The following is a 72,089-nucleotide window of genomic DNA, read 5'->3' as shown; positions in this document are numbered from 1 at the left end:
GCCATTTGTATATCTTCTTATGAGAATTATCTGTTCATTTCCTTAGACCACGCTTTGATAGGATTGTTTGGTTTTTTCTTGCTAATTTGTTTTGGTTTGTTGTAAATTCTGGATATTAGTCCTTTGTTGAACATATAGACTGTGAAAATTTTCTCCTACTCTGTTGGTTGTCTGTTTATTCTGCTGAGTGTTCCATTTGCCATGCAAAACGCTTTGCTTTAATTAAGCCTCATCTATATGTTTTTGTTTTTGTTGGATTTGTTTTTGGGTTCTTGGTAATGAAATCTTTGTGTGCAGACTCAACAGGCAGGGAGGTATGAAAACCTTGCTTGCTTTCTTAGCCGGAAGGCTGTTAGCCTGGGGCAAGTTCTCAGCCCTTGTCATCCACTGCCTGGAAACAAACTCAGTGCTGTTGGGAACAGCACAATGGAAGTGAGACCAGCCTTTTGGGTTGCAGGGGAGATGGAGGAGGCCTGTAACTGCCGGCTTTCCCCCACTTAGATGGCAACCTGTATGATACAGCAGAGGCAGCCATAATTCTTCTGGGAAGATAACACCACTCTTCTCAGAACCACACCCTGAACCCCCACCACAGCCACAGCAAGCCCCATCCAAGGAGCCCAAAAAGGATCTGTGCTCAGACATGCCTAACACTGTCCCCATCTGATGGTCCTTTCTGACCCACCTTCGTAGCTGAAGATAGATGTCCTATTTTTGATTTGCATTTCCTTCATGACTAATGGCATTAAATACCTTCTTGTGTGCTTGATGGCCATTTGTATATGTTTTTGCAGACATGTCACTTGCTCATTTTTAAATTGGGTTGCTTTTCTTTTTGCTGTTTAGTTGTGAAAGTTCTTCATATATTCTGAATACTAGACACTTACCAAGTGTATGATTTGCCAATACATATTTTCCATTCTGCAGGTTATCTTTTCCCTCACTTTATAGTGTTTTCAATGCATAAAAATTTTTATTTGAATGTGGCCAAATTTTTTTTTTTTTTATTGCTCGTGCCTCTGGTATCATGTTGAAGAAACCATTGCCAAATCCAAGGTCAGGAAGATTCATTCTTATATTTACTGTAAGTATTTGGCAGTTTTATCTCTTACGTTTGGGTTGTTGACACATTTTGAGTTAATTTTTTTCAATTATAATTTAAGTTCTGGGGTACTTGTGCAGAACATTCAGTTCTCTTACATAGGTATACACGTGCCATGGTGGTTTGCTGCACCCTTCAACCTGTCACCTGCATTAGCTATTTTTCCTAATGCTATCCTTCCCCTAGCCCACCACTCCCTGACAGGTCCCAGTGTGTGATGTTCCCCTCCCTGAGTCCAAGTGTTCTCATTGTTCAGCTCTCACTTATAAGTGAGATCATGTGGTGTTTGGTTTTCTGTTCCTGTGTTAGTTTGATGAGAATGATGGTTTCCAGCTTAATCCATGAACTTGCAAAGGATGTGAACTCATCCTTTTTGTATGGCTGCATAGTATTCCATGGCATATATGTGCCACATTTTTTTATCCAGTCTATCATTGATGGGCATTTGGGTTGGTTCCAAGTCTTTGCTATTGTGAATAGTGCCATAATAAACATACATGTGCATGTGTCTTTATAGTAGCATGATTTATAATCCTTTGGGTATATACCCAGTAATGGGATCGCTGGGTCAAATGGTATTTCTAGTTCTAGATCCTTGAGGAATCACCACACCGTCTTCCAGAATGGTTGAACTAATTTACACTCCCACCAACAGTGTAAAAGCGTTCCTATTTCTCCACATCCTCTCTAGCATCTGTTGTTTCCTGACTTATGGATGATCGCCACTCTAACTAGCGTGAGATGGTATCTCATTGTGGTTTTGATTTGCATTTCTCTAATGACCAGTGATGATGAGGTTTTTTTCATATGTTTGTTGGCTGCATGAATATCTTCTTTTCAGAAGTGTCTGTTCATGTCTTTTGCCCAATTTATGATGAGATTGTTTGTTTTTTTCTTGTAAATTTGTTTGAGTTCTTTGTAGATTCTGGATATTAGCCCTTTGTCAGATGGATAGATTGCAAAAATTTTCTCCCATTCTGTAGGTTGCCTGTTAACTCTATGATAGTTTCTTTTGCTGTGCAGAAGCTCTTTAGTTTAGTTAGATCCTATTTGTCAATTTTGGCTTTTGTTGCTATTGCTTTTGGTGTTTTAGTCATAAAGTCTTTGCCCATGCCTATGTCCTAAATTGTATTGCCTAGGTTTTCTCCCAGAATTTTTAAGGTTTTAGGTCTTATGTTTAAGTCTTTAATCCATCTTGAGTTAATTTTTGTATAAAGTGTAAGGAAGGGGCCAATTTCAGTTTTCTGCATATGGCTAGCCAGCTTTCCCAACACCACTTGTTAAATAAGGAAACCTTTGGTACCAGTACCATGCTGTTTTTTGTTTGTTTGTTTGTTCACTGTAGCCTTGTAATATAGTTTGAAGTCAGGTAGCTTGATGCCCTCAGCTTTGCTCATTTTGCTTAGGATTGTCTTGGCTATTAAGGCTCTTTTTTGGTTCCATATAATGTTTAAAGTAGTTTTTTCCAATTCTGTGAAGAAAGTCAATGGTAGCTTGATGGGGATAGCATTGAATCTATTAAATTACTTTGGGCAGTATGGCCTTTTCCACAATATTGATTCTTCCTATTCATGAACATGGAATGTTTTTCGATTTGTTTGTGTCCTCTCTTATTTCCTTGAGCCGTGGTTTGTAGTTCTCCTTGAAGAGGTCCTTCACATTCCTTGTAAGTTGTATTCCTCAGTATTTTATTCTCTTGATAGCAATTGTGAATGGGACTTCACTCATGATTTGGCTCTCTGTTTGTCTGTTATTGGTGTATAGGAATGCTTGTGATTTTTGCACATTGATTTTGTATCCTGAGACCTTGCTGAAGTTGCTTATCACCTTAAGGAGATTTTGGGCTGAGACAGTGGGGTTTTTAAATATACAATCATGTCATCTGCAAACAGAGACAATTTCACTTCCTCTTTTTCTATTTGAATATCATTTATTTCTTTCTCTTGCCTGATTACCCTGGCCAGAACTTCCAATACTATGCTGAATAGGAGTGGTGAGAGAGGGCATCCTTGTCTTGTGCTGGTTTTCAAAAGGAATGCTTCCAGTTTTTGCCCATTCAGTATGATATTGGCTGTGGGTTTGTCATAAATAACTCTTATTATTTTGAGAGACGTTCCATCAATACCTAGTTTATTGAGAGTTTTTAGCATAAAGGGATGTTGAATTTTGTTGAAGGTCTTTTCTGCGTCTGTTGAGATAATCGTGTGGTTTTTGTCATTGATTCTGTTTATGTGACGGATTACGTTTATTCATGTGCATATGTTGAACCAGCCTTGCATCCCATGTATGAAGCTGACTTGATGATGGTGTATAAGCTTTTTGATGTGCTGCTGGATTTGGTTTGCCAGTATTTTATTGAGGATTTTCACATCGATATTCATCAGGGATATTGGCCTGAAATTTTCTTTTTTTGTTGTGTCTCTGCCAGGCTTTGGTATCAGGAAGATGTTGGCCTCATTAAACGAGTTAGGGAGGATTCTCTCTTTTTCTATTGTTTGCAATAGTTTCAGAGGGAATGGTGCCAGCTCTGCTTTGTACCTCTGGTAGAATTTAGCTGTGAATTCATCTGCTTCTGGTCTTTTTTTGGTTGGTAGTCTATTAATTACTGCCTCAATTTCAGAACTTGTTATCGGTGTATTCAGGGATTTCACTTCTTCAAGGTTTAGACTTGGGAGGGTGTATGTGTCCAGAAATTTATCCATTTCTTGTATATTTGCTAGTTTATTTGCATAGAGGTGTTTATAGTATTCTCTGATGGTAGGTTGTATTTCTGTGGGATCAGTGGTGCTGTCCTCTTTATCATTTTTATTGCATTTATTTGATTCTTCTCTCTTTTCATTTTTATTAGTCTGGCTAGCGGTCTATTTTGTTGATCTTTTCAAAAAATCAGCTCCTGGGTTCATTGATGGTTAGAAAGGTTTTTCGTGTCTCTATTTCCTTCAGTTCTGCTCTGATCTTAGTTATTTCTTGACTTCTGCTAGCTTTTGAATTTGTTTGCTCTTGCTTCTCTAGTTCTTTTAATTTTGATGTTAGATTGTCGATTTTAGATCTTTCCTGCTTTCCCTTGTGGGCATTTAGTGCTATAAATTTCCCTCTCCACACTGCTTTAAATGTGTCCCAGAGATTCTGCTATGTTGTGTCTTTGTTCTCATTTGGTTCAAAGAATATCTTTATTTCTGCCTTAATTTTATTATTTACCCAGTAGTCATTCAGGAGCAGGTTGTTCAGTTTCCATGTAGTTGTGTGATTCTGAGTGAGTTTCTTAATCCTGAGTTCTAATATGATAGCACTGTGGACTGAGAGATGTTTGTTATGATTTCCATTCTTTTGCATATGCTGAGGAGTGTTTTACTTCCAATTATGTGGTCAGTTTTAGAATAAGGGTGATGAGGTGCTGAGAAGAATGTATATTCTGTTGATTTGGGGTGGAGAGTTCTGTAGATGTCTATTAGGGCCGCTTGGTCCAGAGCTGAGTTCAATTCCTGAATATCTTTGTTAATTTTCTGTCTCTTTGATCTGCCTAATATTGACAGTGGGGTGTTAAAATCTGCCACTATTATTGTGTGGGAGTCAAAGTCTCTTTTTAGGTCTCTAAGAACTTGCTTTATGAATCTGGGTGCTCCTGTATTGGGTGCATATATATTTAGGATAGTTAGCTCTTCTTGTTGGATTTTTCCCTTTATCATTATGTAATGCCCTTCTTTGTCTCTTTTGATCTTTGTTGGCTTAAAGTCCATTTTATCAGAGACCAGGATTGCAACTTCTGCTTTTTTTTTTTTTTTTTTTTTTGGCTTTCCATTTGCTTGGTAAATATTCCTCCATCCCTTTATTTTGAGCCTACGTGTGTCTTTGCATGTGAGATGGGTCTCCTGAATACCGATGGGTCTTGGCTCTTAATCCAATTTGCCTGTCTGTGTATTTTAATTGGGGCATTTACCTCATTTACATTTAAGGTTAATATTATTATGTGTTAATTTGATCCTGTCATTATGATGCTAGCTGGTTATTTTGCCCATTAGTTGATGTAGTTTATTCATAGTGTTGATGGTCTTTACAATTTGGTATGTTTTTGCAGTGGCTGGTACCGGTTATTCTTACCAAGCTTAATGCTTCTTTCATGAGCTCTTGTAAGGCAGGCCTGGTGGTGACAAAATCTCTCAACATTTGCTTGTCTGTAAAAGATTTTATTTCTCCTTCACTTATGAAGTGTAGTTTGGCTGGATATGAAATTCTGGGTTGAAAATTCTTCTATTTAAGAATGTTGAATATTGGCACCCACTCGTTTCTGGTTTGTAGGGTTTCTGCTGAGAAATCCACTGTTAGTCTGATGGGCTTCCATTTGTGGGTAACCCAGCCTTTCTCTCTGGCCGCCCTTAACATTTTTTCCTTCATTTCAACCTTGGTGAGTCTGACAATTATGTGTCTTGGGGTTGCTCTTCTTGAGGAGTTTCTTTGTGGTGTTCTCTGTATTTCATGAATTTGAACGTTGGCCTGTCTTGCTAAGTTGGGGAAACTCTCCTGGATAATATCCTAAAGAGTGTTTTCCAGCTTGGTTCCATTCTCCTCATCACTTTTCAGGTACACCAATCAAATGTAGATTTGGTCTTTTCACATAATCCCAAATTTTTGGAGGCTTTCTTCATTCCTTTTCATTCTTTTTCTCTAATCTTGTCTTCTCACTTCATTTCATAAAGTTAATCTTCAGTTGCTGATATCCTTTCTTCCACTCAATCGATTTGGCTATTAATACTTGTTTATGCTTCATGAAGTTTTGATGCTGTGTTTTTCAGCTCCATCGTGTCATCTATGTTCTTCTCTAAACTGGTTATTCTAGTTAGCAATTATCTAGCCTTTTCTCAAGGTTCTTAGCTTCCTTACATTGCGTTAGAACATGCTCCTTTAGCTCAGAGGAGTTATTACCCACCTTCTGAAGCCTACTTCTGTCAACTCGTCAAACTCGTTCTCTGACCAGTTTTGTTCTCTTGCTGGTGAGGAGTTGTGATCCTTTGGAGGAGAAGAGGTGTTCTTGTATTCTGAATTTTAAGCCTTTTTGTGCTGGTTTCTCCCCATCTTCATGGAATTATCTACCTTGGTCTTTGATGTTGGTGACCTTCAGGTGGGGTCTCTAACAGTCAGTCCCCTCTGCTGCAGGTATGATGGAGTTTGCTCAAGGTCCACTCCAGAGCCTGTTTGCCTGGGTATCACCAGTGGAGGCTGCAGAACAGCAAAGATTGTTGCCTGTTCTTTCCTCTGGATGCTTTGTCCCAGAACGGCCCCTGCCAGATGTCAGCCAGAGGTCTCCTGTATGAGGTGTCACTGAGAGGTGTCTTGCAGTCAGGAGGCACAGGGGTCAGGGACCCACTTGAGTAGGCAGTCTGACCCTTGGCAGAGCTTAAACCCTGTGCTGGGAGGTCTGCTGCCCTCTTCAGAGCCATCAGGCAGGGTTGTTTAAGTCTGCTGAAGCTGCACCCATAGCTGCCCATTCCCCCAGGTGCTCTGTCCAAGGGAGATGGGGGTTTTATCTATAAATCCTTGCCTGGGGCTGCTGCGTTTTTTTTTAGAGATACCCTTCTGCAGTGGCCTTGCTGAGCTGTGGTGGGCTCTGCCCATTTCAAACTTCCCGGTGGCTTTGTTTACCCTGTCAAGGGAAAACCACCTACTCAAGCCTCAGCAACGGCAGACGCCCCTCCCCCCACCAAGCTCGAGTGTCCCAGGTTGAGCTCAGACTGTTTTGCGGGCTGGGAGAATTTCAAGCCAGTGGATCTTAGTTTGCTGGGCTCCCCATGGGGGTGGGACCCGCCAAACCAGACCACTTGGCTCCCTGGCTTCAGTCCCCTTTACAGGGGAGTGAATGGTTCTGTCTCACTGGCATTCCAGGCACCACTGGGTTATGGCAAAAAAAAAAAAAAAAAAAAAAAAAAAAAAACTTCTGTTTTTGTGCTTGAAACCCAGGGCCCTGGTGGTGTAGGTACCGGAGGGAATCTCCTGGTCTGCGGGTTGCGAAGACAGGGAAAAGCACAGTATCTGTGCGGAGCTCTTCATTCCTCAGGCACAGTCCCTCACAGCTTCCCTTGGATAGGGGGGACAATTCCCCAACCCCTTGCACTTCCTGCGTGAGGCGATGCCCCACCCTGCTTCAGCTCGCCCTCCATGGGCTGCACCCACTGTCCAGTCGCGATGAGATGAACCGGGTACACATTTTGAGTTAATGTTTGTATATGGTATAAGGTGAGGGTTCAGCTTCATTGTTTTACATGTACTGAATATACATTCGGTACAACAAACCTCCTTGACAGGTTTACCTGTATAACAAGTCTGCACATCCTGCACATGTACCCCTGAACTTAAAGCTTAAAAACTAAAAACAAACAAACAAAACCAACAGGGCTGGGAGCGGCGGCTCACGCCTGTAATCCCAGCACTTTGGGAGGCCGAGGCGGGTGGATCACGAGGTCAGGAGATCGAGACCATCCTGGCTAACATGGTGAAACCCCCCTCTGCTAAAAATACAAAAAAAAATTAGCCGGGCATGGTGGCGGGCGCCTGTAGTCCCAGCTACTCAGGAGGCTGAGGCAGGACAATGGCGTGATTCCGGGAGGCAGAGTTTGCAGTGAGCAGAGATCACGCCACTGCACTCCAGCCTGGGCACAGAGTAAGACTCCCTCTCAAAAAAAAAAGAAAAGAAAAGAAAAGAAAACCAACAAAACAAAAATCATTTATTCAAGAGACAATTCCTTCCCACATTGAATGATCTTGGCACCCTTGTTGAAATCAATTTACAATGGATGTTTAGGTTTATTTCTGGACTCTCAATTCTGTTCCATTGATCTATAAGTTTACCTTTAAGCCAATATCAATGTATTTTGATTACTGTAGTTTCATTATCACAGCATTAACTTTGACATCTGGGATTTGTTGAGACCATGCAGTCAGCTTCCTTTGCAGATATGCCATGTTTTTTGAAATTACATCCTCCATATGAGTTTCAGCACTCAGCACTCTCTTCCCTGTGCTTGCAGGTTGTGAGGGTTTCTTTAAATGCTATCACCAGGAACATCTAGTGTCCAAAATGTGCCTTGAATTGGTAGTTGGTGGGCACTAATGTGTCCCTCTTTTTCTTTACTTCTTTCTTTCATTCTTTTTTTAAAAAGAATTCCATCTCTCCCTCTCCCTCTCCCTCTCCCTCTCCCTCTCCCTCTCCCTCTCCCTCTCCCTCTCCCTCTCCCTCTCCCTCTCCCTCTCCCCTTTCCATGGGCTCGCTCTCCCTCTCCCCTTTCCAGGGTCTCCCTCTCATGCCGAGCCAAAGCTGGACTGTGCTGCTGCCATCTCGGCTCACTGCAACCTCCCTGCCTGATTCTCCTGACTCAGCCTGCGGAGTGCCTGCAATTACAGGCGCGTGCTGCCACGCCTGACTGGTTTTCGAATTTTTTTGGTGGAGACGGGGTTTCGCTGTGTTGGCCGGGCTGGTCTCCAGCTCCTAACCGCGAGTGATCCGCCAGCCTCGGCCTCCCGAGGTGCCAGGATTGCAGACGGAGTCTCGTTCACTCGGTGCTCAATGGTGCCCAGGCTGGAGTGCAGTGGCGTGATCTCGGCTCGCTACAACCTCCACCTCCCAGCCGCCTGCCTTGGCCCCCCAAAGTGCGGAGATTGCAGCGTCTGCCTGGCCGCCACCCCGTCTGGGAAGTGAGGAGCACCTCTGCCTGGCCGCCCATCGTCTGGGATGTGAGGAGCCCCTCTGCCTGGCTGCCCAGTCTGGAAAGTGAGGAGCGTCTCTGCCGGGCCGCCATCCCACCTGGGAAGTGAGGGGCGCCTCTTCCCGGCCGCCATCCCATCTAGGAAGTGAGGAGCGTCTCTGCCCGGCCTCCCGGCCTCCCATCGTCTGGGATGTGAGGAGCGCCTCTGCCTGGCCGCGACCCCGTCTGGGAGGTGAAGAGCATCTCTGCCCGGCCACCCTGTCTGAGAAGTGAGGAGACCCTCCGCCTGGCAACCGCCCCATCTGAGAAGTGAGGAGCCCCTCCGCCCGGCTGCCACCCCGTCTGGGAGGGAGGTGGGGGTCAGCCCCTGCCCAGCCAGCCGCCCCGTCCGGGAGGGAGGTGGGGGGGTCAGCCCCCCGCCCGGCCAGCCGCCCCGTCGGGGAGGGAGGTGGGGGGCTCAGCACCCCCGCCCGGCCAGCCGCCCCGTCCGGGAGGGAGGTGGGGGGGTCAGCCCCCCGCCCGGCCAGCCGCCCCGTCCGGGAGGTGAGGGGCGCCTCTGCCCGGCCGAACCCACTGGGAAGTGAGGAGCCCCTCTGCCCGGCCACCACCCCGTCTGGGAGGTGTACCCAACAGCTCATTGAGAATGGGCCATGATGACAATGGCGGTTTTGTGGAATAGAAAAGGGGGCAAGGTGGGGAAAAGATTGAGAAATCGGAAGGTTGCTGTGTCTGTGTAGAAAGAAGTAGATATGGGAGACTTTTCATTTTGTTCTGTACCAAGAAAAATTCTTCTGCCTTGGGATCCTGTTGATCTATGACCTTACCCCCAACCCTGTGCTCTCTGAAACATGTGCTGTGTCCACTCAGGGTTAAATAAATAAATAAATAAATAAATAAATAAATAAATAGAATTCCAATGCAGTTAAAACCAAAGCAAGTACTTCCACAATCCTATGATTACCATTGTACCCCTACCATTCTAGTGCCACAGCTACTGAAGTCATCCGCCTTCTCTCAGCAGTTTCTGTCAATAAAGCACAGGTGACTATTCTTAGTAGTTGTGATACTAGTAATTGTAATACTAAGCAATACTTAGTAATTGTGATACTTAGTATGCCATGGGTAATCACTACGTCACTTACCAGCAATGGATCTTTACTGTGATCTGCCCAATAAGAGATTTAGGCTCCCATAATAAGGATCCAGCTTCTTTCTATGACTTTTTCTGGCCTAAAGTTGGTTTCCACCCATCTCCATCAAATATGAAATGTTTCTGAGTACTCTCTGCCCAGAAGATGAAAGGAAGTATTTATCCATCTGCCCCCATCCCCAGTTGTTAAAAAGTCATCCTGTTGGCATTAAGTCTCCCACAACTTTGGTTTGCAGATGCATGGGTGCTGAGAGGATTTCTGCAACAGTCCTATTCTACCATCTCAAAGGAGCCCAGTGCTGGAAAGAGGAAGGTACTGGAAAGATAGATACTAAGGAGAGGCACTGTCAGTGTGCACCTGCATGAAGCTAGTGAAAAACTGTCTAGACCTCATCAACTTAGTAATGGCTGGATGAAGAGGTGGGGCTGAAAGGATATCATGTGGTACAGGAAAAGCCTGATATACTGACCTCCTTTCAATTTCTCATACACACCAACCTCATTTTCATTTTTGGAGCATCGTATATGACAAATTCAAAAAGCGTCAAAAATATCATAACAAGGCAGGGAGAATGTTCTAGTTTAAAAGAGACTAAAAAAGCGTAGCAACAGAGTTCATGAAACCTGATTGAGTGATGGATTTTAAAACGGCTATAAAGGACATGCTTTTGTACAATTGGGGAAATTAAAATAGTACTTTAAGTTAGATGTTGATTCTTAGGTGGTGGCAGAATAGAACTTCTATCAGTCTTGTGGATATGAAGATACAGAAATTGTACGTTGGTGCCTGCCAAGTGGAAGAGAGAGTTAGGCTTTCAGTTGGAACCCTGAAAGGGATATACCCCAGAGCGGGGGTCCCCAACTCCCAAGCCACAGACCAGTAACAATCTGTGACCTGATAGGAATGGAGCCACACAGCAGGAGGTGAGCATCAGGTAAGCATTACCCCATGAGTGGCCTTCTGACAGATCAGCCAGGCATTAGATTCTCATAGGAGCACGAATTAGAATTTTACAACCAGAACTCCACATTACGGGTCTCACAGTGTGTAGTTTTATTGCAAATAGTAGCGTGACTATAACAGTTGCCACAAGAGTGGTGTAGTAAAAAAAATTATTTAAAACTTACTTGCCCAACGTAAAACATTTCCCTTTGGGGATTTACAGAGTTACAATAGCAGTTTCATGTATAATTAAAATTTCCTGCTAATACGAATTAAAAATAAGTTTTATTATTTGGTGGCAAATTTTGAGAGTAAAGTGTGGAAATGACAAATATTATCTGTTGAAGTAAATGTGGGACTGAGTAAGATGAGTAGCCCTTAGTTACTTAATTTTTGTGATTTTCAGCTTATGATTTTTTATTTTTCCACAACCGATGTTCTGGACAATTCTCTGGGCTGTTAGGGGTTGCTCCCTCAGCTTTTTAGGCTTTGACTTGAGTGTGATGTATTTAGGAGTTGATTCCTGTAACTTTTGCTTCTAAGAGGGTTGAAATAAGAACAATGTAGGGCCCTTCCCAGCTTGGCTTAAGGAAGAAGAGAGAAAGACTAAATTTCCTGGGTTAAATAGAGGAGGTTTTATTTCTTTGGACTTTTTCTAGTTGTGTTAATGGCTTGAGGCTTCCTTGCCTCTGGCTTAGCTGGCTGATCAGCTAATTTATTTCCTTTGGCTACCTTATTTATTCTCTTTTGATGTTCCCTACAATGCATCCCTGCTATTTCGTGTGTAAGAAAAAGTAAGGATAATAACCTGTTAATTTCCTGGTGATATTTTATGGGAGATTCATTAGTGATAAGAAAATGCCTTTCCTTTTAAATGGCAGCATGAGCATGGACAATTAGGAAAGCATACTTTGAGTTAGTAGAAATGTTAGCTACCATTTCCTTGCTTAATTTAAGTGCTCTTGTAAGAGCTATTAGCTCAGCTAATTGAGTGCTTGTATTTGGGGAGAGTGACTACTGCTTATCCTGCCTTATGTACTTCTTGCTTTACAGGCTGTTTACTAGCTAAGAGCTCCCCTTAGAGGACAGTGATCCTGCCACATTATGTGGGCTGTAAACTGTTGAATTATTTCCTAGGGTTAACTTGGAGGCTTTTGTGACTAGTAGAGCTAATATGACAATGACTTGGAAGCACGTGTAAATAGGTCTTTCTAACTACAGGTAAGGTGGAGAAAACTGTTGGATTCGAGTTTTTCCTGAGATGCCCTTTACTGTTGTGCTATCTTTTTTTTTAATTATACTTTAAGTTTTAGGGTACATGTGCACAATGTGCAGATTAGTTACATATGTATACACGTGCCATGCTGGTGTGCTGCACCCATTAACTCGTCATTTAGCATTAGGTATATCTCCTAATGCTATCCCTCCCGCCTCCCCCCACCCCACGACAGTCCCCAGAGTGTGATGTTCCCCTTCCTGTGTCCATGTGTTCTCATTGTTCAATTCCAATCTACGAGTGAGAACATGCGGTGTTTGGTTTTTTGTCCTTCTGATAGTTTACTGAGAATGATGATTTCCAATTTCATCCATGTCCCTACAAAGGACATGAACTCATCATTTTTTATGGCTGCATAGTATTCCATGGTGTATATGTGCCACATTTTCTTAATCCAGTCTATCATTGTTGGACATTTGGGTTGGTTCCAAGCCTTTGCTATTGTGAATAATGCCGCAATAAACATATGTGTGCATGTGTCTTTATAGCAGCATGATTTATAGTCCTTTGGGTATATAGCCAGTAATGGGATGACTGGGTCAAATGGTATTTCTAGTTCTAGATCCCTGAGGAATCGCCACACTGACTTCCACAATGGTTGAACTAGTTTACAGTCCCACCAACAGTGTAAAAGTGTTCCTATTTCTCCACATCCTCTCCAGCACCTGTTGTTTCCTGACTTTTTAATGATTGCCATTCTAACTGGTGTGAGATGGTATCTCATAGTGGTTTTGATTTGCATTTCTCTGATGGCCAGTGATGATGAGCATTTTTTCATGTGTCTTTTGGCTGCATAAATGTCTTCTTTTGAGAAGTGTCTGTTCATATCCTTTGCCCACTTTTTGATGGGGTTGTTTGTTTTTTTCTTGTAAATTTGTTTGAGTTCATTGTAGATTCTGGATATTAGCCCTTTGTCAGATGAGTAGGTTGTGAAAATTTTCTCCCATTCTGTAGGTTGCCTGTTCACTCTGGTGGTAGTTTCTTTTGCTGTGCAGAAGCTCTTTAGTTTAATTAGATCCATTTGTCAATTTTGGCTTTTGTTGCCATTGCTTTTGGTGTTTTAGACATGAAATCCTTGCCCATGCCTATGTCCTGAATGGTAATGCCTAGGTTTTCTTCTAGGGTTTTTATGGTTTTAGGTCTAAAGTTTAAGTCTTTAATCCATCTTGAATTAATTTTTGTATAAGGTGTAAGGAAGGGATCCAGTTTCAGCTTCCTACATATGGCTAGCCAGTTTTCCCAGCACCATTTATTAAATAGGGAATCCTTTCCCCATTGCTTGTTTTTCTCAGGTTTGTCAAAGATCAGATAGTTGTAGATATGCGGCATTATTTCTGAGGGCTCTGTTCTGTTCCGTTGATCTATATCTCTGTTTTGGTACCAGTACCTTGCTGTTTTGGTTACTGTAGCCTTGTAGTATAGTTTGAAGTCGGGTAGTGTGATGCCTCCAGCTTTATTCTTTTGGCTTAGGATTGACTTGGCGATGCGGGCTCTTTTTTGGTTCCATATGAACTTGAAAGTAGTTTTTTCCAATTCTGTGAAGAAAGTCATTGGTAGCTTGATGGGGATGGCATTGAATCTATAAATTACCTTGGGCAGTATGGCCATTTTCACGATATTGATTCTTCCTACCCATGAGAATGGTTGTGCTATCTTAAAGGGGAGGTCTGGATTAGAGAGAAGAAAAGAGAGAGATGGGCTCTAGTGTTTAGGAGGAGGCTTACTTTCCTACCTATAATTTCCAGAATTATCCAGGACTCCTGTGCTATAAGGGCAATTTGAGCCCCTGGAGCTAAGGTTTAAGCCCTGGGACCCATCAGTCCTGCTGAACCATCTGTGAGACTGGTTTTGAACACAGTGACCTCTGCCTCTGGGGGCAGTTCTGTTTCCAGTGGTTTTTGCCACAGCCCAGACAGGGTTGAGGTTGCTTCATCTTGCTGCCTGGGCATTTCTTTTAAAAATGCCCTGGACTGCCATGCCAATAGCAACTAGCAGACGCACTTTGGGGATTCTGGACTTTACAAGCTTGTAAAGCTGCTGCTGAAGCCTCTGTTGTTCTCCTGAAATTTTCCCCTTTTGGGGGGACTCTTCCTGGTACCTACTATAAAAGAAAAAAGTCACCTCCTTCAGGAGGTTCTCTTAGGTGCTACTTGGTCCTATAGCTTGTTTTTGTAGTTTTCTTTTAATATTGGGAACTACCTGTGTAATAAACTTCTTTTTCAGAATGAGCTGTTCCTCCACTGAATTAGGGGATAAGGAGGTGTACTCTATTAGTGCCTCTCTTGGCCTTTCCATAAAGGCTACAGAATTCTTATCTGGCTTTTGGTTCATTATAGAGAGTTTAGAGTAACTGAGAGGTTTGGCCCTGGTTTTTCATAGGTCTCTTAAAATGCGTTTAAAAATTGGTTTCTTTTTCATTCATTTCCTGAGCTATTGGGGTTTTAGTTAGGGTTGTTTTCCAGAACTGCTTTCCTCCCTATTGGGAATGATTTTTTTTTTTTTTTGGTTTGGTTTGGTTTTTTTTTTAAGTGATAAAAATATTTTATTTAAATGGTACAGAAGAAATTATATGTACTTAAAAATGATTAAAAATTCATGTTAGGAAATGCTAAAAACCCAATAATTTACACAATGATAAAATCTAAAATGATGAGAAAACATAAAATACTTTCATTTGGTCCTCTGACCTAACAAAACTATTAAGAACATGAGATATAGTAATTACTGAAGTTGGGTTAAAAGCACAAGACAACATAATTCCTTTATACACATCCAGCCATTTTATACAAGAAACTGTTATACCTTAAATGGAAGAGTGAAAAATTTGTTTAAAATATTGAGAGTGCATTATGCACCTATAATGAAACCACTTTCTCCAAAGATTCAAACAGATTAACATTGCAAAATGGTATTTCTATATAACACCAACTTCTGAAAAATTTAATAATTCATTTAAGAATATGCAAGTGAAATGTAGTTTATTCTGATTTCAACAACGGATATTCAAAGTCACAATTTTTCCCAAGAAATCATTCACTTTCTACTTTCAAAAACACATTGTAGCTTTTCTGTTACCAGTCAGCCATGTTTTCAACTAGCTGCATGTTTAATCATTCACTTCAAATTTACATGTCCAGCCCAGCACGGTGGCGTGGGCCTGTAGTCCCAACTACTTCAGAGGCTGAGGCAGGAGGATCGCTTGATCCCAGGAGTTCAAAGCCAGCCCAGTCAACATAGAAAGACCCTGTGTCTTCAGAAATCATCCAAGGAGTGAGATAAACATTGCAACCCACATATACTGGGTAAACAACAAGGGAATGAAAAATGACCTCACATGCCCTGAAGCAGTGTTGAAGCAAACTCCTGATGCAATAAAGGCAGCAGTTGTAATGGGTACCTGGAATGGTATCGTGGAATTGGAGAACTTATTTTTGTAATGAAAGGAAAGCTAGCTTGAAAGAAATGTTTTTGAGGTTTTCTCTTGTTTTTCTCCTTTTTGTTTGGTTCAGGTTTGAAGTTTAGATTGGCTTGGGTTAAATTTGGGTAGGCAAAAAAAATTATCTTTAAGGAAATTAATATTTATCAAATATTCTCTTTTTTCATGTAAACCCCAATGAATGATACGAAATTTGAAGAAATAGGAGAGAGCAAGAACCATAGAATGAAATCGGAAAAACCCTGCTCTTCTTTAAAATAGAGAGGCTAATTTTAAAATGTTGAGTTTAGGACCTGGAATGCGAAACATCTCAAATTAGCACTTTGAACGCTTTCTCCTCCCAAGCCCGTCGCATTCCTTTCTCTATCTTCATGTTAAGGCTGGGTGGAAGGTTCATCAATTCCCGGATATGATCCAAAATAGACTTAGATTTGTACCTATGAGAACCAATGATCTTAGCAGTACATGACTTATATCCAATTCTCAGAACTTAATGCTTGCCATTGTAACATTATGATAATAAAACACTGGCAGATATAAAGTCATGTCATTTATTTTAGTCATATTGAATCTCTTAGGATAAATTATTTATTTTTTAGAAAATATCTTTTAGAGTAAAATTTACATAAATCAAATGTATTCCTGTTATAATTTTAAATGAACATCCATCTACCCCCAATGCTTTAAGTATTAGAGAGTAGACTTGATGTCCATTTAAGACTCCTTTCAGCTTTACATAGGGTCTCATTACTATGATGCATTGGATCCTCTTGTTCTCTGTTTTCTTCAGGAAATCATGCTCACAGAGGTTAGGTAAATTGGTCAGGGTAACACAGTAATGGCTGCACTACATTTAAACTGCAGCTTTTTAAATCCATGTTTAATACTTTTTCTCAACACCTCCCAATTGCCTCACATTATTTCAGATTCTTCTTTGGGACCCCTTGAATTCACCCTATGTAGCACCTCCCTTGGCAAAAAAAAAAAAAGTTAACAAAATATGCTTTCTTAATAGGCAAAAAGGGGGATGTATATTTCTTCAAACAACTAAAAAAGGGGAGTCCATATAAGTGAAAAGAACAAGTGCAATCACATTAGCTTGAAAGGGAAATAAGTGATTACATGATATACTTGGACTGTTGGATAGGAACAGATAGGGGACTTTTCCGTGAGTTATTTATTTTGGTCTTTTATTTAAAGCAGCCCTAATTTTTAGATTGTTTGAATAACAGACAAATTAGAAGCTCAGCAAATTTCTTAGTGGACAATTTTAACTTTCCAAAAAATATCCTTGCATTTCTGCTACCTTCTTTAAAAATGAAACCTATCGACTTGAGGCTCTCCCTCTCCCTCTCCCTCTCCCTCTCCCCTCTCCCCTCTCCCCTCTCCCCTCTCCCCTCTCCCCTCTCCCCTCTCCCCTCTCCCCTCTCCCCTCTCCCCTCTCCCCTCTCCCCTCTCCCCTCTTTCCACGGTCTCCCTCTGATGCCGAGCCGAAGCTGGACGGTACTGCTGCCATCTCAGCTCACTGCAACCTCCCTGCCTGATTCTCCTGCCTCAGCCTGCCGAGTGCCTGCGATTGCAGGCGCGCACCGCCCCGCCTGACTGGTTTTCGTATTTTTTTGGTGGAGACAGGGTTTCGCTGTGTTGGCTGGGCTGGTCTCCAGCTCCTAACCGCGAGTGATCAGCCAGCCTCGGCCTCCCGAGGTGCCGGGATTGCAGACAGAGTCTGGTTAACTCAGTGCTCAATGGTGCCCAGGCTGGAGTGCAGTGGCGTGATCTTGGCCCACTACAACCACCTCCCAGCCGCCTGCCTTGGCCTCCCAAAGTGCCGAGATTGCAGCCTCTGCCCGGCTGCCGCCCCGTCTGGGAAGTGAGGAGCGTCTCCGCCTGGCCGCCCATCGTCCGGGATGTGAGGAGCCCCTCTGCCTGGCTGCCCAGTCTGGAAAGTGAGGAGCGTCTCTGCCCGGCCGCCATCCCATCTAGGAAACAAGGAGCGCCTCTTCCCAGCCGCCATCACATCTGGGAAGTGAGGAGCCTCTCTGCCCGGCCGCCCATCGTCTGAGATGTGGGGAGCACCTCTGCCCTGCCGCCCAGTCCGGGATGTGAGGAGCGTCTCTGCCCGGCCGCCCCGTCTGAGAAGTGAGGAGACCCGCTGCCTGGCAACCGCCCCGTCTGAGAAGTGAGGAGCCCCTCCGCCCGGCAGCCACCCCGCCCGAGAAGTGAGGAGCCCCTCCGCCCAGCAGCCACCCCGTCTGGGAAGTGAGGAGCGTCTCCGCCCGGCAGCCACCTCGTCCGGGAGGGAGGTGGAGGGATCAGCCCCCCGCCCGGCCAGCCACCCTGTCCGGGAGGTGAGGGGCGCCTCTGCCCGGCCACCCCTACTGGGAAGTGAGGAGCCCCTCTGCCCGGCCAGCCGCTCCGTCCGGGAGGGAGGTGGGGGGGTCAGCCCCCCGCCCGGCCAGCCAACCCGTCCAGGAGGGAGGTGGGGGGGGTCAGTCCCCCCCCCGGCCAGCCGCCCCGTCCGGGAGGGAGGTGGGGGGGCCAGCCCCCCGCCCGGCGAGCCGCCCCGTCCGGAAGGGAGGTGGGGGGGTTAGCCCACCGCCCGGCCTGCCGCCCTGTCCAGGAGGGAGGTGGGGGTTCGGCCCCCCGCCTGGCCGGCCACCCGGTCCGAGAGGTGAGGGGCGCCTCTGCCCGGCCGCCCCTAGTGGGAAGTGAGGAGCCCCTCTGCCCGGCCAGCCACCCCGTCCGGAAGGGAGGGGGGGGGGTCAACCCCCCGCCTGGCCAGCCGCCCCGTCCGGGAGGTGAGGGGCACCTCTGCCCGGCCGCCCCTACTGGGAAGTGAGGAGCCCCCCCCGCCCGGCCAGCCGCCCCGTCCGGGAGGGAGGTGGGGGGGTCAGCCCCCCGCCAAGCAAGCCGCCCCGTCCGGGAGGTGAGGGGCGCCTCTGCCCGGCCGCCCCTACTGGGAAGTGAGGAGCCCCTCAGCCCGGCCAGCCGCCCCGTCCGGGAGGGAGGTGGGGGGGTCAGCCCACCGCCCAGCCTGCCACCCTGTCCGGGAGGGAGGTGGGGGGGTCAGCCCCCCGCCGGGCCAGCCAACCCATCCAGGAGGGAGGTGGGGGGGGGGTCAGTCCCCCGCCCGGCCAGCCGCCCCGTCCGGGAGGGAGGTGGAGGGGCCAGCCCCCCGCCCGGCGAGCCGCCCCGTCCGGAAGGGAGGTGGGGGGGTTAGCCCACCGCCCAGCCTGCCGCCCTGTCCAGGAGGGAGGTGGGGGTTCGGCCCCCCGCCTGGCTGGCCACCCGGTCCGAGAGGTGAGGGGCGCCTCTGCCCGGCCGCCCCTACTGGGAAGTGAGGAGCCCCTCAGCCCGGCCAGCCGCCCCGTCCGGGAGGGAGGTGGGGGGGTCAGCCCACCGCCCAGCCTGCCACCCTGTCCAGGAGGGAGGTGGGGGGTCAGCCCCCCGCCTGGCCAGCCGCCCCGTCCGGGAGGGAGGTGGGGGTTCGGCCCCCCGCCTGGCCAGCCGCCCCATCCGGGAGGTGAGGGGCGCCTCTGCCCGGCCGCCCCTACTGGGAAGTGAGGAGCCCCTCTGCCCGGCCAGCCGCCCCGACCAGGAGGGAGGTGGGGGGGGTCAGCCCCCTGCCCGGCCAGCCACCCCATCCGGGAGGTGAGGGGCACCTCTGCCCGGCCGCCCCTACTGGGAAGTGAGGAGCCCCTCTGCCCGGCCACCACCCCGGCTTGGAGGTGTACCCAACAGCTCATTGAGAACGGGTCATGATGACAATGGCGGTTTTGTGGAATGGAAAGGGGGGAAAGGTGGGGAAAAGATTGAGAAATCGGATGGTTGCCGTGTCTGTGTAGAAAGAGGTAGACATGGGAGACTTTTCATTTTGTTCTGTACTAAGAAAAAATTCTTCTGCCTTGGGATCCTGTTGATCTGTGACCCTACCCCCAACCCTGTGCTCTCTGAAACATGTGCTGTATCCACTCAGGGTTGAATGGATTAAGGGCGGTGCAAGATGTGCTTTGTTAAACAGTTGCTTGAAGGCAGCATGCTCGTTAAGAGCCATCACCACTCCCTAATCTCAAGTACCCAGGGACACAAACACTGCGGAAGGCCGCAGGGTCCTCTGCCTAGGGAAACCAGAGAACTTTGTTCACTTGCTTATCTGCTGACCTTCCCTCCGCTATTGTCCTGTAACCCTACCAAATCCCCCTCTGCGAGAAACACCCAAGAATGATCAATAAAAAAAAAAAAAAAAAAAAAAAAAAAAAAAAAAAAAAAAAAAAAATGAAACCTATCCCTCTTCAGGACACTGGTCCCAAGACAGATCATCTAGAAGTACCCAAATACCTCCAAACAGATCAGGAACAATTCAACTATTTCTAGAAAAAAAAAAAACAAAGTCTGTGCTTCATATTGGATGCCCACAATATGTTCTCCCTGCTCTTCTAGATTACTTATTTTCCTTTTTATTATTATTATTATACTTTAAGTTCTAGGATACATGTGCGCAACGAGCAGGTTTGTTACACAGGCATACATGTGCCATGTAGGTTGCCTGCCCCCATTAACTCGTCATTTTCATTAGGTGTTTCTCTTAATGCTATCCCTCCCCCATCCCTCCACCCCATGACAGGCCCCGGTATGTGATGTTCCCCGGCCTGTGTCCAAGTGTTCTCATTGTTCAATTTGCACCTATGGGCGAGAATATGCGGTGTCTAGTTTTCTTTCCTTGTGATAGTTTGCTCAGAATCATGGTTTCCAGCTTCATCCATCTCCCTGCAAAGGACATGAACTCATCATTTTTTAGGGCTGCATAGCATTCCATGATGTATATGTTCCACATTTTCTTAATCCAGTCTATCATTGATGGACATTTGGGTTGGTTCCAAGTCTTTGCTATTGTGAATAGTGCCACAATAAACATATGTGTGCATGTGTCTTTATAGTAGCATGATTAATAATCCTTTCCATATATACCCACTAATAGGATCGCTGGGTCAAATGGCATTTCTAGTTCTAGATCCTTGAGGAATTGCCACACTGTCTTCCACAATGGTTGAACTAGTTTCCACTCCCACCAACAGTGTAAAAGTGTTCCTATTTCTCCACATCGTCTCCAGCATCTGTTGTTTCCTGACTTTTTAATGATTGCCATTCTAACCGGTGTGAGATGGTATCTCATTGTGGTTTTGATTTGCATTCCTCTGATTACCAGTGATGATGAGCATTTTTTCATGTGTCTGTTGGCTGCATAAATGTCTTTTCTGAGAAGTGTCTGTTCATATCCGTTGCCCACTTTTTGATGGGGTTGTTTGATTTTTTTCTTGTAAATTTGTTTCAGTTATTTGTAGATTCTGGATATTAGCCCTGTGTCACAAGGGTAGATTGCAAAAATTTTCTCCCATTCTGTAGGTTGCCTGTTCACTCTGATGGTAGTTTCTTCTGTTTTTCAGAAGCTCTTTAGTTTAATTAGATCCCATTTGTCAATTATGGCTTTTGTTGCCATTGCTTTTGGTGTTTTAGTCATGAAGTCCTTGCCCATGCCTATATCCTAAAAGGTATTGCCTAGGTTTTCCTCTATGATTTTAGATCTAACATTTAAGTCTTTAATCCATCTTGAATTAAGTTTTGTGTAAGGTGTAAGGAAGGGATCCAGTTTCAGCTTTCTATATATGACTAGTCAGTTTTCCCATCACCATTTATTAAATAGGGAATCCTTTCCCCATTTCTTGTTTTTGTCAGGTTTGTCAAAGATCAGATGGTTGTAGATGTTTGGTGTTATTTCTGAGGCCTCTGCTCTGTTCCATTGGTCTATCTCTCTGTTTTGGTACCAGTACCATGCTGTTTTGGTTACTGTAGCCTTGTAGTGTACTTTGAAGTCAGGTAGCATGATGCCTCCAGCTTTGTTCCTTTGGCTTAGGAATGACTTGGTGATGCGGGCTCTTTTTTGGTTCCATAAGAACTTGAAAGTAGTTTTTTCCAATTCTGTGAAGAAAGTCATTGGTAGCTTGATGGGGATGGCATTGAATCTATAAATTACCTTGGGCAGTATGGCCATTTTCATATTTATTCTTCCTATCCATGAGCATTGAATGTTCTTCCATTTGTTTGTGTCCTCTTTTATTTCATTGAGCAGTGGTTTGCAGTGCTCAGTAAGTTGGATTCCTAGGTATTTTATTCTCTTTGTAGCAATTGTGAATGGGAGTTCACACATGGCTTGGATCTCTGTTTTTCTGTTATTGGTGTATGGGAATGCTTGTGATTTTTGCACATTGATTTTGTATCCTGAGACTTTGCTGAAGTTGCTTATCAGCTTAAGAAGATTTTGGGCTGAGTCAATGGGGATTTCTAAATAAACAATCATGTCATCTGCAAACAGGGACAATTTGACTTCCTCTTTTCCTAACTTAATACCCTTTATTTCTTTCTCTTGCCTGATTGCCCTGGCCAGAACTTCCAATACTATGTTGAATAGGAGTGGCGAGAGAGGGCCTCTCTGTCTTGTGCCAGTTTTCAAAGGGAATGCTTCCAGTTTTTGCCCATTCAGTATGATATTGGCTGTGGGTTTGTCATAAATAGCTTTTATTATTTTGAGATACGTTCCATCAATACCTAGTTTATTGAGAGTTTTTAGCAGGAAGCACTGTGGAATTCTGCCAAAGGCCTTTTCTGCATCTATTGAGATAATCTTGTGGTTTTTGTCACTGGTTCTCTTTATGTGATGGATTACGTTTATTGATGTGTGTATGTTGAACCAGCCGGGCATCCTAGAGATGAAGCCAACTTGATCTTGGTGGATAAGCTTCTTGATGTGCTGCTGGATTTGGTTTGCCGGTATTTTATTGAGGATTTTTGCATCAATGCTCATCAACGATATTGGTCTAAAATTCTCTTTTTTTGTTGTGTCTCTGCCAGGCTTTGGTATCAGGATGATGCTGGCCTCATAAAATGAGTTAGGGAGGATTCCCTCTTTTTCTATTTATTGGAATAGTTTCAGAAGGAATGGTACCAGCTCCTCTTTGTACCTCTGGTAGAATTCGGCTGTGAATCCATCTGGTCCTGGACTTTTTTTGGTTGGTAGGCTATTAATTATTGCCTCAATTTCAGAGCCTATTATTGGTCTATACAGAGATTCAAATTCTTTCTGGTTTAGTCTTGGAGGGGTGTAAGTATCCAGGAATTTATCCATTTCTTCTAGATTTTCTAGTTTCTTTGCATAGAGGTATTTACAGTATTCTCTGATGGTAGTTTGTATTTCTGTGGGATCGGTGGTAATATCCCCTTTATCATTTTTTATTGCATCTATTTTGTTCTTCTCCCTTTTATTCTTTATTAGTCCTGCTAGCAGTCTATCAATTATGTTGATCTTTTCAAAAAACCGGCTCCTGGATTCATTGATTTTTTGAAGGGCTTTTTGTGTCTCTACCTCCTTCAGTTCTGCTCTGATCTTAGTTATTTCTTGTCTTCTGCTAGCTTTTGAATTTGTTTGCTCTTGCTTCTCCAGTTCTTTTAATTTTGATGATAGGGGGTCGATTTTAGGTCTTTCCAGCTTTCTCCTGTGGGCGTCTAATGCTATAAATTTCCCTCTAAACACTACTTTAGCTGTGTCCCAATGATTCTGGTATGTGGTGTCTTTGTTCTCATTGGTTTCAAAGAACTTATTTATTTCTGCCTAATTTTGTTATTTACTCACTAGTCATTTAGTTTTACATTTTGAAACACCCAAACAACTGTCACTGGATTGCTTGCAACAGAAAGAATAAATGCTTTATGGGATGGATGCCGCATTCTCCATGATGTGATTATTTGCATGCTTGTATCATATCTTATGTTCCCCATAAATGTATACACCTACTATGTACCCACAAAAAATAAAAATAAATGACAGGCAAACGACCAATATGCACATGAAAAGATACCCAACATCATGAGTCATTAGGGAAATGAAAGTCAAAAGTATCATGAGATACCACTTCACATTCATTAGGACGGCTATTACTTAAAAAATGAAAACTGACAAGTGTGAGGATGTGGATAAACTGCAACCCTTGAACATTGCTGTTTGGAGTGTAAGATGGTGTGATTGCTGTGGAAAATATTATGGCAGTTCCTCAGAAAGGTTACTCATCATAATATACATCTCTTTAGCAACTGGGATACATTTTTTCTATCAATGGTTTAAATTCACTGGCAATAAAACTGAAGAGAAAAATGAAGTAAGAGGGAGAAAGAAACAAGGGAGAAAGGAAATTTGAATTCACTTGACCTTTAAATTCTAATATATGTTTTAAGGCTGCTTCCTTTCATCATGAACAGAGAACTTGAGTCCTCCACACCAGTTGAAGAAAACTGCATTGTGACTGAAGTCCAATCACCTGTACCTCACACAGTCTGGAAATAAGGAACACGCAAATCAAGAACTAGACAAGAATCTCAACTTTCTCCACAAATCTTCTTGGGAAAGAGTGTCTCTGAAAATTTTGATACCCATGGACACTCAGAAAAGAAAAGGGTAGAGTTAGAGCCCAGCTCTGTGAGAGGCAGATGGGAACTGGCCTCACCTGGCAGAGCCAAAGGAACCAGTGTGAGACCAGGGGGGACACAAGGGCTTTCTCTACCTCCTTCCATAGGTCCTGCTTAGGATCAAGATCATTGTTTTCCCAGAACCTCTATAGGCAAAAAAAAAGGATTACCTTCCATTGCCAATAATTTCCATCAGAATCCTCACTATTTTTACCATTGTACAAATGAGGAAAATGTACACATTCTTGGTAGATTCTGCACAGTGGAGAGAAAGCTTAAAGAGAGGCATGGAGGCTGGACTTTACAAACCCTCAACCTCACTCCATCATCCTTATCTGCGCATTTCCCTGGTGACCTCTTTTTCCTCCTGGTGCCTCCCCCACTGTCATTTCTGCTGCATCACAGACACAGGCTTGCAAACAAGTGTGGTTGTGACTGAGTCTATTTCTGACACCTTACCCCTTCTCACCCTGTGGGGAATTCTTGCTGAGAGGGCTTTGGAGTCGGGAATGAAGCCAGAGGGCAGGGCTGACAGGGACCATTTAAATGCTGCAACTCCTAGAGATTCACATGGAAGCCTGGACACAATTCAGAAGAGCCAACCCAAGGAAGCAAAAATGTCACCACTACCTGTGAGTTAAAAAGGCACAGCCTTCAATAATCTCAAGTCACATTAAAGAAGGTGGAAAAAGGGAGATTTTATGAGAGGAAAATATGAGAGTTTCTATTGTGAATGTTTTACTGAGATTGGAGGTGTGTGGAAGACAGAGACCCTGGGACTATGGTGTCTGAGATGTTTGTGGGGTGTCAGGTGTGGACCCTGGACCAGTGTAACCCTCTGTGAGGGTGTGATAGTGTCTGATGAGAGTCAACTCTGCTGAGATGATGTTACGTTAGGTAAAAGGTGTAGAGCCCATCAGGATGGGTGGAACGTGCCTGAGTGTAAGAGGGTGGCTGTGTTTTGTCTTCCTGTCTGTGATGTGAGTGTGTGTGTGAGCACACCCAGACCAATGCATGAGCATCTTTATATGGACAGTGAGCAGGCATGTGTGACTCAGTGAGTGGTGTGGCTCTGTGTGACTGTGGTAGTGTGTGTGATGGGATGTGACTAGGTGTTGAACTGGGAACATGCACGCGGCCTTCTGTCCATGTGAAGTTTCCTCCTTACACAGCAGGGCCTCTGATGAAGCAGCTGTGCATCTTCTAATATGTGTCAGTGTGGATCCCGGGTGGTAGAACTGGTGGGGATCTTGGGGACTGGGAGTTACCAATGACTCATTTGTGAGCATTAATGAGAGCAGAATGTATGATCTGTAGATGTCTCTTCCCAGGCAGAGTGGAAAAGAGGAATCCAGACTATGGGAACAATGGTCCCTCAGGTGGGGTCTGCACACAGTGACCATGATCTCCTGCCTCTCATCCTCAGGTCTTTTCCTGTCTCCCACCCAAGGCTGCCATTCCCATTGTAGGTCAGGAGGGTGTGCAAGTCCTGGCTCTCTGAGGAAGAACATTGGAGACTGTGGTTTCGGAGACTGAATCACCTCAAACTGGAAAGGAACAAGGGTAGCCTCAGTTCAGATAGAGTTTACAGTGGATGTTAATCATCAAAGTAGCTGGGTTTGCTGGCTCATGTCTATAATCTTACCATTTCGATAGGCAAAAATGGGAAAATAACTTGAGGCCAGGAGTATAAGAACAGCCTGGGCAAAATAGTGAGACACCGTCTTTACAAAAACTTTAAGTGTCAGACAGACAACTTGGTGGGCACTTTTTTTTTTTTGAGACGGAGTCACTCTGTCACCTAGGCTGGATTGCAATGGTGCAATCTTTTCTTACTGCAACCTCCACCTCTCGAGTTCAAGTGATTCTCCTGCCTCAGCCTCCTGAGTAGCTGGGATTACAGGTACACACCACCACACTTGGCTAATTTTTGTATTTTTAGTAGAGACGGGATTTCACCATGTTGGTCAGGCTGGTCTCGAACTCCTGACCTCGTGATCCACCTTCCTCGGCCTCCCAAAGTGCTGGGATTACAGGCATGAGCCACCGCACCCAGCCTTGGCGGGCATCTTTCACCAAAGCTACTCAGGAGGCCAAGGTGTGAGGACCCCTGCAGCACAGGAGTTCGAGGCTTCAGTGAGCTATGGGTGCACCACTACACATCAGCCTGGGTGAGAGAGTGAGACCATGTCTCAAAAAGGAAGAAAAATTATCCACTTGTAGGTTATCTCTAATTACTTCCCTGACCCACACTCTTCATTTGTCCAAGTGCTGCAGCTGTGCTCTCAACAATTTTTACAACTTCTGGGAAAGATGCCCACGGCCCTTGACGATAGTGATGCATGTGCATCCCACACACAGGGGTTTCCTGTTCTTTTGTTATTTCCCTCTCTCTTTCAACAAGTGTTGCTTCTTACGGATTGAATTTCTCCACTGATAGATCCTCAAGTCTTGTTTTCACAGATATTAATTTCTCTATCACTAAGATCACCCATTAGTAAGAATTACTAATAAAGATAAAAAATAAAAAGTAAAGAAAGTACAGAAAAAAAGAATTTTAAATAATCTTCCTTGTACCTGGGAAACTAAGTTAGGCAGAGTTCAAGTATGGATCTAAGATGGCACTGTCAGTAAGAGGCAGAATCAGGACTGGAGTCCAGGCAGCCTGGCTCCTGAATCCTAGCTCGTAACTATGAGACCCTCATGTCTGTAGGAATATGGAGTTCTGACTGCGATAGGGTGAAAGAGGGAAGTCCTCACAGTTTGCCTGTTGATCTCTAATTTTCTACATCATGGGAATCTGTCACAAAAGGGGAGGCCACACCTGGCCCAGCCCCTTTCACCCACTCTCAATCCCCTAGCAGGTGCCACACAGAAGGCATGTCCTTGTCCTTTGGTTCTTGCGTGACAATCAGAGGGACACCGATCCTCCCTTTCATGTGAGTACTGCATGGCACAGGGGTGGAAAAGAAGGGAGAATATTTACTCAGGAGGTGGTCTCATGTGAGTGATGTGGAAATTTCTAGTTGGCAGGATGGAGGAACCATGCAGGCGCAGGTCCTGGAGACCCTCCAGCACCAAGCATGAAACCTGCAGTGGCTGAACTTTGGGCCAGTCATGAGGTCTAAGGGAGGAGAACACTCAGGGGTTAGGGCTGTGGCTCTTTATCAAGGGGCACAGAATTTTCAGGGAATGGACAAGGCATAGACCCAGATAAGTGACTGTGGCTCACTTTCCATCTTGTGAGGGGAAGAGAATCTCCCCACCTGGGGGATATACGAGGAGCTAAAGCAGCCCCACAGGGACCAGGCCTGCAGTATCACCAGAGAGACCAGGGAGGCTTCTTTATGCCTTGGGGAAAGGAAGGAAGGGATTTGTGTGTGTGTTGAGTGTGTGTCCTACAAGGGAGGGGCCTGCCCAACACTCCGTGTGCTTTGCCCTCAGCAATGACCCAGAGCTGCGGGTGGAATTCTACACTGGGATGAATGAGAACTCAGACATCGCCTTCCATTTCTGAGTGCACTTTGGCCATTGTTTGGTCATTGACAGCCATGTGTGTGGGGCCTGGAAGTGTGAGGGGAGATGCCACAATGTGTTCTTCAAGGACAGCAAACAATTTGATCTGAGCATCTTGGTGCTGGACAATGAATACCAGGTGAGTGCCCTAGGAGCTCCCGGTATCCAGCCTCCATGGGTTCTCAGAGCAGGAGGCAGCTCTCCCTGGCCTGACCCAAATAGATTTTCAGGACCCATTTCTCATAACTACTCTTACCCCAGGCTTTTTATCACAGAGCACCCTCTGCTTGCACTGCTATCCTCAGCTCGTTTCCAAAATCTGACCATGATCAGTATCAGCTCATCTGGCATTTCCCCCAAGGTGAAGAATCTCCTGTCTTTTCTCACTGTATTCATTTCTACTTATGTTGCTGTTTAAATTTTCACTTTGCTGAATGAATACAATATTCATAAGAATAAAATTGTTTTAGTCAATGAAAAATTAAGGCTTTGTCTCACTCCTGGACCCAATCTTATTCCTGAGAGCATTACCACTGCTCTGCTCTCCTTCCACAGGAAATCTTTGCTTATAGAAGCATATAGATCTATAATTTCATTTGTTTTTAAGAAAATCCTAGTATACATTGCTCCACACATTACATCTTAAAAACTGAGTTGATTTGTTGTGAAAGAATATATCTTGAAGATACCGTCTATTAATGGTGCTTTCTCAGTTTTTAAAGAATGCATTATAAGGATTACCCAAAATTATTAATCTTGACTCTTTTTAAGGGCCTTGAGGTTATTTCCAATATTTCGCTCTCACTAATGGTGCTGTATTAAGACTTCTAGTCAATTCTTTTGTTTTATCCACCTCCCTTACTTACATTGAAAGATAATCATAAAGAAATGAAATAACTGGTTCAAAAATGTGTGCATTTTAAATTTAACAAATTGACACCTAGAAGGTTACTTTATAGACTCAGTAATGAAGAATATATCCAAATGTTCTGGCCCTTTCTTATGAGTAGAGCAAAAGATTCACATTTTATTCAGATTCAAGTGAGGGATCTCTTTCTATGCTTAGAAACCGTTCAAAATGATAGCCTATGTTTTGCAACACTTGTCCAATTCTACCTCTCCAACAACACTTGAATTTTATTCTTGGCCACCATCAGCCCAGATCTAGGCAACTCCAAAGAGAAACTGGGCCATCAGCAGGGAATGGCAGTCAGAGTTCATGGAACAGATATATATGCATTCAATGAACATAAACCAGTGTTAATCCTGTTTGAACCCCTGTACAAGATGCAGGGATTCAAGTTCATGAAACACAGTCACTAGCCATGGGGATTTTCCAAGCTAGACGGGAGGCTGAGCAAACATAGACGATGTGACACAGAGTGGTACAGCCTTGCTGGAGGAAACAGAGGAAACACTAGAAATAATGTGAGCACTCTCTCAAATAGTTAATCTTTAACAGGATTGTGAGTCTTGGGTTCAGTTATATAACTAGCAGTTTTCTCAGGGGACGTTGTAGGTACTAGGAGAGAGTAGAGAGAAGGCTGAAAGTTTGTTTGGTGGCATACTGTCTTTCTGAGGCACTTTTCCTCTTGTAGGTAATAATAAATGGCCAACACCATACATCTTTGCCCATCCACTTCCACCATGTTCTATGAAGACTGTGCAAGTGTGGGAAGATGTCTCCCTGACCTCAATGTCTGTCTGCAATTTATGGAGATGACCACACCCCTCATTGTTGAGGAATCCCTCTTTCCATGTGACCATAGGATCCCCAGAGCCTGCTAACAGCATGATCTCTCCTCACCCTTTTCCCTACGCTTGGTCATTAAAACATGACCAAACTTCCCAGAATTTGGTTCTTGCTTTAAGGGGGAAAGAGAAAGTGGTAATCCCCAAGAGGCCCCGAGGAACTTTATGGGAGGCATCCAGAAATCAAATAGGATAAACCTTCTTGTGACTCCAGGAGTGAATGACAAGGTCCCTGCAATGTCTTAGAAGACATTAGGTACAGCATCCTTTGACAGCATATTGTTGACATCAGAGACTCTGAGACAAAATCTTTACCCTATCTTAGATGACTCACTGCACTGAAATGTTAGGTAGATGTTTACAGCCACACAGATGTACCTCATGGCTTTGGGGAGAAATTTTGTAACTTAACAATCTAGTGGAATTTCCTAATACTTTCCATTATTTTCAGGATATTTATTGTGTGTTAACACGGTGCCTGGCTCTGTACAGGCTGCCATACAGGAGCTTTACAAAAAGACACATTTCTCACTTGAAAATTTCAATCCAAGCAATAGTTAGAGAATCACAGGAGTCCAAAGATTTCTCTTAAAGAACCCCAATTGTGAGAGATAGTGTGGCAATTCCCCATGGATCTAGAACTAGAAATATCATTTGACCCAGCAATCCCATTACTGGGCATATACCCAAAGGATTATAAATCATTCTGCGATAAAGACACATGCACACATGTGTTTATTGCGGCACTATTCACAATAGCAAAGACTTGGAACCAACCCAAAAGTCCATCAATGATAGACTGGATTATGAAAATGTGGCACATACACACCATGGAATACTATGCAGCCATAAAAAGGATGAGTTTATGTCCTTTGCAGGGACATGGATGAAGCTGGAAACCATCATTCTCAGCAAACTATCAGAAGATCAGAAAACAAAACACCACATGTTCTCACTCATAAGTGGGAGCTGAACAATGAGAACACATGGACACAGGGAGGGGAACGTCGCACACTGGGGCCTGTTTGGGGGTAGGGGGCTAGGGGAGGGATAACATTAGGAGAAATCCCTAATGTAGGTGACAGGTTGATGGGTGCAGCACACCACCATGGCACATGTATATCTATGTAACAAAACTGCACGTTCTGCACATGTAACCTAGAACTAAAGTATAATTTTTCTTAAAACTAAAAAATAATAATAATAATTGTGAGATTTTTCCAAAGTATGTGGCAGAATCCTGGGATTTCTATTTAAAAACAAGTGGTCATGGTTTTAGATCAGAAAATATGTAGTTTATTTTCGGGATGGACACAATTCATACACATGGACACAGTGAGCTGACCTTGCTTTGCTGCTCTTTCATTAGGCATTGCAGCACAGCAAAGCTCCCAACACACGTTGGCTTACAGAAATCATTTACTCTGATATTTCTTGGTTAACTGGACTCATGTGGGTAGTAGATCATGTGGTGAGAGTCATGTTTTCTGAAGCGTCTTTTAGTTTGGGATTCCAGAGGATGCTTCACTCATGTCTGACTCAACAAGAGGGCTGGGTGAGCACCTACGGGCTGGCTGATTATCTCCTTCCCTACGTCACTTCCCTATTCATGCCTTGAATTCCCTCAAATCATAAGAGTCTCATGGTTCTTGGACTTAAGGAAGGATGATTGGCTGCCACCAAAGAAAGCCTTCCAAAAGGCTCAAGGAGAAGGTGAAAGGCATCATAGGACCTGGCTTTGAAAGGCAGACAGTGTCACTTCTATGACATTATATTGATCAAAGTGAGCCATACACAAGCCCAAATCAAAGGGAGGGGGGTTTCATAAGATGTGATTATTTTGACATGCAGTCATGAGGGAGCATCCTTGGCAACTATTTCCACTCAGTCCTCACTGACTTACATTTTTCCCATATATCAAAAGCACTAATCCTGTAAGGAACCACTGAAGGCAATACACTTATAGGAACAGGCTCAGATTGAAGTCCAGAATGTTATCATCCAATCAGGATCTGGTGTCCATGAAGTGACTAGAAATTATCATGTGCACTTTCTTTCAACATCTGCGCTAAATAAATACATTATCTGCCCTATACATATTAAACCTACAAGACTAAAACAGATATAGGAAAATGCAGTGAACACACTTATTTTAGAGGGGCAAAAGATAACAAACAGCACCCTGAAAGCAAGATGGATCACCAACAGCTCTACTGGAGCCACCCACAAAAAAAATCAACCAGGGTTCTCACCCTTGTTGCATCTGCTCAAACCAGCATCTCCTTATCTGAAAATATTGTCTTGATATGTGCCGCTTCTGTTCCCACAAGTACTTAAAGGATATAGGTCTCATTAAGTTGGACTAAGTGATGCTCCTTGAATTAATAAGCAAGACATCCACTCAGTGAAAGAAACGTGCTAACTCTTTGTACATGAATAAAAATTAAAATAAAGAAACCAATACAAACAAACAAGAACAACAACAAAAAAAAATAAGCATCCATCACTGGTCCACATCTTGCTGAAGCCAACTATACCCCTATTTTCATCTTCTCTGAAAACGTTTCTCTGCAACAATTGGCTCCACCTTCTACTGTCAGCTTCTTAGAGCTCCTACCAAGTAGGCACAATGACAGCCCTTTTCCCTCTATAAGAGCTGTTGTCATCTGGTTCATAGCACAAATAGAGAACCATTTAGGAGAAGATAAACAACATATTACCTAAAAGCCAAACAATGCAGACTGAAGAGGGTCTCATCAAATAGCCTCTTTGTCTGCAGGGCCTATCACAGGTGTCAATTTGATCATGTTCATCCTCTCTTTCCATGTTCATTGCCACAACTTGTTCAGCTCCAACCTTACTCATGGGTATGCCTCTCTCCTTGCCCTCCTTTAACCTAATATCCATATACCTTGAGGTGTCAATGCACAGTAAATGACACCTTCATGCCTCTCTTTCTTGTTGCTTTCCTGTATGAACTGAAATTCCCTCCGCTCTCACTGGAAAGTCTCAGGCTCTTGTTAGGTACACTTTCCCCCTTATATCATCCCTCTCACAGTTTTGGTCACTGCCCTATTTTGATGATGGATCATAGGCCCCCTCATCAGCATGGAAATCATTTCTTGGGGAATTAGGCAATACTTGCTCTGAGTGGATAAAAACTATCTTGGACCCCATGAGTTTCTGAGCAGAACATGAGATTGATTTCATATCTACATGTCACTGGACGATGCCCATTGTATTTGCATGACCTACAGTGTCCTACATGCTGCCCCTGCTATACAAACACACAGTGACTGCCTTTTCTTGACTGATATTCACCAGTTCAGTTCAGCTCATATAGGCCATTTGTTACACTCATCTTTATACCAACTACTACCCTATGTTCATGGTGGCCAGGAGTGATGTCTCAGATAAAAAGAGAAGACATACAGCCAAGGAACCAATGTTGAACAAACGATTTTTGTTTGCCTCTGGAGACTTACTCAACATCTCTTTCATGCTTGTCAACCCAAATTCATGGCCTTCTCCCAGCAAATACATCATTGCTCAAAACACAGTAGGTTATTTCCGCAGTCTAAAGCCTTACCTTCTGAAAGGTCTGTAGGGCTTTCCAGTTTTTGCTGAAAGCCCCCAAAGAATAAATCTACTCTTTGCTAACGTTGTCCTTGATGTCCAAGTCTCCCATTCTTCTGTGGTGCTGTCCGTGGTGCTGAGCTCTGGCGCGTCTGGGCCTGTATTTGCAAGTGAGGGGCCAATAAGACAGAATTAACAGAGAAATTTTTTATTTTGTTTTGTATTTGATAAATCACAGCTCAAAATATGTATGATGAATGGAGCAGGAATTGAATTTGGATTTTCAGACCACAATTTCTGCAGTGCCCTCTCTCACCCTCCTATTCAACATAGTGTTGGAAGTCCTGGCCAGAGCAATCAGGCAAGAGAAAGAAAGAAAGGGCATCCAAACAGAAAGAGAGGTCAAACCATCCCTGTTTGCAGATGTCATGATTCTATATCTAGAAAACATCATAGTCTCTGCCCAAATAATTCTTAAGCTGGTAAACAACTTGAGCAAAATTTCAGGATACAAAATCAAAGTGCAAAAATTACTAGAACTCCTATATACCAACAACAGCAAAGCATAGGGCCAAATCAGGACTGCAATTCCATTCACAATTGCCATAAAAAGAATAAAATACCTAGGAATACAGCTAACCAGGAGGTGTAAGATTTTTACCATGAGAATTACAAAACACTGCTTAAAAAATCAGAGATGACCCAAACAAATGGAAAAACATCCCAGGCTCATAGATAGCAAGAGTCATTATCATTAAAACAGCCATATTTCCCAAAGAAATGTACAGATTCAATGCTATTTCTGTTGAACTACCTATGACATCCTTCATAGAATTAGAAAAAAAACTATTTTAAAATACACATGGAACGAAGAATGAGTTGAATAACCAAGGCAGTTCTTAGCAAAAAGAATCAAGCTGGAAACATCATATTACCCAATGTCAAACTGTGCTACAGGGCCACAGTAACAAAACAGTATGGTACTGGTACAAAAACAGACACAGAGACCAGTGGGACAGAAGAGAGAGCCCAGAAATAAGGTCGCACACCTACAACCATCATCAGACCCTTCAACTAAGCTGACCAAACAAGCAATGTAAAAAGGATTTCTTATTCAAGAAATGGTCCTGGGTAACTGGCTAACCATATGCAGATGATTGAAACTGAACCCCTTCATCACATTATATAGAAAAATCAACTCAAGATGGGTTAAAGACTTAAATGTAAATGCAAAACTATAAAAACCTTGGAAGACTACATAGGCAATACCATTCTGAATGTAGAAATGGACAAAAGTTTTATGACGAAGATGCCAAAAGCAACCACAAGAAAAGCAAAAATTGACAGTGGATTTATTTAAGCTAAAGAGCTTCTGCACAGCAACAGAAACTATCAACAGAGTCAACAGACAATCTACAGAATGGGAGAAAATATTTGAAAATTATGTATCTGAAAAAGGTCTTATATCTAGCATCCATAAGGAACTTCAGTAACTTTTCAAGAAAAGAACAAACAACTCCATTAAAAAGTGGGCAAAGGGGCAGGGCGTTGTGGCTCACGCCATAATCCCAGCACTTTGGGAGGCTCAGGAGGGCCGATCACGCGGTCAGAAAATAACTTGAGACCAGTCTGCCCAACATGGTGGTCTCAGACACCTAGACCAATGGAACAGAATGGAGAACCCAGAAATAAGGCCACACACCTACAACCATCTGATCTTCAACAAAGCTGACCAAACGAGCAATGGAAAAAAGACTCCCTACTCAAGAAATTGTGCTGGGAGAACTGGCTAGCCATATGCAAAAGATTGAAACTGAAGCCCTTCCTTAAACCACATACAAAAATCAATTCAAGATGGATTAAAGACTTAAATGTAAAATCCAAAACTACAAACACCCTGGAAGACAACCTAGGCAATACCATGCAGGACATAGGCATGAGCAAAGGTTTCATGATGAAGATTTCAAAGGCAATCGCAACAAAAGCAAAAATTGTCAAACTGAATCTAATTAAACTAAAGTGCTCCTGCACAGCAAAAGAAACTATCAAGAGAGTAAACAGACAGCCTATAGAATGGGAGAATATATTTTCAAACTATTTATCTGAAGAAGATCTAATATCCGAGTATCTACAAGAAACTTCAACAACTTTACAAGAAAGAAAAAACAAACCCATAAAAAAGTGGGTAAAGGGCTTGGCACAGTGGCTTATGCCTGTAATTCCAGCACGTTGGGCAGCCAAGGCTGGTGGATGGCTTGAGCCCAGGAATTTGAGAACAGGCTGGGTAACATGGCAAAAACCCATCTCTACTAAAATTAGAAAAAATTAGCCTGGCATGGTGACATGAGCCTGTAGTCCCAACTACTCAGGAGGCTGAGCTGGGAGGATCACCTGAGCCCAGAAGCCAGAGGCTGCAGTGAGCTGAGACAGTGCCACACCACTCCAGCCTGGTTGTCAGAGTGAGACCTGTTTTAAAACAACAAAAAAAGGTGAGCATAGGACAGGAACAGACACTTTTCAAAAGTAGATATACAGGTGGCCAACAAGCATATAATAAAAGCTTAACATCACTGAACATTAGAGAAAAGCAAACCAAAACCAAAATGAGATACCATCTCACACCAGTCAGAATGGCTCTTATTAAAAAGTCAAAAAAGGACAGATGCTGACAAGGTTATGAAGATAAGGGAGCACTTACACATTGTTGGTGGAAGTGTAAATTAGTTCACCCATTGTGGAAAGCAGCGTGGTGATTCATCAAACAGCTAACAACAGAACTACCCTTCAACCCAGCAATTCCATCACTGGGTGTATACCCAGAAGAATAGAAATCATTCTGCCATAAAGACATATGCACATGAATGTTCATTGCAAAACCATGCACAATAGCAAAGACATGGAATGAACCCAAATGCCCATCAAGGACAGATTAAATACAGAAAATGTGGTACATGTACACAATGGAATACTATGCAGTCCTATAAAAGAGTGAGATTATGTCTTTTGCCGTAACATGGATGGAGCTAGAAGCCATTATTCTCAGCAGACTAATGCAGGAACAGAAAACCAAATACTGCATGTTCTCACTTATAAGTGTGAACTAAATGATGAGACTCATGGACACCAAGAGGGGAACACACACTAGGGCCTACTTGAGGGTGGAGGGTGAAAGGTGCAATAGGAGCAAAAAAATAACTATTGGGTATTATGCTTAGTACCCAGATGAAGAAATCATATTTACCACAAAACCCATGACACAACTTTATCTGCATATGTACCACTAAACCTAAAATAAAAGGAAAAATAAATCAAAGAAAGAAACAAATCTCAATTCTGTTCCAAGATGGCTGAATAGGAACAGCTCTGGTCTGCAGCTCCCAGTGTGATCAACACAGAAGACAGTGATTTCTACATTTCCAACTGAGGTACCTGGTTCATCTCATTGGGACTGGTTGGACAGTGGGTGCAGGCCAAGGAGGGCGAGCTGAAGACCTGGGAAGTGCAAGGGGTTGGGGGATTACCCTTTCCTAGCAAAGGCAAACCATGACATACTGTACCTGGAAAATCGGGACACAACCAACCAAATAGTGTGCTTTTCCAGTGGTCTTAGCAAATGGCACCCCAGGAGATTACATCTTGCACCTGGCTTGGCAGGTCCCATGCCCACGAAGCCTTGCTCACTGCTAGCGCAGCAGTCTGAGATTGACCTGGGAGGCAGCAGCCTGGCAGGGGAGGGGTGTCCGCCGTTGCTGAGGCTTGAGTAGGTAAACAAAGCGGCCAGGGAAGCTCAAACTGGGGGGAGCCCACCACAGCTCTGCAAGGCCTGCTGCCTCTGTAGGCTCCACCTCTGGGGGCAGGGCATAGCTGAACACAAGGCAGCAGAAACTTCTGCAGACTTAAACGTCCCTGTCTGACAGCTGTGAAGAGAGCAGTGGCTCTCCCAACGTGGTGTTTAAGGTCTGAGAATGGACAGACAGCCTCCTCAAGTGGGTCCCTGACCCCCGTTTAGCCTAACTAGGAGACACCTCCCAGTAGGGGCCGACTGACACCTCATACAGGTGGGTGCCCCTCTGGGACAAAGCTTCCAAAGGAAGGATCAGGCAGCAATATTTGCTGTTCTGCAGCCTCCACTGGTGATACCCAGGCAAATAAGAGTGGACTTCCAGCAAACTCCAACAGATCTGCAGTTGAGAGACCTGAGTGTTAGAAGGAAAACTAACAAACAGAAAGGTATAGCATCAACATCAACAAAAAGGACATCCTCACCGAATCCCCATCTGTAGGTCACCAGCATCAAAGACCAAAGGTAGATAAAACCACAAAGATGGGGAGAAGCCAGAGCAGAAAAGCTGAAAATTCTAAAAACCAGAGTGCATCTTCTCCTCCAAAGGATCACAGCTCCTTGCCAGCACCGGAACAAAGCTAGATGGAGAATGACTTTCATGAGCTGACAGAGCTAGGCTTCAGAAGGTCAGTAATAACAAACTTCTCCGAGCTAAAAGAGGATATTTGAACCCATTGCAAGGAAGCTAAAAATCTTGAAAAAAGATTAGACGAATGGCTAGCTAGAATAAACAGTGTACAGAAGACCTTAAATGACCGGATGGAGCTGAAAACCATGACACGAGAAATACATGATGCATGCACAAGCTTCAATAGCTGATTCGACCAAGTGGAAGAAAGGGTATCAGTGATCGAAGATCATATTAATGAAATAAAGTGGGAAGTGAAGTTTAGAGAAAAAAGAGTAAAAAGAAATGAACAAAGCCTCCAAGAAATATGGGACTATGTGAAAAGACCAAATCTACGTTTGATTGGTGTACCTGAAAGTGGCGGGGAGAATGGAACCAAGTTGGAAAACACTCTGCAGGATATTATCCAGGAGAACTTCCCCAACCTAGCAAGGCAAGCCAACATTCAAATTCAGGAAATACAGAGAACACCACAAAGATACTCCTCAAGAAGAGCAACCCCAAGACACATAATTGTCAGATTCACCAAGGTTGAAATGAAGGAAAAAATGTTCAGGGCAGCCAGAGAGAAAGGTCAGGTTACCCACAAAGGGAAGCCCATCAGACTAACAGTGGATCTCTTGGCAGAAACCCTACAAGCTAGAAGAGAGTGGGGGCCAATATTCAACATTCTTAAAGAAAAGAATTTTCAACCCAGAATTTCATATCCAGCCAAACTAAGCTTCATAAGTGAAGGAGAAATAAAATCCTTTACAGACAAGCAAATGCTGAGAGATTTTGTCACCACCAGGCCTGCCTTACAAGAGCTCTTGAAGGAAGCACTAAACATGGAAAGAAACAACTGGTAACAGTCACTGCAAAAACATGCCAAATTGCAAAGACAATCAATGCTAGGAAGAAACTGCATCAACTAACAGGCAAAATAATCAGCTAACATCATAATGACAGGATCAAATTCACACATAACAATATTAACCTTAAATGTAAATGAGCTAAATGCTCCAATTAAAAGACACAGACTGGCAAATTGGATAAAAAGTCAAGACCCATGAGTGTGCTGTATTCAGGCAACCCATCTCATGTTCAGAGACACACATAGGCTCAAAATAAAGGGATGGAGGAAGATCTACCAAGCAAATGGAACACAGAAAAAAAAGCAGGGGTGGCAATCCTAGTATCTGATAAAACAGACTTTAAACGAACAAATATCAAAAGAGACAAAGAAGGCCATTACACATTGGTAAAGGGATCAATTCAACAAGAAGAGCTAACTATCCTAAATATATATGCACGCAATACAGGAGCACCCAGATTCATAAAGCAAGTCCTTAGAGACCTACAAAGAGACTTAGACTCCCACACCATAATAATAGGAGACTTTAACACCCCACTGTCAATATTAGACAGGTCACTGAGACAGAAGGTTAACAAGGATATCCAGGACTTGAACTCAGCTCTGGACCAAGCAGACTTAATAGACATCTACAGAACTCTCCACCCCAAATCAACAGAATATACATTTCTCAGCATCACATCGCTCTTATTCCAAAATTGACCACATAGTTGGAAGTAAAGCACTCCTCAGCAAATGTAAAAGAACAGAAATCACAACAAACTGTCTCTCAGACCACAGTGCAATCAAATTAGAACTCAGGATTAAGAAACTCACTCAAAACCGCACAACTACATGGAAACTGAACAACCTGCTCCTGAATGACTACTGGGTACATAACGAAATGAAGGCAGAAATAAAGATGTTCTTTGAAACCAATGAGAACAAAGACACAACATACCAGAATCTCTGGGACACATTTAAAGCAGTGTGTAGAGGGAAATTTATACCACTAAATGCCCAAGAAAGAAAGCAGGAAAGATCTAAAATTGACATCCTAACATCACAATTAAAAGAACTAGAGAAGGAAGAGCAAACAAATTCAAAAGCTAGCAGAAGACAAGAAATAACTAAGATCAGGGCAGAACTGAAGGAGATAGAGACACATAAAGAACCATCAAAAAATCAATGAATCCAGGAGCTTGTTTTTTGAAAAAGATCAACAAAATTGATAGACCGCTAGCCAGACTAATAAAGAAGAGAGAAGAATCAAATAGATGCAATAAAAAATGATAAAGAGGATATCACCACCGATCCCACAGAAATACAAAGTACCATCAGAGAATACTATAAACACCTCTACGCAAATAACCTAGAAAATCTAGAAGAAACGGATAAATTCCTGGATACATACACCCTCCCAAGTCTAAACCAGGAAGAAGTTGAATCTCTGAATAGACAAGTAACAGGCTCTGAAATTGAGGCAATGATTAATAGCCTAGCAACCAAAACAAGTCCAGGTCCAGATGGAGTCACAGCTGAATTCTACCAGAGGTACAAAGAGGAGCTGGTACCATTCCTTCTGAAACTATTCCAATCAATAGAAAAAGAGGGAATCCTCCCTAACTCGTTTTATGAGGCCAGCATCATCCTAATACCAAAGCCTGGCAGAGATACAACAAAAAAAGAGAATTTTAGAGCAATATCCCTGATGAACATTGATGCAAAAATCCTCAATAAAATATTGGCAAACCGAATCAGGCAGCACATCAAAAATCTTATCCACCACGATGAGGTCAGCTTCATACATGGGATGCAAAGCTTGTTCAACATACTCAAATCAATAAACAAAATCCATCACATAAACAGAACCAGTGACAAAAACTACATGATTATCTCAATAGATGCAGAAAAGGCCTTTGACAAAATTCAACAGCCCTTCATGCTAAAAACTCTCAATAAACTAGGTATTGATGGAATGTATCTCAAAATAATGAGAGCTATTTATGACAGACCCACAGCCAATATCATACTGAATGGGCAAAAGCTGAAAGTATTCCCTTTGAAAACTGACACAAGACAGGGATGCCCTCTCTCACCACTCCTATTCAACATAGTGTTGGAAGTTCTGGCCAGGGCAATCAGGCAAGAGAAAGCAATAAAGGGTATTCAATTAGGAAAAGAGGAAGTCAAATTGTCCCTGTTTGCAGATGACATGATTGTATATTTAGAAAACCCCGTCATCTCAGCCCAAAATCTCCGTAAGCTGATAAGTGACTTCAGCAAAGTCTCAGGATTCAAAATCAATGTGCAAAAGTCACAAGCATTCCCATACACCAATAACAGACAAACAGAGAGCCAAATCATGAGTGAACTCCCATTCACAATTGCTTCAAAGAGAATAAAATACCTAGGAATCAAACTTACAAGGGATGTGAAGGACCCTTTCAAGGAGAACTACAAACCACTGCTCAATGAAATAAAACAGGATACAAACAAATGGAAGAACATTCCATGATCACGGATAGGAAGAATCAATATTGTGAAAATGGCCATACTTCCCAAGGTAATTTATAGATTCAACGCCATTCCCAACAAGCTACGAATGACTTTCTTCACAGGATTGGAAAAAACTACTTTAAAGTTCTTATGGAACCAAAAAAGAGCCCACATTGCCGAGACAATCCTAAGCAAAAAGAACAAAGCTCGAGGCATCATGCTACCTGACTTCAAAGTACACTACAAGGCTACAGTAACCAAAACAGCATGGTACTGGTACCAAAACAGAGAGATAGACCAATGGAACAGAAAGGAGGCCTCAGAAATAACACCACACATCTATAACCATCTGATCTTTGATAAACCTGAGAAAAACAAGCAATGGGGAAAAGATTCCCTATTTAATAAATGGTGCTGGGAAAACTGGCTAGCCATATGTAGAAAGCTGAAATCGGACCCCTTCCTTACACCTTATATAAAACTTAATTCAAGATGGATTAAAGACTTAAATGTTAGACCTAAAACCATGAAAACCCTAGAAGAAAACCTAGGCAATATCATTTAGGATATAGGCATAGGCAAGGACTTCATGACTAAAACACCAAAAGCAATGGCAACAAAAGCCAAAATTGACAAATGGGATCTAATTAAACTAAAGAGCTTCTGCACAGCAAAGAAACTACCGTCAGAGTGAATAGGCAACCTACAGAATGGGAGAAAATTTTTGCAATCTACCCATTTGACAAAGGGCTAATATCCAGAATCTACAAAGAACTTAAACAAATTTACAAGAAAAAAACAAACAACCCCATCAAAAAGTGGGCAAAGGATATGAACAGACACTTCTCAAAAGAAGACATTTATGCAGCCAACAAACACAGGAAAAAATGCTTATCACACTGGCCATCAGAGAAATGTAAATCAAAACTACAATGAGATACCATCTCACACCAGTTAGAATGGCGATCATTAAAAAGTCAGGAAACAACAGATGCTGGAGAGGATATGGAGAAATAGGAACACTTTTACACTGTTGGTGGGAATGTAAACGAGCTCAACCATTATGGAAGACAGTGTGACCATTCCTCCAGGATCTAGAACTAGAAATATCATTTGACCCAGCATCCCATTACTGGGTATATACCCAAAGGATTATAAATCATGCTACTATAAAGACACATGCATACGTATGTTTATTGCAGCACTGTTCACAATAGCAAAGACTTGGAACCAAACCAAATGTCCATCAATGATAGACTGAATTAAGAAAATGTGGCACATATACACCATGGAATTCTATGCAGCCATAAAAAAGGATGAGTTCATGTCCTTTGCAGGGAGATGGATGAAGCTGGAAACCATCATTCTGAACAAACTATCACTAGCACAGAAAACCAAATACCGCATGTTCTCACTCATAGGTGGGAATTGTACAATGAGAGCACTTGGACACAGGGCAGGGAACATCACACATGGGGGACTATCATGGGGTGGGGGGCAGGGGGATGGATAGCATCAGGATAAATACCTAATGTAAATGACGAGTTAATGCGTGCAGCAAACAAACATGGCACATGTATACCTGTGTAACAAAACTGCATGTTGTGCACATGTACCCTGGAACTTAAAGTTTAATAATAATTTTTTTTTAAATCTCACCTTTCTCCCAGAATCTGCAGAAGAAACAGTGTCCCTCAAGCTTTGATTTACATGGACACCAACAGAGGGTGTAGCTAGAGCCCAAGTGTGTGATGTGACAGTCAGATGAAAGTGGCCCCTACCTAGCAAAGCCAAGTGGCTTAGTGTGGGGCAGGTTCATGCAAGAAATTTCTCTACTTCTCTCCGTAGATCCTCCTCAGGATCAAGGCCAGTGCTCTCCCAGAATGTTTAAAGGCAGAGAGAAGAATTACCTTTTAGGGCTAACTTGTTTCCCCCAAAATCTCCAACTTTTTTTTCTTGTTTAGCCATTGTACAAAATTGGGAAAATGTACACCTTCTGGGTAGATTCTGCATAGTGGAGAAAAGGCTTGAGAGGCACAAAGGCTGGGCTTTACAATCCCTACCCCTCACTCCATCATCCTTACCTATGCATTTCCCTGGTAACCCAATCCACAGTCTGGTACCTTCCCCACTGTCATTTCTGCTGCATTACAGACACAGACTTGCAAATAGTTATGGTTGTGACTGACTTTCTTCGTGACACCTGACCCTTTCTCATGCTGCAAGGAAAGCTTGCTGGGAGGAGCATGGAATCTGGAATGAAGCCAGAGGGCAAAGCTGAAAGGGGTCATTTAAGTGCTGCAACTCAGAGATTCACTCAGAAGACCGGACACAATTCCGAAGGTCGCCCAGAAGGAGAGGACAATGTCATTTCTAACTGTGAGTTGAAAAGGCACAGCCTTCAATAATCTCAAGTCACACAAAACCAAGAAAGATGTGGGGTATTTTATGATGAAAATATGAACATTCCTACTGTGAATGCTTTACTGAGAGTTGTGGGTGTGTGGAAGAGAAACACTGAGGCTAGGTATCTGAGATGCTTGTAACATGTGGGTTGTGGATCCTGGACAAATGTAACCCTCTGTGAGCATGAGGTGGTATCTGATGAGAGTGAACTCTGATGAGATGATGTGACTTTAGGTGGGAGGTGAATGGCCCACCAGGTCAAGCAGGTGTTTGTGTGAGTGTAAGGGGGTGATTGTACTTTGTCTTCCTCTTTGTGATGTGAGTGTGTGTGAGCACAGCCAGAAAAGTGCATGGTCATCTTTATGTGCGCAGTGAGCAGGTGTGTGTAACTCAGTGAGTGGCATGGCTCTGTGTGACTGTGGGTGTGTGTGCTGGCATGTGACTGAGTATTGAAGGGAAAACACGCATGTGGCCTTCTGTGCATGTGAAGGTTCCTCCCCACACAACAGCACCTCTGATGAAGGAACTGTGTGTCTTTTCATGTGTGGCAATGTGGATCCCAGGTGGCTTAACTGGTAGGGATCTTGGAGATTGTGAGTTACCAAGGACTCGTTTCAGATCACTTATGAGAACAGAATGTATGATCAGTAGATGTCTCTTCCCAGTAAGAGTGGGGAAGAGGAAAGGAGACTATGGGGGTGATGGATCCTCAGGTGGGGTCTGCACAGAGTGACCACTGTCTCTTGCCTCCCAGGCTCAGCTTCCCTGTCCCCAGCCTATCCTGTCCTTTTCATTGTGGGACACGAGGTTTGCTAGAGAAGGATATTAGAGGCCACGGTTTCAGAGACTGAATCACGTAAAATATCCACTGTAAGCTCTGTCTCAACTGAGTCTAAACTTGTTCCTCCACCCGTGAAGGAACAAGTCTAGTCTCAGTTCAGACAGAGCTTACAGTGGATATTAATCAACAAAGCAGCTGGGTTCACTGGCTCATGGCTATAATCCCACCAATCTGAGAGACAAAGATGAGAGGATAACTTGAGGCCAGAAGTTTGAGGCCAGTCTGGGTATCATAGTGAGACCCTTTCTTTAAAAAACTTTAAATATCAGACTGCCAGAGTGGCAGGCACCTTTTGCCCCAGCTACACAAGACGGGGCAGATGTGTGAGGATCACTGCAGCCCAGGAGTTCAACGTTTCAATGAGCTATGATCCCACCACTGCATGTCAGCCTGGGCAACAGAGCAAGACCCTATCTCAAAAATACAGAAAAATCATCAACCACTTGTAGTCATCGTAGAAATCAATCATTCCCTCCAGTTATGTCCCTGACCCACAGGCTTCACTTGTGCAAGTACTGGGGCTGTGCTGTCAGTAATGTGTGCCACTTCTTGGAAGGACGTCCATTGCCCTTGATGATTGTGAGAGTTGAAAATAAGGCAGGTCAGTGTTTCAGGAGGTCTCCCCTGTTCTGTTAGGTCACCCCTAACAGGCCCTACACATGCCAGGGATTAGGGTAAAAGTTTTACATGTATTAACTGCTCTATTATGGAGAACTTCCTACACAGTAGGAATTCGTGATAATCCTCCTTGTTTTAGGGAAACTGAGGAAGTCAAGTAACCGATCTAAGATTGCACTGCTAGTAAGAGGCAGAATGAGGACTGGAATCCAGGCTTCTTGGCTCCTGAACCCTTGCTCTTACCTATGGGTCCACCATACCTTCAGGAATGTGGGGCCCTGACTGTGGTAGAGTGAAAGGGGAGAGTCCACAGAGTCTGCCCTGTGATCTCTAACCTCCTGCACCATGGGAATATGTTACAGGAGGGGAGACTGCACCTGACCCTGCACCTCTCACTTATTCTCAATACCCTGGCAGGTGCCATACAAACTGCCTGTGTCTTTGTCTGTTGGTTCCTGCGTGATAATCAAAGGGACACCGATCGACTCTTCTATGTGAGTACTCCATGGTCCAATGGAGGGGGTGGAGGAGAAAGGAGAATATTTGCTAACAGTTTGACCTTATGTGTGGGTGATGTGGAAATGTCTAATTGGCAGGATGGAGGCCCCATGCAGGTGCAGGTCCTGGAGACCCTCCAGCACCAGGCATGAGACCTGCAGCAACTGCATGCGGGCCAGCCATGGGGCCTAGGGGAGGAGAATACTCAGTGGGTTGGGACTGTGGCTCTTTATCAAGGGGCATAGAATTTTCAGGGAATGAACAAGTCATAGGCCCAGGTCAGTGACTGTGACTCAGTTTTCATCTGGGGATGAGGGGCACAGCATCTCCCTGCCGGGGGCACAAGGAGCTGAAGCATCCCCACAGGGACCAGGCCTGCAGTATCATCAGAGAGACTTTTACCCTGGGTAAATGGGAGAAGGGATTTGTGTGCGTGTCAAGTGTGTGTCTGTGCAATGAAGGAACCTGTCCAATATGCTGTGTGCTTTGCCCTCAGCAATGAACCACAGCTGCAGGTGGATTTCTACACTGAGATGAATGAGGACTCAGAAATTGCCTTCCATTTGCGAGTGCACTTAGGCCGTCGTGTGGTCATGAACAGTCGTGAGTTTGGGATATGGATGTTGGAGGAGAATTTACACTATGTGCCCTTTGAGGATGGCAAACCATTTGACTTGCGCATCTACGTGTGTCACAATGAGTATGAGGTGAGCACCCCAGGAGCTCCCAGTACCCAGGTTCTTCGGGATCCCAGAGCAGGAGTCAGCTCTCATTGACCTGGCCTCACCAGTCCCTCAGGGCCCATCTCCCGTAACTACCCCTGCCCCAGGTTTTCATCACAGAGCACCCTCTGCTTGCACTGCCATCCTCAGCTCTTTCCCAAATCTGACCAAGGTCAAGGTCGGCTCATCTTCCATTTCCCCCAAAGTGGAGAATCTCCTCTGTCTTTTCACATAGTGCTCATTTCTATTTATGCCATTATTTAAATTTTCATGTAGCTGAATGAATACAATATACTTAAGAAAAAAGTTTTTTCTATCAATCAAAAATTATGTCTTCGTCTCACTTTTGGGCCCCAATTCTACTCATACGAATAACATTACCAGAGCTCTGCTCTCCTTCAGAGAGAATCCTTTTTTTTTTTTTTTTTGAGACAGAGACTCACTTTGTCATCCAGGTTGGAGGGCAGTGATGTGATCTCAGCTCACTGCAACCTCCACCTCCCGGATTCAAGCGATTCTCTTGCCTTAGCCTCCCAAGTAGATGGGATTACAGGTGCATGCCACCACACCTAGCTGATTTTTTTATTTTTAGTAGAGACGGGGTTTCACCATGTTGGCCAGGCTGGTCTTGAACTCCCAGCCTCAAGTTATCAACCCAATTCAGCCTCCCAATATAGTGGGATTACAGGCATATGCCACCATGCCAACCCCTTCAGAGGAAATCTTTGCCTATGGAAGCATGTAGATATGTCTATGATTTCATTTGTTTTTAAGTAAATCCTGATATGTTGCTCTACACATTATGCTTTAGGAACTAAGTTGGTTTTTCATCAAAGAATATATCTTGAAGACATTATCAATCCATGTTTCTGCTTCAATTGTTTATTTGGGCATTGAAGTTGTTTCCAGTATTTTGCTCTCACAAATGATGCTGTATTAAGCTTTCAAATAAATCCTTTAGTCATTACCAACCTCCCAATACTTACATTGGGATATAATTACAAAAAATGAAAAAACTGGTTGAAAAATATGTGCATTTTAAATTTGAAAAATTAATACTAATAAGGTGACTCTCTATACAGCCTCAATATAAGGAATACATCCATACTTTCTTACTTTCTCTAACGAGTAGGCCAAAAGATTCACATCTTATTCAGATTCAAGTGAGGGATCTTTTCCTATGCTTAGAAGTTGTCGAAGATAATATCCTATGTTATACAAGACCTGTCCTCCTTTAACTCTCTAAGAACACTGGGTTTCATTCTTTGCCACTAACACCTCAGATGTAGGCTACTCCAAAGAAGAACTGTGCCATCAGTAGTGAAAGACAGTCACAGTTCGTGGAATTGAAAAGTATGCATTTCAGTGAACATGGTCTAGCACTAACCCTGTGGCAGGTCCTGTGCGAGATGCAGGGTCTCAAGTTCCTGAGACACAGTTGCTGGTAATGGGGTTGTCCAGGTTAGAAGGGAGGCTGAATAAACAGGGACTGTGTGACACAGAGTGTAGAACTTCACTAGATAAGAGGAAACATTAGAAATAAGGTCAGCAACTGTCTCAAATAGGCACAAAATGTCATCTGTAAACAGAAGTGTATCTACAACATTCGCTTGTATAACTAGGAGTTTTCTTGGGGAATGTTATTGGTACTAGGGCAGAGTAGAGAAGAGGCTGAAAACTTGTTGGGTGGCATACTGTCTTTCTGATGCATTTTTCCTCTTAAAGGTAAAGGTAAATGGTGAATACATTTATGCCTTTGTCCATCGAATCCCGCCATCATATGTGAAGATGATTCAAGTGTGGAGAGATGTCTCCCTGGACTCAGTGCTTGTCAACAATGGACGGAGATGATCACACTCCTCATTGTTGAGGAAACCCTCTTTCTGCCTGACCATGGGATTCCTAGAGCCTGCTAACAGAATAATCCCTCCTCAACCCCTTCCCCTACACTTGGTCATTAAAACAGCACCAAACCGCACATGATTTCGTTCTTGCTTTAAGAGGGGGAAAGAGGACGTGATCATCCCCAAAAGGGGCCAGGGCTTTCTATGGGAGGCATCAAGAAATCAAAGGGGATAAACCTTCCTGTGACAAAGGGAGTGAGTGACAAGGTCCATGGAATGTCTGATAAGACATTAGGAACAGCATCCTTCTATAGTACGTAGTTGACGTCAGACAGTCTGAACCAAAATACTTACCCAATCTCAGATGACTCACGGCACTTAAATGTTAGATAGCTACTTACAGCCACACAGGTGTACCTAGTAGCTTTTGGGAAAACCTATAACTTTAGGAAAATTATGTGGAATTTCTTAATTTTTCCATTGTTCCCAGGATGCTTATTGTGTATGAACACTATGCCTGGCTTTGTGCAGGCTGCTGTGAAGGAAGTGAAGAAAAAGATGACAAGTTTTGCATGTAAAGTTTTCAATCCAAGCAATAGAGAATCACTGGAGCCCAGTGATTCCCCTTAAAGAATACCAATTATTCTTATTTGCAAATATTTGAAAAGTTTTTCATTTTATGTGGGGAGAATCCAGGGGTTTCTCTTTAGAAATAAATGGTCATGGTTTTAGATCAGAGAACACGTAGATTATTATTGGAATAGACACAATTCATGTACATGGACACAGTGAGCAGATCCTGCTTTGCTGCTATTCTTGTGATAAATTGCAGCATAGAAAACCGCCCAACACATATTGGCTAAAAGCAATCATTTATTTTGATGTCTCCCAGCTTTACAGGTTTACTGAATTCATGTGAGTGGTAGATCATGTGATGGGAGTCACATTATTTGAGAGATCTTTTAGGCTGGGATTTCAAGGGATGCTTTACTCTTGTCCAATTCAACACTAGGGCCGAGTGAACACCTGGAAATTGGCTGATTATTTCCCTCACTACCTCACCTTCCCATTCATGCCTTTAATTTCCTCAAATAGACTCTCACAGTTCTTAGACTTAATGAATGGTGACTGGCTTTCACCAAAGTAAGCCTTCAAAAAGGCTCATGGAGAAGGTGCACAGCATCACAGGACTTACCTTTGAATGGCAGACAGTGTTACTTCTATGACTTTACATTGATCAAGATGAGTCACACAGACAGCCCTAACCAAAAGGAGAGGACTCCACAAGCTGTGGTTATTGTGACTGTAGTCATGAGGGGCCATCCTTGGCAACTAGTTCCACTCAGAACTACTTCCCATATACCAAAAACGCACCCTGTAAGGAATCTCTGAAGGCATACAATTATAGGAACAGGCCTCAGAGTAAAGTGCAGTGTCTTATCTAATCAGGATATGGTGTCTATGATGTGACTACAACTTATCACTTGCAATCTCTCTCAACATGTGCATCAAAGGAACACATTATCTGCTTTATGCAAATCAAGCAAAGAAGACTGAAGGAGACAGGAAAAAGGCAATGAAAACACCTATTTTAGAAGGGCAAAATAAAATAGACAGCAGTCACTAATCTGTATCATTGGTGAAACCAACCAGACACCTATTTTCATTTTCTCTGGGAATGTTTCTCTGTAGCACTTGCCCTCACCCTCCATTCTCAGCTTCTTGGAGTTCCTACCAAGATGGCAGAATAACAGCCCTTTCCCTATGCCTGGCCAACATGTTGAAACCACATCTCTACTAAAAATACAAAAATTAGCTGAGCATGGTGGCAGGCACCTGTAATCCCAGCTACTTGGGAGGTTGAGGCAGGAGAATCACTTGAACCCAGGACAAGGTGCTTGCAGTGAGCTAAGATCATGCCATTGCACTCCAGCCTGGGTGACAAGAGCTAAACTCCATCTCAAAACAAAACAAAAAGAAATCTAAATATAATTGAGTTGAATATTTGAATTTTTTATTGACATTTCAAATTAGATTCTAATTCAATTTAAAAGAGCATCTCATAGAAGCAGGTGTACTCAATTATGTTAACGCTGTGGTTTCATTTAAGCAATTTGTTTTGTGAAGGGACACAAATCCAACCAGATTGTAACAGTGTATAAATATGTATGTATTAATTTAATTACAATGACAATACTCTCAACTCCCCATTTGAATAAAGGAGAGCATCTGATCTCTGTTCTGGGGCACCGTGCACTATAGGTGTGTGGAAATACAGATGCCCTCAGCTGTGGGGTAGGCTCAGTGGGACCTGGAGTGCTGGAGCCCCTGGGCCATTCACCTCTGGCTACAAAAGTCATTGTCTATTTATCCTCAGCTGCTATAGAAATGTTATTTTCAGTGGTTGTCATGATGCAAAAGAAAAGAAGCATGGAGATTTATTAAACCTTTACATATAAGTTATGTTAGTAAATAAACTGAACTTTCTTCTGGCTTAACTAAAAAATCTATACTAGTATTTATGCCTTTTGGAAAATAGAGATGGCAATTTAAATATTATGAGGCAAAGCAACTGATTATCAGGTATGACAACCAACTACAACTGCAGAATTGTAGAGGTTATGGGTTAAATGTATAAGAATATTTCATAGCAATAATCTTTTAAGACTATGCAAGAGACTCCACGGTGGAGTAGAAATTAGAACAGAATTAATAATACTGTGTATGCTCTCAGTTCACCGATTTATCAAAACTAGCTTTATAATTCAGGAGGGTGTCTGCCCTTTTGCAATTGGAAGAAAAGAAAGAATATTTCATTTTTCAACTCTTTAGATTTTTTTCACTAACAGTATTTCCACAGCTAAGTAAGGGATTTGCAAGTAGCATCAAGAGAAAAAAGCAGGCTTGAGCAGCTTTTAAAATATGGTCTTAAAATATGGAAATTGGAGCCATGTGTGGTGGCTCACACTTGTAATCTCAGCACTTTGGGAGCCTGAGGTGGGAGGATTGCTTGAGGTCAAAAGTTTGAGACCAGCCTAGGCAGCAGAGCAAGATCCCCATCGTTACAAAAAATAATAATTTTTTAAAAAATTAGCTGGATGTGGTGGTGCATGCCTTAGAGTCCTAGTTACTTGGGCGGCTGAGGTAGGAGGAGCTCTTGAGCCCAAGAGTTCAAGTCTGCAGTGAACTACAATTGCACCACTGTACTCTAGCCTGGGAAACAAAGTGAGACTCTCTCTCTCTCTCTCTCTCTCTCTCTCTCTATATATATATATATATATATACACACATATATATACACACATATATATACACACACATATATATACACACACACACACATATACATACATATATATGTGGAAAAGGGAAGGGGCCAAGAATGTCAAAGACATTATTGAAGAAAAGGAAAGATTTCTCCTGCCAAATATCAGAAGTTTTATAAAGCTACAGCAATTAAGATAGTGTGGTCTTCACTGATAAACTGACCAGTGAAACAGAATAGAGAGCTCCCAAACAAATCTCCACAAATTTAATATTTGATATGTGATGCAGGTGACATGGCAGATCAGCAAAGAAAGAAAGGACTTTTCAATAAATAGAAAAGAAAAATAATGGTTACTGATATAGGAAACAAAATGAAATTATATTCCTTCTTCGCTCTATATACAAACATTAAATTCCAGATGGACCAAAGACTTACGTGTCAGAAACAAAACTTTAAAACTTTTAGTAGAAAATGTAAGTGAATGAGACACAAAAAGCCATTTAACCATTAAAAAAGATTAGATGTTTTGACTATCACAAAATTGAGAACTTTTTACATCAAAAAGTGAAAAGGTAAGCTGGGCATGGTGTCTCAAGCCTGTAATCCCAACAGTAGATCACCTGAGGTCAGGAGTTTGACACCAGGCTGGCCAACATGGTGAAACCCTGTCTCCACTAAAAATACAAGAAATTAGCCAGGCATTGGTGGCAGACACTAGTAATCCCAGCTACTTGGGAAGCTGATGCACAAGAATCTTCTGAACCCGGGAGGTGGAGGTTACAGTGAGCCACTGCACTCCAGCCTGAATGGCAGAGCGAGACTCTGTCTCAAAAAAAAAAAGTAAAAATTAAAAAATAAAAGTAAAAAAGTGAAAAGATAAACTATAAACTAGAAGAAGATATTTGCCGTACCTAAAACCTATGAAAGATAATATCATATCAACAAAGTATAAGGAGTTCCTATGAATTAATTTTGAAAATAGCATCCCAAAAGAAAATTGGGAAAAGACATTAATAGGGATTTCACAAAAGAGAATGCCCCCAAAACATAAAAATTTTCTCATCCTCATTAGTAGTCAAGAAAATGCACAAGATACTACATATCTATTCTCTCCACAAATATTAAGAAGTTTGACAATACCAAATGTATTAGTCCACATTCATGCTGCTGATAAAGACATAACTGAGACTGGGAAGAAAAAGAGGCTTAATGGATTTATGGTTCCACATGGCCGAGGAGGCCTCAGAGTCATAGCAGTGGTTGAAAGGCACTTCTTACATGGCATTGGCAAGAGAATATGAGAAGGAAGCAAAAGATGAAACCCCTGATAAACCCATCAGATCCTGTGAGACTTATTCACTATAACAAGAATAGCATGGAAAAGACCAGCCCAAGGGATTCAACTACCTCCCCCTGGGTCCCTCCCTCAACACATGGGAATTCTGAGAGATACAATTCAAGCTGAGATGTGGGTAGGTACATAGCCAAGCCATATTAATCTGCTCCTGGCCCCTCCAAATCTCATGTCCTCACATTTCAAAACCTATCATGCCTTCCCAACAGTCCCCCAAAGTCTTAACTCATTTCAGCATTAACCCAAATGTCTGCTGTCCAAAGTCTCATCTGATAAAAGGCAAGTCTCTTCTGCCTATGAGCCTGTAAAATCCAAAGCAAGCTAGTTACTTCCTAGATACAATTGGGGTACAGGTAATTGAGTAAATACAGCTGTTCCAAATGGGAGAAGTTGGCCAAAACAAAGGGGTTACAGGCCCCATGCAAGTCCTAAATCCAGCCAGGTAGTCAAATTTTAAAGCCCCAAAATGATCTCCTTTGACTCCATGTTTCACATCAAGGTCATGCTGATGCAAGAGGTGGACTCCCATGGCCTTGTGTAGTTCTGCCCCTGTAGCTTTGCAGGGTATAGCCCACCTCCTGGCTGTTTTCATGGGCTGATGTTGAGTGTCTGAAGCTTTTCCAGGCTCATGGTGCAAGGTATCACCATTCTGGGGTCTGGAGGACAGTGTCCCTCTTCTCACAGCTCCACTAGGAAGTGCTCCAGTAGGGACTCTGTGTAGGGGCTCTGACCCTTCCACATTTCCCTTCCACACGGCCCTAGCAGAGGTTCTCCATGAGAGCCCCACCCCTGTAGCAAACTTCTGCTTGGACATCCAGGCGTTTTCATACATCCTCTGAAATCTAGGTGGAGGTTTCCAAATCTCAATTCTTGACTTCTGTGCAGTTGCAGGCTCAACACCAGGTGGAAGCTGCCAAGGCTTGGTGCTTGCCCTCTCAAAGCCATGGCCTGAGTTCCATGTTGGCCCCTTTCAGCCATGGCTGGAGTGGCTGAAACACAGAGCACCAAGGCCCTAGGCTACACACAGCACAGTGATCCTGGGCCCGGCCCACAAAACCATTTTTTCCTTGTAGGCCTCTGGGCCTGTGATGGGAGGGGCTGCTGTGATGATCTCTGACATGCCCTGTGGACACTTTCCCCATTGTCCTGGGGATTAACATTTAGCTTCTCATTACTTATGTGAATTTCTGCAGCCAGCTTGAATTTATCCTCAGAAAATGGCATTTTCTTTTCTATCACATTGTCAGGCTGCAAATTTTCCAAACTTGTATGCTCTGCTTCCTTTATAAAACTGAATGTCTTTAACATCATCTGAGTCTCCTCTTGAATACTTTACTGCTTAGAAATTTCTTCCACCAGATACCCTGAATCATCTCTCTCAAGTTCAGAGTTCCACAAATCTCTAGGGCAGGGGCAAAATGCTGCCACTCTTTTTGCTAAAACATAGTGAGAGTCACCTTTGCTCCTGTTCCCAACAAGTTCCTCATCTCTGTCTGAGACCACCTCAGCCTGGACCTTATTGTTCATAACACTATCAGCATTTTGTCAATGCCATTCAACAAGTCTCTATGAGGTTCCAAATTTTCCCACATTTTCCAGTCTTCTTCTGAGTCCTCCAAACTGTTCCAACCTCTGCCTGTTGCCAACTTTCAAAGTCGCTTCCACATTTTTGGGTATCTTTTCAGCAGCACCCCACTTCACTGGTACCAATTTACTGTATTAGTCCGTTTTCACACTGCTGATAAAGACAAACTCAAGTCTGAGAAGAAAAAGGGGTTTAATTGGATTTACGGTTCCACATGGTGGGGGAGGCTTCAGAGTCACGGCAGGAGGCAAAAGGCACTTCTTATATGGCAGCAGCGAGAGAAAATGAGGAGGAAGCCAAAGCAGAAACCCCTGATAAACCCATCAGATCTCATGAGACTTATTCACTATCATGAGAATAGCGCAGGAAAGACTGGCCCCCATGATTCATTGACCTCACCCTGGGTCCCTCCCACAACATGTGGGAACCCTGGGAGATAGAATTCAAGCTGAGGTTTGGTTGGGGACACAGCCAAACCATATCAACAAATATGGAGAGACTGTGGATCAACAAGATCATCTTGAATTAATACAGGAGGTGAGAGTTTAAATTAGAACAACCACTTTGGAAAATAATTTCGATTATCTTATAAAAATGAGCATTCTTCCAGGAGCTGGTTTTTTGAAAGGATCAACAAAACTGATAGACCGCTAGCAAGACTAATAAAGAAGAAAAGAGAGAAGAATCAAATAGATGCAATAAAAAATGATAAAGGAGATATCACCACCGATCCCATAGAAATACAAACTGCCATCAGAGAACACTACAAACACCTCTACTCAAATAAACTAGAAAATCTAGAAGAAATGGATAAATTCCTCGACACATACACCCTCCCAAGACTAAACCAGGAAGAAGTTGAATCTCTGTATAGACCAACAACAGGCTCTGAAATTGAGGCAATAATCAATAGCTTACCAACCAAAAAGAGTTCAGGACCAGATGGATTCACAGCCGAATTCTACCAGAGGTACAAGGAGGAACTGGTACCATTCCTTCTGAAATTATTCCAATCAATAGAAAAAGAGGGAATCCTCCCTAACTCATCTTATGAGGCCAGCATCATCCTGATACCAAAGCCGGGCAGAGACACAACCAAAAAAGAGAATTTTAGACCAATATCCTTGATGAACATTGATGCAAAAATCCTCAATAAAATACTGACAAACCGAATCCAGCAGCACATCAAAAACTTATCCACCATGATCAAGTGGGCTTCATCCCTGGGATGTAAGGCTGGTTCAATATACGCAAATCAATAAATGTAATCCAGCATATAAACAGAACCAAAGACAAAAACCACATGATTATCTCAATAGATGCAGAAAAGGTCTTTGACAAAATTCAACAACTCTTCATGCTAAAAACTCTCAATAAATTAGGTATTGATGGGATGTATCTCAAAATAATAAGAGCTATCTATGACAAACCCACAGCCAATATCATACTGAATGGGCAAAAACTGAAAGCATTCCCTTTGAAAACTGGCACAAGACAGGGATGCCCTCTCTCACCACTCCTATTCAACATAGTGTTGGAAGTTCTGGCCAGGGCAATTAGGCAGGAGAAGGAAATAAAAGGTATTCAATTAGGAAAAGAGGAAGTCAAATTGTCCCCCTTTGCAGATGACATGATTGTATATCTAGAAAACCCCATTGTCTCAGCCCAAAATCTCCTTAAGCTGATAAGCAACTTCAGCAAACTCTCAGGATACAAAATCAATGTACAAAAATCACAAGCATTCTTATACACCAATAACAGACAAACAGAGAGCCAAATCATGAGTGAACTCCCATTCACAATTGCTTCAAAGAGAATAAAATACCTAGGAATCAAACTTACAAGGGACGTGAAGGACCTCTTCAAGGAGAACTACAAACCAGTTCTCAGTGAAATAAAAGAGGATACAAACAAATGGAAGAACATTCCATGCTCATGGGTAGGAAGAATCAATATCATGAAAATGGCCATACTGCCCAAGGTAATTTATAGATTCAATGCCATCCCCATCAAGCTACCAATGACTTTCTTCACAGAATTGGAAACAACTACTTTAAAGTTCATATGGAACCAAAAAAGAGCCCGCATCGCCAAGTCAACCCTAAGCCAAAAGAATAAAGCTGGAGGCATCACACTACCTGACTTCAAACTATACTACAAGGCTACAGTAACCAAAACAGCATGATACTGGTACCAAAACAGAGATATAGATCAATGGAACAGAACAGAGCCCTCAGAAATAATGCCACATATCTACAACTATCTGATCTTTGACAAACCTGAGAAAAACAAGCAATGGGGAAAGGATTCCCTATTTAATAAATGGTGCTGGGGAAATTGGCTAGCCATATGTAGAAAGCTGAAACTGGATCCCTTCCTTACACCTTATACAAAAATTAATTCAAGATGGATTAAAGACTTAAACGTTAGACCTAAAACCATAAAAACCCTAGAAGAAAACCTAGGCATTACCATTCAGGACATAGACATGGGCAAGGACTTCATGTCTAAAACACCAAAAGCAATGGCAACAAAAGACAAAATTGACAAATGGGATCTAATTAAACTAAAGAGCTTCTGCACAGCAAAAGAAACTACCATCAGAGTGAACAGGCAACCTACAAAATGGGAGAAAAGTTTCACAACCTACTCATCTGACAAAGGGCTAATATCCAGAATCTACAATGAACTCCAACAAATTTACAAGAAAAAAACAAACAACCCCATCGAAAAGTGGGCAAAGGACATGAACAGACACTTCGCAAAAGAAGACATTTATGCAGCCAAAAAACACATGAAAAAATGCTCATCATCACTGGCCATCAGAGAAATGCAAATCAAAACCACAATGAGATACCATCTCACACCAGTTAGAATGGCAATCATTAAAAAGTCAGGAAACAACAGATGCTGGAGAGGATATGGAGAAATAGGAACACTTTTACACTGTTGGTGGGACTGTAAACTAGTTCAACCATTGTGGAAGTCAGTGTGGCGATTCCTCAGGGATCTAGAACTAGAAATACCATTTGACCCAGCCATCCCATTACTGGCTATATACCCAAAGGACTATAAATCATGCTGCTATAAAGACACATGCACACGTATGTTTATTGCGGCACTCTTCACAATAGCAAAGACTTGCAACCAACCCAAATGTCCAACAATGATAGACTGGATTAAGAAAATGTGGCACATATACAGCATGGAATACTATGCAGCCATAAAAAATGATGAGTTCATGTCCTTTGTAGGGACATGGATGAAATTGGAAATCATCATTCTCAGTAAACTATCGCAAGAACAAAAAACCAAACACTGCATATTCTCACTCATAGGTGGGAATTGAACAATGAGAACACATAGACACAGGAAGGGGAACATCACACTCTGGAGACTGTTGTGGGGTGGGGGGAGGGGGGAGGGATAGCTTTAGGAGATATACCTAATGCTAAATGATGAGTTAATGGGTGCAGCACACCAGCATGGCACATGTATACATATGTAACTAACCTGCACATTGTGCACATGTACCCTAAAACTTAAAGTATAATAATAATTTTTAAAAAAGAAAATGACATAAGAAAAAAAAAACAGAAAAAAACAGATAAAGTGCACTTTGTCTGTATTTACAGCCCATAATCAAGAAATCATTGCCCAATCTCATGTCATGATGATATCTGCCTGTCATTATCATTTCTCCTATCATTATCATTTCTCCTATCATTATCATTGAAGGTCTTACGTTTACTCATTGATACATTTTGAGTTCACTATTGTATATGTTATAAGCTAAGGGACCAGTATGTGTAAGTCCAGTTTTCCCAGCATCACGTGTTGAGAAGACTGTCCTTTTCCAATGCGATGGTCGTAGCCCATTGTGGACTCTCAGGTGACCCTCTGTGAGTGTTTCTAGGCTCTCTATTCTACTCCTTTGATTTCTATGCCTCTTCTTAAGCCAGCACCACACTGTCATGATATTATAGCTTTTTAAGGAGGTCAAACATTGGCCACAATAAAATATGCACTTCCAAAGCCATTTTTAGGTATTATATATCATGGATTAGGCTCTTTTTTTTTATTCTCAGGACCTACATGGACACTATTTCTCATGCTTGTGATACAGGAGTTATTAAGAAATAATTTTTAGGTAGATAGTAAGGGTAAAAGTTCTTGGTGGAAATTTTCCTGTAATAAGAAACAACCCCCAAACCATCTCTTTTCTAACAGAAAAGGTGGCTTGAAGGGCCAGGAGAGCAAGCTTTGATATGCAAATACTGGGTCACTAGAAACAAGGTTCACTCAATATGGTGATTCCTGCCATCTTTTCCTTGTCAACAGGTGTACCAAGTGTCATGGCCACCTTCAAATAACACCATGTGTTCGAAACATCATGGCAACCCGCATTTGCATATTAAAGGGCTAAGATGGGAGGGCCAGATTTTTCACAGGCTACAGAAATTACACACCTGGTCAAACCAATCCCCTGGGCCCTATGAAAACCAGACGCCGCCTCCTCCAGCATCCCAATATAAGCAACCACTTTTCCACCACACATGGTTTTTATGTGTGTGTGTGTGTGTGTGTGATAGGTTTTTTTTTATTATTATACTTTAAGTTCTAGGGTACATGTGCACAACGTGCAGGTTTGTTACATATGTACATATGTGCCATGTTGGTGTGCTGCACCCATTAACTCATCATTTACATTAGGTATTTCTCTTAATGCTTTCCCTCCCCCCATCATTCTGAGCAAACTATCGCAGGGACAGAAAACCAAACACCGCATGTTCTCACTCATAGGTGGGAATTGAACAATGAGAACACTTGGACACAGGGTGGGGAACATGGGGGGTTTTTTGTTCGAATCCCCCTCTCTCTGTCTCTGTACGGGGGAGCTGTTTTCTTCCTTCCTTCTTTCTTTCCTATGAAACTTTTCACCCCTTAAAACCACTCCACATGTGTCCATGTTGTTAATCTTATCAGCACGAGACCAAGGACCCTGGTTCCCTCGAGTCATCGGAGCTATATCTTTTAGGTGCATTGGCCAGGAATGGGAATTCATTCATCAGACTGGTGAGTATGGAGCAAATTTCAACTTTAAATCTGTCTTTTAATCTCAAGGCTCTCTTCCAGCTATCCTGCCACCAAACTTTCTTTCTCTCTCTACCTGCGGTCTCTTACTGTCTCTCTCACTGTGTCTAATGTGCAGGAGTCTTTACAGTTCAGGGAAACAGGTCTGTTAGAGAAGATCATGAATCAAGGCAGGCTCAAGACAGACTCAATAAACGTCTGTCTCTCTAAGGTTTCACTGGTGAGCACATGGTATTTCTAAGCCAAAACCGCCACCTAGTGGAAATAAAAATCCTCTTCATGAGACACTTGGTTCTCTGTGGTACGTTGCAGCTTCACAATTTCTCCGTTTTGCACGTTTTTACTGCTACTTCTGTGGACGGGAAACTCTGGTTTCAACCATTAGGAGTAAGGTGTCTTCCACAGCCAGATTTTAGTCCCAATATTGTCCCATCAGTAGGAAAACAGCCATTCGGTTCCTACACTCTTTTAAGGCACCTATTCTGTCTCCAATTAAGACAGTACTTAATTGGTAAGGGGATATTAAGTTTAGAAGTTAACCAGAACAGTTTTTTTTTTAAAGGGTAAATGCATTAGCACAGGTCATAATAGCAGGCAATCTAGCACATTGCCTCCATTAAAGGAGCCTTGCCCAGAGGTGACACAGTCTCCCCGGAGATCCGTTTTCGGGGAGCCAGGCAAATTGCACATGTTTAGGAAATCAAAGGTAAATCACACAAGGCAGATAAGCTAAGATTGCATGGGTAAGCATGGGTAGCCCCATCACTTAGTTCATCCAGTTCCATGGCTTGGAGGACCACACCTACAGCCATGGGTGGCACATTTAACATGGTGCCGGGATCCAGAAACCAGGGAGGGGAAGTATTCAGAGGATGCTCCCTGTCTGCTCCTCCACTCTGGGTCATACCAAAAGGAAGAAGACTAAGAAGATGCTTTGTATTCTCTCTTCTTTTTCTAAATGGATAATAAATTATCTTTAGGTTGCACCCCTCTGGAGTGCACTCTGAAACACTGAAACTTCCTTAATCTCAAAACTGTAAAGAGAAAAGCAATTTATTTTCTTTTGCACAAGGACATGGCATTTTTACTAAATGGGAGGGAAGCGGTTCTCATAAACAACCCTAACTAAAACCTCAGTAGCTCAGGAAATGAAAGGAAAAGGAAGTACTTTTTAATACTCACTATAAAAGGCCTAGAGGAAACCAGGGCCAAACCTCTCAGTTACTCTAAGCTGTCTATAAGGAACCAAAAGCCAGATAATAATTCCGTAGCCTTTATGGAAAGGCCAAGAGAGGCACTAATAGAGTACATCTCCTTATCCCCTAATTCAATGGAGGAACAGCTCATTTTGAAGGAGAAGTTTATTACAAAAGCAGCTCCGATATTAAAACTAAAAAAGCAAGCTTAGGACAAAATACCACCTTAGAGAACCTCCTGCAAGTGGCAACTTTGGTCTTTTATAATAGGGACAAGGAGGAGTCCCAACAAAAGGGGGGGAATCTCAAGAGAAGGACAGAGGCTCCAGCAGCAGCTTTGCAAGCTTGTAAAGTCCAGAATCCCCAAGGTACATCCACTAGTTGCTATTGGCATGGCAGGCCAGAGCATTTTTAAAAGGAATGCCCAGGCAGCAAGATGAAGCAAACTCAACCCTATCCAGGCTGTGGCAAAAACCACTGGAAACAGAACTACCCCCAGAGGCAGAGGTCACTGGGTTCAAAATCAGCCTCACAGATGGTCCAGCAGGAATGATGGGTCCAAGGTCTCCAACCTTGGCTCCAGTGACTCAAACTGCCATAGAGAACAGGAGTCCTAGATGATTCTGGAAATTTACAAAAGGAAAGTAAACCTCCTTCTAAGCACTAGAGCCAGTCTCTCTCTTTTCTCCTCTCTAATCCAGGCCTCCGCTCTTCTCATAGCACAACTGTAAAGGGCATCTCGGGAAAAACTCTAATCCAATATTTTTTTCAACCTTAGCTGTAGTTAGAAAGACCTATTTACACATGCTTCCAAGTCATTGTCATAATAGCTCTACTAGTCAAAAAAGCCTCCAAGTTAACCCTAGGAAATAATTCAACTGTTTACAGCCCACATAATGTGGCAGGATCACTGACCTCTAAGGGGAGCTCTTAGCTAGTAAACAGCCAGTAAAGCAAGAAGTACATAAGGTGGGATAAGCAGTAGTCACTGCCCCAAACACAAGTGCTCAATTAGCTGAGCTAATAGCTCTTACAAGAGCACTTAAATTAAGCCAGAGAAAGATAGCTAACATTTCTACTAACTCCAAGTATGCTTTCCTAATTGTCCATGCTCATGCTGCTATTTAAAAGGAAAGGCATTTTCTTACCACTAATGAATCTCCCATAAAATATCACCAGGAAATTAATAGGTTATTATCTTCAGTTTTTCTTCCACAAGAAATAGCAGGATGCATTGTAGGGAACATCAAAAGAAAATAAATAAGGTAAGCAAAGGAAATAAATTAACTGGTCAGCCAGCTAAGACAGAGGCAAGGAAGTCTCAGGGCATTAACACAACTAGTGAAAGCCCAAGTCCAGGAACTAAAACCGTCTTTATTTAACCCAGGAAATTTAGTATTAGTGAAAACTCTCATCTCTCTCCTTCCCTAAGCCAAGCTGGGAAGGGCCCTCCACTGTTCTTCTTTCAACCCTCTCAGTAGTAAAATTTACAGGAATCAACTCCTGAATACATCACACTAAAGTCAAAGCTTAAAAAGCTGAGGGAGCAACCCCTAACAGTCCAGAGAAACATCCAGAATGTCAATGTGGAAAAGCAGAAAATGTTAAGCTAAAAATCACAAAAATTAAGTAACTGAGTAAGGGCTACCCATCTTACTCAGTCCCACATTTACCTCAACATATACTTGTTGTCATTTCTGCCCTTTCCTCTCAAAATTTGCCACCAAATATTAAAACTTCTTTTTAATGTATAATTGCAGAAAATTTTAATAATAAATGAAATTGCACTTGGAACTCCGTAAATCCCCAAAGGGAAATGTTATATCTTGACAAGTAAAGTTTTAAACAAATGTTTTTACTATCCCACTCTTGTGAAAATTGTTGTAGTTATGCTACTATTTGTGATAAAACTATACACTGTGGCACCCACAATGTGGAATTCTGGTTGTAAAATTCTAATTCGTGCTCCTATGAGAATCTAATGCTGGGGCTTATCTGACAGGAGGCCACTCACGCAGTAATGCTTACCCACTGCTCACCTCCTGCTTTGTGGCTTCTTTCCTAACAGGCCACGGATTGTTACTGCTCTATGGCTTGAGGGTTGGGGACCCCTGCTCTAGGGTGTATCTCTTTCAGGGTTCCAACTAAAAGCCTAACTCTCTCTCCCACTTGGCAGACAACAACCTATAATTTTTGTATCTTCAGATCCACAAGACTGATAGAAGTTCTACTCTGCCGCCACCTAAGAATCAACTTCTAATTTACGATACTATTTTAATTTCCCCCATTGTACAAAAGCATGCCCTTTATAGCTGTTTTAAAATCCATTATCCAATCAGGTTTCATGCACTTTGGTGCTATACTTCTTTGGTCTCTTTTAATCTAGAACATTCTCCCTGCCTTGTTATGACATTTTTTGATGCTTTTTGAATTTGTCATATATAAGGCTCCAAAAATGAAAATGAGCTTGGTGGTATGAGGAATTGAAAGGAGGTCAGTATATCAGGCGTTTCTTGCACCACGTGTTATCCTCTCAGCCCCACCTCTTCATCCAGCCATTGCTAAGGTGACCAGGTCCAGACAGTTGTTCACTAGCTTCATGCAGGTACACACTGACAGTGCCTCTCCTTAGTATCTATCTTTCCAGTACCTTCCTCTTTCCAGCACTGGGCTTCTTTGAGATGGTAGAATAGGACTTTTGCAGAAATCCTCTCAGCACCCATGCGTCTGCAAACCAAAGTTGTGGGAGACTTAATGCCAAGAGGATGACTTTTTAACAACTGGGGATGGGGGCAGATGGATAAATACTTCCTTTCATCTTCTGGGCAGAGAGTACTCAGAAACATTTTGTATTTGGTCGGGGGGAGGGTGAAAACCAAGCTTATGCCAGAAAAAGTCATAGAAAGCAGCTGGACCCTCATACTGGGAACCTAAATCTCTTATTGGGCAGATCACTGTAAAGATCCATCGCTGGTAAGTGAAGTAGTGATTACCCATGGCATACTAAGTATCACAATTACTAAGTATTGCTTAGTATTACAATTATGAGTTCACAATGACTAAGCATAGTCACCTGTGTGTTCTTGGCAGGAAGTGCTGAGAGAAGGTGAAGCACTGGACTCCAGAAGCTGTGGCACTAGAATGGTAGGGGTACAATGAGAATCATAGGATTCTGGAAGTATTTGGTTTGGTTTTAACTGCATTGGAATTATTTTTACAAAAAGAAAGAAAGAGCTGGGCTCAGTGGCTCACGCCTGTAATCCCAGGCTGAGGCCGGTGGATCATGAGGTCAGGAGTTCAAGACCAGCCTGATCAACATGGCAAAACCCTATTTCTACTAAAAATACAGAAATTGGCTGGGCGCAGTGGCTCATGCCTGTAATCCCAGCACTTTGGGAGGCCGAGGTGGTCGGATCACGAGGTCAGGAGATCAAGACCATCCTGGCTAACACAGTGAAACCCTGTCTCTATTAAAAATACAAAAAATTAGCTGGGTGTGGTGGCAGGTGCTTGTAGTCCTAGCTACTTCGGAGGCTGAGGGAGGAGAATGGCATGAACCCAGGAGGCAGAGGTTGCAGTGAGCCAAGATCACACCACTGCACTCCAGCCTGAGTGACAGAGTGAGACTGTGTCTCAAAAAAAAAATAATAATAATACAGAAATTAGCCAGGCATGGTGGCAGGTGCCCGTAGTCCCAGCTACTCAAGAGGCTGAAGCAGGAGAATCGCTTGAACTCAGGAGGAGGTGGAGGTTGCAGTGAGCCACGGTCACACCACTTAATCCAGCCTGGGCAACAGAGCGAGAATCCATCTAAAAAAAAAAGAATGAATGAATGAATGAATGAATGAAAAAAGGAGAGGGACTTATTCATGCTCACCAACTACCAATTAAAGGCACACTTTGAACACTAGATGTTCCTGATGATAGCATTTAAAGAAACCCTCACATCCTGCAAGCACAGGGAAGAGAGTGCTGAGTGCTGAAACCCATATGTAGGATCTAATTTCTAAAAACATGGCATAACTGCAAAGGAAACTGGTGGCATGGTCTTAACAAATGCCAGATTACAAAGTGAATGCTCTGATAGTTGGATAACTCAGCTTCCTAATATCATAACTTGCTTTAAAAAACTACAGTAATCAAAATGCATTCATACCGGCTTAAAGATAAGCCTATAGACCAATAGAACAGAATTGAGAGTCAAAATAAATCTAAACATCCATCGTAAGTCGATTTCCACAAGGGTGCCAAGATCATTCAATGTGGGAACAAATTGTCTCCTGAATAAATGGTTTTTGGTTTTTGTGGGGTTTTTTGTTTGTTTGTTTTTAACTTTTATTTTAAGTTCAGGAGTACATGTGCAGGATGTGCAGGCTTGTTATACACGTAAACCTGTCATGGAGGTTTTTTTGTACTGAATATCCACATGTAAAAGAATGAATCTGGACCCTCACCTTATACTATATACAGAAATTAACTCAAAATGGATCAACAACCCAAATTTAAGAGATAAATCTGCCAAATATGGGCCAGGCACGGTGGCTCACACCTTTAATCCCAGCACTTTGGGAGGCCGAGGAGGGTGGATCACGAGGTCAGGAGATCGAGACCATCCTGGCTAACACGGTGAAACCCCGTCTTTACTAAAAATACAAAAAATTAGCCGGGCATGGTGGCGGGTGCCTGTAGTCCCAGCTACTCGGGAGGCTGAGGCAGGAGAATGGCGTGAACCCAGGAGGCAGAGCTTGCAGTGAGCCGAGATCACACCACTGCACTCCAGCCTGGGCAACAGAGCGAGACTCCATCTCAAAAATGCCACCCTTGTATCTTAAAGTCCCTCATGACTGTACTACTCTGTGCAGGCCCTCCAAGAATGCGGTGTTGCTTTTGCTTTCCTATTTTTGTAGGTGGAAGCAGCTCTAATGGCTTCCATTGCCCTTTCCTACTATCACATTCCTCCCTGCACAGGTCAGACAACCAATGTGGGATTCTGCCATTTGCTGAGTGTGTCCATTCCACTTCTGCAACCTGACACTGAGCAAATAAGCAGAGGATGGATGTGGGGCCAACTGGGCAGTGCCAGGTGCTTCCAGTACTTTCACTTTCACATAATTCCAGCTGAACTTGGAACCGACTTAAAAACAGGATTTGATTCCCCTTTCACTTCTACTTATGAAGACATCAATAGATTTCCAGGAAATCCCACTTGGAGAGGAAACTGATTTTGTAATTCACTGCTTGAGTCTGATGCATACTCTCTAGTTAGTATTTCAGACACAAATCACAGGAACAATATTTGCTGCTTGAGGAAACAGCTATGAAGACACTGAGAGTAGATACAGAGTGTCTTGCCCGCCCTAGGTGAACTGGCAGGAAATAAGAATCTCTGTGTCCCTGGTTGCTTTAGGAAAGTAGAAACCTATAGAGACTAGGAGAACTTTCTATAGGTGTGAGAAAGTGTGTGAGGAAAAGAGGAGGATAGTGGACAGCATAGAGATTTCTGGACTGAGACAGGGGATTTCGGGCATGAATAACGAGTGAGTAGCAGCGTGGAAGGGGCTGTGTCTGAACTGAGCAGGGCTGAGTGGGAACTGCGCTCTCTACACTGAAACAGAGTAGGGACCTCCTGGGGGCTCCCTTCCCCTATTTGGACTCCAAAGTGCACAGGTGCCTCCGCTCGACCAGGAAAAAGAAGAGGGAAATTCATATGCTCTCTGCCCTCAGTTCAGGAATGGGGGATGAACCATCCCGATTCCGGAAATGTTGAGACCCAGACTTAGCAAAGGCTAATTTGTTGATTTAAAGAGTTCTCATAGATGACCATGCCCTTCTACCATCCTCCTTTCTGACTTAGAATGGGAAAAGTCATGTCATAGAGGAGGAGCTGTGGGCTCAGATAGTGGACAAGGCAGTCAGTACTTTGCAGAGTGTCAGTCTTGGTCAGAGATGGATGCAAGGCAAACCCTTTGACCAGGGCACACAATGACATGGCTTCATGAGAAGCATGGAGGCTGAAGTGCACAACTTCCCACCCTCACTCCATCATCCTCATCTGTGCCTTCCCTGGCGATTCCCTGCCCCTTGGTGTGACCCTCAGTGTCCTTTCTGCTGCAGCACAGTCACAGGCCTGAAAACTGAAACTGAGTCTATTTCTGCCACCCCTACTCACACTGCTGAGAAGTCTTCCTGGCAGGGGTTCAGAGAAAGAAATAAAGCCAGAGGGCAGGGCCAAGAGGGGCTATTTAAGTGCTGCAAATCAGAGACTCACACAGAAGACCAGATATTATTCTGAAGAACTACACAGAGGGAGACAACAATGTCATCACTAAAAGTAAGTCAAAAGACACAGCCTTTAATAACCTCAATTCACATAAACCAAGAAAGAATCAGGGGTGATTTCACAAGACGAAAGTATGAGAGTTTCTCTTGTGAACACTTTACTGAGAGTTGTGGGTATGTGAAAGAGAAACCGTGCAGCTATGATATCTGAGATGCTGGTGGAGTGTGGGGTGTGGACCCTGAACCAGTGTAACCGTCTGTTGAGTGCATGGTGGTGTCTGATGAGAGTAACCTCTGCTGAGATGATGTGACTTTAGGTGGGAGGTGGACAGCCCACCAGGGTGGGCGGGTGTGTGCCTGAGTGTAAGGGCGTAACCGTTTTGTCTTCTTGACTGTGATGTGAGTGTGTGTGTGAGCACAGCTGGACCAGTGTGTGAGCATCTTTATATGCACAGTGAGCAGGTGTGTGAGACTCAGTGAGTGGCATGGCTCTGTGAGACTGTGGGTGAATGTGTGCTGGGATGTGACTGGGTGTTGAACTGGGAGCATGCAAGGGGCCTTCTGTGCATGTAAAGTTTCCTCCCAACACAGCAGCGCCTCGGATGAAGCAGCTGGGCACTTCCCATGTGTCAGTGTGGGTCCCATGTGTGAACAGTGTGGGTGGCAGAACTGGTGCGCCTGTTGTGAGCCATGAGTTATGGAGGAGTCATCTCTGAGCAGAATGCGTGAATCCTCAGGTGCCTCTTCCCAAGCAGAGTGGGGAAAAGGAACACAGACTATGGGGCCGATGGTTCCTCAGGTGGGGTCTGCCCAGAAAGGCCATCTGCTCCTGCCTCCAGCCTCAGGTCTCTCTGTCTCCCAGCCTGTCCATCCCATTGTGGGAGAAGAGGGTGAGCAGATCATGGCTCACTAGGGAAGGCCATTGGGGGATGTGGGTTCGGAGACTGAGTCGCCCAAAATAGAGAAGGAACCAGTTTATCCTCAGTTCATACAGAGCTTACAGTGCATATTAATCAATAACTTGCCAGGGTTTGTGGCTCATGCCTGTGATCCCAGTGGTTTGGGAGGCCAAGGTGGAAGGATCGCTTAAGGTGAGGAGTTTCAGACCAGCCTGGGCAACATAGGGAGACCCTGTCTGTACCCAAAATTTAAAGATTATCCAAGCATGTTGGTGTGCACCTTCATTCACAACTACTCAGGAGGTTTTGGCAGGCGGATCACTTGAGTCCAGGAGTTTGAGGCTACAGTGAGCTGTGACCATGCCACTGCAATCCAGGCTGGGCGACAGAGTAAGATCCTGTATCAAAAAGACCCCAAACCCCAGCACCAAACAGAGAAATGAAAATCAAACAATATTTAGATTACCTCCAATCACTTCCCTGGCCCACACTCTTCATGTGTGCAGGTGCTGGGGCTGTGCTGCCAGCAAGGTGTCCCCTTCTGGGAAGGACGTCCATGGCCCTTGATGATTGTGATGCACACAGGGGTTTCCAGTTCTTTTAGCATTTCTCTCTCTCTTTCAACAAGTGTTGTTTCTCACTGGAGTGAATCCCTCTACTGTTACATCCTCACATCTTGTTTTCACAGCTTCAGTGTTGAAAACAATCACAGGTCGGTGTTCCAGAAGCAACCTCCCTGTTCTATTGGGTAACCCCCAACAGGCTTCATGCATAGCAGAGATTAGGGCAAAACTTTCACATGTATTAATTCATATATTACTGGGAAAACCCTACAAAGCAGAAATTTCTGCTTATCCTCCTTGTCCTGGGGAAACTGAGGCAGGGAGCATTCAAGTAATGGATCTAAGATGGCACTGCTAGTAAGAGGCAGAATGAGGACTGGAACCAAGGCAGCATGGATCCTGAACCGTTGCTCTCACGTATGGGTCACTAATTTCTTCAGGAATATGCCACCCTGACCGCTACGGTAGGAGGGAGGAGGCTCAGAGTTTGCCCTTTGACCTCTAACCTCCTGCACCATAGGAATCTGTTACAGGAGGGGAGGCCACACCTGGTCCTGCCCCTCTCACCCACCTTCAATCCCCTGGCAGGTACCACACACACGGCCTGTGTCCTTGTCTACTGGTTCTTGTGTGACAATCACAGGGACACCGATCATCCCTTTCGTGTGAGTACTCCATGGTCCATGGCAGGGGGAGGAGACGAAAGAACATTTGCTAAAGGGCTGACCTCCTGTGTGAGTGATGTGGAAATGTCTAGTTGGCAGGATGGCGGCACCATGCAGGTGCAGATCCTGGAGACCCTGCAGCACCTGGCATGAAACCTGCAGTGGCCGCACTGTGAGCTAGTCATGGGGCCTAGGGGAGGAGGACACTCAGGGCATTGGGACAGTGGCTCTTTATCAAGAGGCATAGAATGTTCAGGAAATTGACAACTCATAGGCCTAGGTCAGTGACTGTGGCTGAGTTTACATCTTGGGATGAGGGAGCTCTTAAGGGCAGGAGGGGCTGAAGCAGCCCCACAGGGACGAGACGGGCAGTATCACCAGGAAGGCCTCTGTCTGCTCTGGGGAAAGGGGGGAAGGGATTTGTGTGTGTGTCCAGTGTGTGCCCCACAAGGGAGAGACCTGCCCAACACACCGTGTGCTTTACTCTCAGCATGGACCCACAGCTGCAGGTGGATTTTCATACCAAGATGAAGGAAGACTGAGACATCGCCTTCCATTTCCGAGTGTACTTTGGTCATTGGGTGGTCATGAACAGCCGCATGAATGGGGCTTGGCAGCATGAGGTGACATGCCACAATATGCCCTTTCAGGATGGTAAACCATTTAACCTGTGCATCTCCGTGCTGGCCAATGAGTACCAGGTGAGCCCCCCAGGAGCTCCCAGCACCCACCCTCCATGGGCTCCCAGAACAGGAGGCAGCTTTTCCTGAGCTGACCCCACCAGTTCCTCAGAGCCGATCTCCCATAACTACTCCTGCCCCAGGCTTTTCCTCACAGAGCACTCTCTGCTTGCACTGCCATCCTCAGGTCTTCTTCCAGATCTGACCCAGGGTCAAGGTGGGCTCACCTGCCTTTTTCCCCAAGGTGGAGAATCTTGTCTGTCTTCACCCATAGTTCTCATTCCCATGTATGCTGTTACTTACATAGTCATTCAGCCAAATGGATGAAACATGCATATGAATAAGGTTATTTTATCAGTCCAAAATGTAGTCTTTCTCTCAGTCCTGAACCCCAATCCTACCCCGAGAACAGCAGTATTACTAGCTTCTCTACACAAATTCCAGAGCTAATGTATGCTTATGGAAGCATACAGATGTGTGGTTTCATTTCTTTTTAAACCAATGCTATTTTAAGTTTCTCTACACATTACACTTTAGAAACCGGGATGGATTTGTTGTCAAAGGCTACATATTGGAGCAGTCATCCATCCATGGTGCCGCCTCAGTTTTTCAACATCATACAATAGTCCTGTAGCAGGGTTGCCCAAAATTATTGAACTTGATCCTTTTGATGGGCATTAGGCTGGTTCCAGTACTTTGCGCTCACAAATAAAGCTTTTTAACGTACCGTTTGTCATAATGAACCTCCCAATTTCTATATTGGAGGGTAATTACAAAAAATGGAATAACTCCTTCAAAATTGTGTGCATTTTAAATTTCATAAATTAACACCTAAAAGGTGACTGTCTCTATAGCCTTAGTAATAAATAAATAGTATTTGCAAACTTTCCAACCTTTTCTTCTTCTTCTTTTTTTTTTTTTCTGGAGATGGAGTCTAGCTCTGTCGCCCAGGCTGGAGTGCAGTGGCACGATCTCAGCTAACTGTAACCTCCACCTCCCGGGTTCAAGCGATTCTCCTGCCTCAGCCTCCTAAGTAGCTGGGAATACAGGTGCACACCACCACGCCTGGCTAATTTTTTTTTTGTAGTTTTAGTAGAGACGGGGTTTCACCATATTGGTCAGGCTGGTCTTGACCTCCTGACCTTGTGATCCATCTGACTTAGCCTCCCAAAGTGCTGAGATTACAGGCATGAGCCACTGCGCCTGGCCTTCTTCCCAATCTTTTCAAATGGGCAGATGCAAAGAGTAACATTTCGTCCATATTTAAGTAGGAGATCCTTTTCTTATGCCTTTCAGCCGTTCAGAATAATATCCTACGTTTTGCAACACCTGTTTTGTTCCTCCTCTCTGAAAACATTTGAATTTCCTTCTTTGCCACCACCATTACATCTCTGGGCAACTCCAAAGAGAAACTGGGCCATCAGCAGTCATAGTGAATGGGAGTTATAGTTCATGGAACTGAAATGTATGCATTCAATGAACACTGTCCGGCACTAACCCCATGGCGGGCCCTGTGCAAGACGCAAGGATTGAAGTTCATGAGAGACAGTCCCAGGCCATAGGGATCTTCCAGGTGAGAGGAGAGGCTGAGCAAACAGGTTCTGTGATACACAGGGTGGTAAAACCTCCTTGGAGGAATGAGAGGAAGCATTGGAAATAAATGAGCAACTGTCTGAAGTAGGCACAAGGGTAATCTGCAGAGAGAAGTGTGTCTCCTGGGTTCTGATGTATAATTAGGGGTTTTCTGGTTGGATGCTGTAGGCACTAGGGCTGAGTGAGATGATGCTGAAAACTTGTTTGATGGCATATTGTATTTCTGATGCATTTTTTTCTTTTGTAGGTAACGGTAAATGGCCAAAATGCTTACAGCTTTCCCCACCGACTCCCACCATCTTATGTGAAGATGGTGCAAGTGTGGAGAGATGTCTCCCTGACCTCAGCGTCTGTAATTGATGAAATGATCACATTCCTCATGGTTAAAGATTCCCTGTTTCTGTGCGACCATGGCATTTCCAGAGCCTGCTAACAGAATGATCACTCCTCACCCCTTCCTCTACACTTGGTCATTAAAACTTCACCAAATTTTCCAGAATTTGGTTCTTACTTTCATGGAGAAAAAGACAAAGTGGCACAAGGACACAAGTGACACAAGGCCACTGTGATGTCTGAGATGACATAACGAAGACATCCTTTTATGTCAGCCCGTACTTTACGTCAGACACTCTGAACCAAAATTCCTCCTTCATTGTAGATGACTCACTCCGGTGAAATGTTGGGTAGCTTTTTACAACCTCACAGGCATAATTGATTTTGGGGAGAAGCTTTGTAATTTGAGAAAAGTCATATGAAATGTCTTCATTCTTGCACTCATTCTAAGGGTGTTTCTTGTGTCTTAATACTGTGTCTGGCGTTGTGCAGGAAGCACAGAAAAAGCCGAGGAAATACTGACCAAGTTTGCACCTGAAATTTTGTTGTTGTTGTTCTTTGAGACAAGTTCTTGCTCTGTCATTCAGGCTGGACTGCAGCGGCACCATTAAGGCCCACTGCAGCCTCGACCCCCTGGGCTCAAAAATTCCTCCTGCCTCAGCCCCCAAGTAGGTGAGACCACAGGTGAGCACCACCATGGCCAGCTAATTTCTGCATGTTTTTTTGTAGAGATGGGGTTTTGCCATGTTGCCCAGGCTGGTGTCGAACTCCTGAAGTCAAGCAATCCAGCAACCTCAGCCCCCCAAATTGCTGGCATTACAAGTGTGAGCCCCTGTGCTTGGTCTATACCTGAAAATTTCAATCTAAGCCATGGTTAGAGAACCACAAG

General features: G+C 43.4%; 1 protein-coding gene, 1 long non-coding RNA gene and 1 pseudogene across 3 annotated transcripts; all 3 read left to right on the top strand.

Annotated features, from left to right (window-relative positions):
• Positions 1-25,766: 25,766 nt before the first annotated feature.
• LOC134757749 (uncharacterized) lies at positions 25,767-29,479 on the top strand. Its single transcript, XR_010132182.1, has 4 exons — positions 25,767-27,054; positions 27,560-27,770; positions 27,907-27,992; positions 29,230-29,479. It is a non-coding gene; the product is annotated as an uncharacterized lncRNA (long non-coding RNA).
• Positions 29,480-42,993: 13,514 nt separating this feature from the next.
• LOC101132676 (galectin-16) lies at positions 42,994-47,823 on the top strand. Of its 2 annotated transcripts, none has more exons than XM_031004449.3 (4): positions 42,994-43,141; positions 45,045-45,121; positions 45,622-45,832; positions 47,573-47,823. In XM_031004449.3, the coding sequence occupies exons 1-4, from the start codon at positions 43,127-43,129 to the stop codon at positions 47,696-47,698; spliced, it is 429 nt and encodes a 142-aa protein (XP_030860309.1). In that variant the 5' UTR covers positions 42,994-43,126; the 3' UTR covers positions 47,699-47,823. The 2 variants fall into 2 exon arrangements, with proteins under 2 accessions (XP_030860309.1, XP_063557975.1); XM_063701905.1 differs by lacking the exon at positions 42,994-43,141 and adding an exon at positions 44,490-44,594 and having other exon boundaries at positions 47,573-47,805.
• An 18,367-nt stretch (positions 47,824-66,190) lies between these two features.
• Positions 66,191-71,740, top strand: LOC101133054 (placental protein 13-like; annotated as a pseudogene).
• The last annotated feature ends 349 nt before the right edge of the window (positions 71,741-72,089 follow it).

The sequence above is a fragment of the Gorilla gorilla genome, chromosome 20 (genome assembly GCF_029281585.2).
Source record: "Gorilla gorilla gorilla isolate KB3781 chromosome 20, NHGRI_mGorGor1-v2.1_pri, whole genome shotgun sequence".
Lineage (NCBI taxonomy): Eukaryota > Metazoa > Chordata > Mammalia > Primates > Hominidae > Gorilla > Gorilla gorilla.
This window is presented reverse-complemented; position numbering and strand designations above follow the sequence as displayed.

Coding starts and splice junctions, on each gene's coding strand:
- LOC101132676 (XM_063701905.1), top strand. CDS start 44,490: ATGTCCCTGACCCACAGGCTTCACTTGTGCAAGTACTGGGGCTGTGCT. Junction 44,595..45,044: donor TGCCCTTGATGATTGTGAGA/GTTGAAAATAAG, acceptor ATACCCTGGCAG/GTGCCATACAAACTGCCTGT. Junction 45,833..47,572: donor TGTGTCACAATGAGTATGAG/GTGAGCACCCCA, acceptor TTCCTCTTAAAG/GTAAAGGTAAATGGTGAATA.